Genomic DNA, 72,089 nt, shown 5'->3' on the forward strand with positions numbered 1-72,089 from the left:
AGAACATGCCAAGACCACAGAGTAAAAAGGATGTTCAAAAATTCATGGGAATGGTCAGCTACACGGGAAAATTCATACCCAATCATTCGGAACAGCTTGCTCCATTCAGGCAACTAACAGAAAAGAAAAACAAATGGAGCTGGAATCATGAACAGGAGAAGGCATGGCAAAATCTCAAGAAAGTGCTCACAAAAGAACCTGTGTTGAGATTCTATGATGCTGACAGATCCATCAAAATCTCATGTGATGCATCTCAAGCAGGCTTAGGGGCAGTATTACTCCAAAAACATGATCAGGAATGGCTACCAGTGGCATATGCATCTCATGCATTATCCGAACCAGAAACAAGGTATGCCCAAATTGAAAAAGAATTGCTCAGTATTCTGTTTGCTTGTGAGAATTTTCATCAGTTTGTGTCAGGGCAATCTATTGATGTTGAAACCGATCATAAGCCTCTGACTGTATTGTTTAACAAAACTTTAAGCGGCTGTCCTTTGTGAGTTCAGCAAATGATGATCAAATTACAAAGAATTGTGTTGAATGTGTCATACACACCTAGAAAATTCATGTACATGGCTGACACACTTTCCAGAGCTGTGGATCCAACAATAAAAGACAGTCACAAGAATGTTATTGATGTTCAGGTATTTATTCATATGGTCACAGAAACTGTACCTGTTGCTCCCAGAAAGTTGGAACTGCTGAATTTTGAGACGGAGGACAAAGTTCTCACTCAGGTAATACAAGTGGTGATGGATGGATGGCCAGATAATAAGCATGACTGTACTTCAGAAGTACAAGAATATTGGAACCACAGATCAGAACTTCCTGTTGTGGATGAGATATTGTACAAAGGTAGCAGGATTGTAATTCCTAAAAGTCTCCGAAAAGAAATGCTTGGGAAAATACATGAACGCCACCTACGTATTGAAACGTGTAAGAGAAGGGTGCGGGAAGTGATGTTTTGGCCCAGGATGAATCAAGAAACTGTAGAATTGGTGTCTTCTTGTTGAATATGCTTTAGATACCAACCTAACAACCCTAAGGAGCCACTGCATCCACGTTCTAGGCCTCAGAGACCTTGTCAGAATGTAGGTGTTGATCTGTTTGTAACTGACAAAAAAGATAATCTATTAATAACAGATTACTACTTCTTGTATCCTGAAGTGTGTGGTTTGGGCAGAACAATAGCAGAGAATGTAATTACATGCATGAAATCAGTTTTTTCCAGACATGGTGTACCTGATGAAGTTTTCACAGACAGTGGTCCACAATTCAATGGTGAATGCATGAGACGTTTTGCTCAGGAATGGGGCTTTGTTCTTACAACATCCAGCCCATTTTTCCCTCAGTCCAATGGATTGGATGAGAAGTCAGTAGGAATTATCAAGAAACTGATGCACAAAGCAAAAGATAGTGGAGGTGATTTTTATAAAGCTTTGTTAGCCTATCACAGTACTCCACTTGAATGTGGATTTTCACCTGCTCAGCTCTTGATGGGATGATGCTTGAGAACAATCTGCCAATGGATGAGAGCCTTCTGAGAACAGAGGGAAGTGAACAAGTGAAAAGATAGAAAGATGAACACAAAGCAAAGCAGAAAACATACTCTGATAGATGTTCTCGTCCATTACCTGAACTGCACCAAGGAGATGAAGTGAGGATACAAGACAAAATGAATGCACGGACACAGAAAGCTACAGTACTTGAAGAAGTACAACCCAGATCATACATGGTCCAAACAGAAAAAGGAGCAGTGTTAAGAAGAAATTGCAAAGACCTCAAGAAAGAGCCAACTTCAGTGTTTCCATTAACTGATGCAGACCAGGAAATAACAACGAAACACAAGAACTGTGTGAACCACTTAGAAGGTCTACTTGTGTTCATAAACCCCCAAAGAGACTGATAGAGACATGTTAAATTATGTATTTGTTTTGATTAATGTTGCTAATTGTTTTCTTTTTAAAGGAAAGGAAGATGTGGTAATATCATGTGTCATGTGTCAGAACGTGACTGCATGCATAAAACTGACAGAATGATTGAGAAGCTTGTGTGTTAAACATGGTTGCTGTTTGCTGTTAAATCAAAGTTCTAGTTTTAATTCTTCCAGAATATGGTTTGTTCTTAGTAACCCACAGTACATACAAAGAACATGACATTGTAGAGAGCATTCTGATAGGCTACATCACCGTCTGGTATGGAGGGGCTACTGCAGAAGGTTGTAAATCTAGTCAGCTTCATCTTGGGCACTAGCCTACAAAGTACTCAGAACAGATTTAGGGAGTGGTGTCTCAGAAAGGTAGCGTCCATTATTAAGGACCTCTAGCACCCAGGGCATGACTTTTTCTCACTGTTCATCGTTGTCGTGGCTATTCCTCGAGGTTGAGGATGATGGTCTTCATTCCGTTGATCTATTTCGGCCCACGGAGCGAAGACGCCTGTGCGTGTATTTGTTTAACGTGTACTTGATGTTGCACTCCAAGAAGCATACGATACTTCACAAATCAACCAACTGATTCCAATGGCATGGAAACCATGATGATTGGAGCTGATGGATTTGTTGCAGCCTTCATCTGCCTTCACAGCCATTGAGTTCGAAGTAACGTCATCCGTCTGTTCCACTGTTGAGGTCTTGGTTGGATTGTTCTTTGTCAGGGGCCTCACCGTTGACCTTACCACCATGGGTGACCCTACCAGGAGCATAGCTCCAGACTGCATCACTCTCGGGATCTCAGGACCACACAAGCTTCTCCACCACGACAAGGCGACAATCCATGGAGAAGTCTCACTGTTACCATCAGATAGGAGACACAGAAGCCTGAAGGCATACACTCAGCGATTCAAGAACAGCTTCTTCCCCTCTGCCATCTGATTCCTAAATGGACATTGAACACTACCTCACTTTTTTTTAATATACAGTATTTCTGTATTTGCACATTTTAAAAAATCTATTCAATATACGTAATTGATTTACTTGTTTATTTATTATTAATTTTATCTTACTACTAGATTATGTACTGCATTGAACTGCTGCTGCTAAGTTAACAAATTACATGCCAGTGATAATAAACCTTATTCTGATTCTGGCTTCTTCCCTTTCCTTTCCAGTCCTGACGAAGGACCTCTGTCCAAAATGTCAGCTCCTTACTGCTGTCCTCGTCTGTCCTGAAAGTACGAGAATGGCACAGCTCAGTGTAGTCCAGTTTCTTGTTGAAGATCTCAGAAAGTCATTAGTCATAATTGACATAATTAAGGTATCTGATTACTGTTTTAATTTATGATCTGGAGCATAATAATAGCCTAATTTAATTCTGGCAATGTATTTTTCAGGAATACCTTTGTGCTCAAATTTATAGAACATAAGAAAAAGGAGCAGGAGTAGTCCATCTGGCTCATTGAGCCTGATCATGGCAGATCTGGCCATGGACTCATCTCCACCTACTTGCCTTTTCCCCTTAACCCTTAATGCACGTACTATGTAAAAATCTATCCAACCTTGTCCTAAATATATTTACTGAGGTAACCTCCATAGCTTAATTGGGCAGAGAATTCCACAGATTCACCACTTTCTGGGAAAAACAGTTCCCCTCACCTCCATCCTATATCTACTCTCCCAAATCTTGAGGCAATGTCCCCGAGTTCTAGTCTCACTTACCAGTGAAAACAACTTCCCTGCCTCTATCTTATCTGTCTCTTCCATAATTTTATATGTTTCTATAAGACCTTCTCTCATTCTTCTGAATTCCAGAGAATGCAGTCCCAGGCGACTCAATCTCTCCTCATAGTCTCATCCCTTCATCTCTGGCATCAACCTGGTGAACCTCCTCTGCACTGCCTCCTAAGCTAGTACATCCTTCTTCAAGTAACAAGACCAGAACCACACGCAGTATTCCAGGTGCGGCCTCACCAGTATCCTGTACGGTTGCAGCATAACCTCCCTGCTCTTATATTCAATGCCTCTAGCCATGAAGGCCAAAATTCCATTTGCCTTCTTGATAGCCTGCTGCACCTGCAAACCAATCTTTTGTGATTCATGCAGAGGCACTCCCAAGTCCCTCTGCACAGCAGCATGCTGCAATTTTTTTTACCATTTAAATAATAATCTGCTTCTTCATTTTTCCTTCCAAAGTAGATGACCTCGCATTTACCAACATTGTACTCCATCTGCCAGACCCTTGCCCACTCACTTAATGTTTCTATATCTCTCTACAGACTCTCTGTGTCTTCTTCACAATTTGCTTTACCACTCAATTTAAAGTCGTAGAACAGCCATACCAATGATCAATTTCTACTCTGGTTTTCCAATATTAAATTTCTTTCATCTTTTCTTGCTTCTTAAACATTAAAATTCGGTTGTTAACGAGAAAATGGTGTATTTAATTCAAATAGCACTTAAGTTTTTGGTTTTGTAAAGCTCTTGTTTTTCTTTTTTGTCATTCCAGACAATATACCAGAGACCTTTAATTTAGTTGTAACTACAACAAATCTCCACAAGATGGCTACAATTCTTTTCCTATTTAATGCAATCTAAAAATCAGAATCTGATTTCATATCACTGACTTATAGGACATGACATTTTTTTGTTTTGCAGCAGCAAAACAGTGCAAAGACATAACGTTATTATAAATTACAAAATTAGTGCGAAGAAAAGAATAATGAGGTAGTGTTCATGTGTTCATGGACCATTCAGAAATCTGACAGCTAGTGGAGGGGACGAAGCTGTTCCTGAATTATTGAGTGAGGGTCATCATGCTTATATTAAAGCAAATTAAAAAGACGTTTTTAAATAGTCAAAGATGTGACACAGTACAGTTGAAATTCTGAACTGTAGGACTAGCTCTGGGCTTTCAGAACTGAAGCCTGTGTAGTTTTGCTATTAAGTTATTTATCATCATAGATTACATAGCTGGAAAAAAGCAGATTTGTTGCTATTGGCGTTAATTTGATTTTAAGAGAGCATCCAATGTATGTGCATATTTATGGTCATGATGGTTGTTATATTGTGAAGGACATTAGAGTGTGCAACTCCAAAGCTTTCTTTGAACATGGAGAGTGGGCAGATTCTGGCATCAGTCAGATTGAAACACTGACTTAATAGCATTTCTGCCAAATTAGAATTCAGCAATGCTGCAAACAGACCTGGAAGATTTGTCAGCAAGTAGCAACTCACATTAGTACCAAAAAATAAGATAATTTATTATACTTAAGTTACATGAATGAGTTTACAGGGTATTGCTTAGATTTGGTGGCTTGGTGAATGGTGGTTCGAGATCTTGTTGAAAATGGTAAGATATGTATATTACCTCATGGTAGGAACTGAAGGAGATTGTGTTAATTATCAGCTGGATGTTGATAAAGGACCCTCCTTAGTGGGGAGTAATTGGCAGAATGAGTGAAGGCAAGTAGGCAGATGAGGAACAACAAGGAGGGGAAAGCCTTGAACACAAGCCCACAACCACCCAGTACTTTCAGGGAACAACTCTCCTCTTGAAATCTCCGTGAAGGTTAGTGAGTGAGGCGTCTGTAGTTCAGTTAAAAACTCTTCACTGACCCATCTGACATATTGCAGCAAAAGCTCCCACAGCAGAGCTGTAAACGTTGCCAATAGTAAACATCAGGATTGACGTAGGCTGCGGTATATCCCAGTTTATCATCTAATATTGCATTGGGGAGGTCACAGACAGTCCATTTCAGAAGAACTGGATGCTTGTCACTTACTATGTCAGAGGGCCATGGCTGTATTGAGTATAAAGAATTGACTTTATTGCAGCAGCCCTATAGCACAGAGTGTCTTTGACGGCATTCCAAACATCATATATGCACTGCAATCGGAAGGAACTTCAGTTATTGCATTGACTTAGATGTTGAATGAGAATAATCCAGTGATTATCCACGGCACAACATTCAGTATAGGTCACATTGTGATATTATGATATTATTGCTGAATTCTCCATTGCAAAATCACAGTGGCTTCTGGGCTACAAGAATTCAAGTCAAGTTTATTGTCTTCTAACTATATACGGTGTATGTACACTGTCAAACGAGACAATGTTTCTCCAAACGAGGGTCTAAGGCACAGTAATGCACATAACACAGATATAACATACAATAACATAGTAAAGTAAGAATTAAATCTTCAAATGAATTATGCATTGGTAAAAAATGTACAGATTAAATATTGTAGGGTGCAGTACAAATTATCCAGTGACACTTCAAAAGCGATGTGGTTGGAAGTTCCGAAACCTAAAGGCCTGAGGGAAGAAGCTGTTTCCCATCCTGACCATTCTTCTCTTTGTTCATCAGAATCTCCTGCTGGATGGACGGGTGTCTGAGCATGCTGGATGGATGGGTGGGATCCTTGTTAATACTAAGGGCCTTGAGTGTTCAGTGCTCTTGATAAATGTCCTTGATTCTCTCAGTCCTTTGTAGGAAATTCCAGTCCGATGTTCTCTCCCAAACCAGATGGAGATGCAGTTTGTCAGGATACTCTCAATGGTGCTCTTGTAAAATTCAGTTAAGATGCAGGGGGTGGGGGAGTGGAAATGGGGCACCCTCACTTGCCTCAATCTCCTCAGAAAGTGGAGGTGCTGTTGTGCCTTCTTATTCAGGGAAGTGATATTGAGGGACCAGGTGTGGTTCACTAGATGTAGGTTATGGTCACAGAGAACGGAGACAGGCTCCGCAAGTGCACCAAATATCACACGGATCCAACAATGATCCCATTTTACTCGTCCCACGTTTCCCTCAGCTCCTCCGGATTCTACAGCTCACCTACACACTTGGGGAAAAATAAAGTGGCCAATCAATCTGCCAATTCACATATCTTTGGATGTGGGAGGAAACTCTGGTACCCGAGGGAAACCCATGTGGTTACAGGCGAAGCCCAAATTCCACGTAGTCAGCACCAAGGTGAGGAGCAAACCTGGGTCAATAGAGCTGAGAAGGAACTGTTCTTCTAGCTATGCCACTGTGCTACCCTTAAGCAATATCTTGGTACTTGGCATGATAGGCACACAGATGGAAGAAAAATGAAGGGCTATGAGGGAGAAAAAAGTTAGATTGTTCTTAGAGTAGGTTAAAAGATTGGCTGAGAGCCTATACTGTGCTATGTTCTATGTTGAGGTAGATAGGGTAGTTAAGAAAGCTTATGGGGTGTTAGCTTTCATAAATCGAGGGATAGAGTTTAAGAGACGTGATGTAATGACGCAGCTCTATAAAACTCTAGTTAGGCCACACTTGGAATACTGTGTCCAGTTCTGGTCGCCTCACTATAGGAAGAATGTGGAAGCATTGGAAAGGGTACAGAGGAGATTTACCAGGATGCTGCCTGGTTTAGAGAGTATGGATTATGATCAGAGATTAAGGGAGCTAGGGCTTTACTCTTTGGAGAGAAGGAGGATGAGAGGAGACATGATAGAGGTGTACAAGATATAAAGAGGAATAGACAGAGTGGATAGCCAGCGCCTCTTCCCCAGGGCACCACTGCTCAGTACTAGAGGACATGGCTTTAAGTTAAGGGGAGGGAAGTTCAAGGGGGATATTAGAGGAAGGTTTTTCACTCAGAGAGTGGTTGGTGCGTGGAATGCACTGCCTGAGTCAGTGGTGGAGGCAGATACACTAGTGAAATTTAAGAGACTACTAGACAAGTATATGGAGGAATTTAAGGTGAGGGTGTTAGATATGAGGCAGGGTTTGAGGGTCAGCACAACATTGTGGGACAAAGGGCCTGTAATATGCTGTACTATTCTATGTTCTATGTTCCAGACTAGATTTAGGATTTGTGGTATGCTTCACATCCTCATAGTAATAAACGTTCAAACTTTACTGCCAGCTATACAGTAAAGCAGCTGCATAGTAGAAGCAAGAAGTGGAGGAAGTGGAAGAGGAAAAGAAGGCAGAAAGGCAATGTTGGAGGAGATGTTAGAGATGCTCTGCTAGAGATGATCACCCAGACTACTCTGACCGTGCTTCACAAACCCTCATGGACAAAGGAACCTGTGGAGATTGCCCTCTAAGTCACTTATCATCCTGACTCGAAGAAAAACCCACTGTAGGGGTACTTTTACCAGGAGGATTGCAGAAATTCAAGAGACAGCTCACCACCGATTTCTCAAGGGCAATTAGGGATTAAGAGTAATCGCTGGTCTCACCATTGTAGTCATGACCGTGAAAATGAATGAAAAAACTGAGACAGCTCCTTTCCTGTCCTGCTGTCTGTTGCCTGTTGATTCGGCTGTGTTGCCAAAGAATACAATTCTGATTCCGCATTCCACATCTCGCTTTCCCTCTGACGCAGACCAGCACAATGTCCAATTGACCAGATTACCAAAATAAGTGCCGGCAAAATCAATATTCCAGACAAATATTAAAGATTAAGCCATATCCAAAACCATACAGACAACTCTCACATCAGGGCTGTTCGGGTTATGGAAATTCCCCATTACAGAATCCACAAATTGCTACCCAAAAAAAATTGCAATGTGGAATAAAATTTATATGAAAAAGTAGTTGGTAAATAAACACAAAATTGTCTTGATCTGAAAAGTCAGATGTTCATTTCCCCACATAGACTATGTCTGATCTGTTGGGTTCTTCCTCCAGCTCATTTGTACTTTGCTGCAGATTTCCAGAATCTGCTGTTCCTTGTGCCCTTTTATTCACCTTGTTTCCTGATGCATGCACAGATGCTGCGGCTTTGTGTTACAGAAAACTGCCATTCAGCTTGTTTTCCTTGGACACAATCCACCCACAACCCCTTGAAAAAATGGTACAAATACCAACATATCACCCTAGTGTTCCCCCATACAGCCTGCCTTCTGTGTGCCTTTATCCTTCTTAAAGCTTCTATAGAGAACTAGCCTTTTGCTGCAGCAACATTGGTAGAAGGCTGTTGAGTTTTAATGAAGGAGACTTCACTTGACTCTACAGGACAACTTCAAGAAACTCTGGGGACTGAAAGATCCGGCTTCAGGCTGCGTCTTCTTAGAAGCAGGAGCAACAGTCTAGTTGGCAGAATAGAGATAGGCACTGATAGAAGGGTTACAGTAGAATCAGCAAAGACCCCTAGGCTTGATGCCATGAAATTACCACAAAAAACAGGTTGCTGGAGGAACTTAGGAGATCAAGCAGAGTGCAAAGAAATTGTTGACTTTTCAGGTTTGAATCCTGAATCAGGGCTGAGGGTGAAGTAGGATGATCTCTCATTCATTTGGTTGTGCTACCAGTGAAGACAAGCACGATTCCCTATTCAGTAATGGTAGCAATCTATCTTCCCTCTACGCCCTCAGTCCAGATGCACTCTTGACTCAAGGTGTTGACCACTTCTTTGTCTCTACAGGTGCTGCCAAAACATCTTCAGTGGTTTGTTTTTTTTACACTAGATTCCAGCATCTGTAGTCTCTTGTGTCCCGTGAAACTCCTGTCACTTATACATTTCTCTCTTTCACCAGTTCTCTCACAGCTTCTTCATCACCCCATCCCCTAGCCACCAGCCTTCCCCTCACCTAGTTTCACCCATTACCTGCCAGTTTGTACTCCTCCTCCTCCACCAATCTTCTTATTCTGGCTTCATTGCCTCTTCTTTTCCAGTCCTGATGAAGGGTCTCAGCCCAAAATGTCAACTGTTTACTTCTCTTCATAGATGCTGCCTGACCTGCTAAGTTCCTCCAGCATTTTGTGTGTGTTGACTCTTAACAGTCAGGAGCATCTACGGGAGGACAAGGGTTGTCAAAGACTGCTTGCAGTCCATTGTTTCCAACGCTGGTCTTTCACCCAGTTCCAAGTATTGACCATTAAACTATGGATAGTGGGCAAATAATATAAATTCTTTCATATCTATAATTAAATAAATTAATTCAACAATATTGATTTTACCGGATAGGAAAACAGGTAAAATGAGATACAATTTTATATATTTGCAGTGGTCTAGGTGTTACCCTAACAATGCTGTGACTTGAAGACAAAGACGCTGCGGATGTTGGAATCAGGAACACAAACAGAATCCCAGAAGAACTCAACAGTCAAGCAGCATCTGTGAATACAACGGGTGCTTGTTAACATTTCAGTCTGAGACCCTGCAACGGGATTGCTGTGACTTCCTCAGCAGTTTCCTTCAACCCTATGTTTATAACACATTATCTTTTGTTTCTGGCCACCCCACTTTCTGCTCCACCTCTGGAGACAAATTTCTGCCACATTAACCTCTCATTCACAAACTCTTAATTTTCCACCATTGATCCATTCACTAGAAGTCATCATCTTGACCCAAAAAAATTAAAATCAAATGAAAAACAGCAAATGTTGAAAATCATGAAGCACCTTGATGGAAGATAAGCAGAACCTGATTGTCCATCTGGACATCCTTTCAACATCAAAATTAACAATTTCAGGTATCTCATAAATTCTACTTGTATCATAGTGGGCACTTTTTAATAAGATTATCCATCTATAATATTAATTCAGGTTTTCTCTTTGCACAAACACTGCCTGTCTTGCTGGTCTTTTCAACATTCTGTTTTTGCCTTCTGGTCTCAGTAACAGTTTTGACCTGCATTTCACAGTCTTAATGTGTCCCTTTGTTTTCACTCCATCTTGTCTTATTAATCTATAAACCTGTGATTCCATTGCGATTGAAATCACTTGGACAACCCTGGTGTCACTCAAGAAATTCCCCTGTCCTATCCATTTCTACCCATTCGCTCTGCAAGATTAATATATAATAGCAAACAAGAGAAAATCTGCTGGAAATCCAAGCAACACACAGAAAATGCTGGAGGAACTCAGCAGGCCAGGCAGCATCTATGGAAAAAAAAGAACAGTCAATGTTTCGGGCTTCATCGGGACTGGAGGGAAAAAAGATGAGGAGTCAGATTAAGAAAGTTGGGGGAGGGAAGGAAGAAATAAAAGCTGATATGTGAAATCTGGAGGGGGAGAGTGAAGTAAAGAGCTGGAGAAGGGGGTATTGGTGAAAGAGACACAGGGCTGGGGAAGGGGGTATCTGGTAGGAGAGGACAGAAGGCTATGGAAGGAAGAAAAGGGGGGAGGAGCACCAGAGCGAGGCAATGAGCAGGTAAGAGAATAAGATGAGTGAGGGAAATGGGAATGGGGAATTTTGGAGGGGGGGCTGGAGATGAGGGGCATTACCAGAAGTTCGAGAAATCAATGTTCATGCCACGAGGTTGGAGCTACCCAGATGGAATATAAGGTGTTGCTCTTGCAACCTGAGTGAGGCCTTATCGTGACAGTGGAGGATTCCATGGACTGACATGGTGGAATGGGAATGGGAAATAGAATTAAAATGATTAGCCACTGAGAGATCCCACTTTTTCTGGTGGACTGAGCATAGTGCTCAGTGAAGTGGTCTCCTAATCTCCCTAATAATTGCCTCATTTTACCAATGTTTAAGTGTAAAAAGCACGCAAAATCATTTTGTGTATGATTTAGCACAGTTGCAGCATTTCCACTTGAAGACCCAATACTGTATTGGCTTATTGGTGTTGGTTTATTACTGTCACAAGTACCAACATATTGTAAAGTTTGCCTTGCATACTGTTTATACGGGTCAAATCATTACAGGGTATTGAGCTAGGTAAAAGAATAACAATGCAGAATAGAGTGTTAAGGCTACTGAAAGAATGCATTGCAGGTAAATGATGTACAAGATACAAGGCCAAGAATCCATCTTATCATACAAGAGGTCTGTTCAAGGATCTGATAACAGTGGGATAGAAGCTGGACTCAGGCTGGTTTCGTGTTTTGTGTTTTCAGATTGTTGTATTTTCTGTCATTTGGGAAAGGGGAGAAGAGAGAGTGTCTAAGGTGGGTGGGGTCTGTGATCATGCCGAATTCTTTACTGAGGCAATGAAAAGTATGGGCAGAGACCATCAAGAGGTGGTTGGTTCCCGTGATTTGCTTTCAGATAATTAGGAAACAGTGAATTGTCATTAAAAAAAACTATCTAGTTTACTAATATTATTCAATGGAGTAATTTTTCCATCATTATCTGGTCTAGCATATCCATAACTCTAGAACCAGCAAGATGGTTGACTTTTAAGTACTCTCTGAAATGACCAGCAAACCTGTCAATTCAAATGCAATTAGGAATAGGTAAAATGTGTTGGCTTTTCCGTTGATGACTCAATCCTGAAAAATAAATAAATAAAAATAACAGTACTATTTGACCCTAGGTGGTTCTGAAAATGTGAATGAGGTATTAGACAGGTAACCTGGTCGTAATGGAAATGTGATCTTGCGCTGGGAGAAATTAGCAATCTGCTTCTGAAGTAAATCCATCAAAATCTGAATCCCACCCACTCCACCTTTTCTGCATTGTCTCTCTGCTGCAAACTTCTCCGGATTATTCCATTTTACAAACTGTTCTCTTCCGTATCTCTCTGCTGACTCCATTCTCTGGATAGCTGTCATCTGCTCCCCGCTTTGCATTACTCCATCTTTGGTCTCCACACTGTTTGCTCTTCCGAACAATTGCCTTTATTCAGCGAACCCTCGGTTGAGATTGCTTCCCTACAGTTTTCTTCGAACAGTTCCTCTTTTCTGATTTGAACACTGAGCATTTAAATTACCATTGGTTTGCCATTTTATCGATTTTCCCCTATCTTTTTGAATAAGACTAGTCAGCTACCCATGCAATAATTCACTACATTGTGTCCTGCCGGCCAAATTGTTTCTTTTAAACGCTCCCCCCGCCCCCAACACTTTCGAGAGTACTGTACCAGATCTTGCTCTTTTTCCATCGTTAGTTCTGGCCTGTTCTTCTTGCCAGTCGTGCGCCTTTGTGCGACCTAATCCTGAAATATCCAAATTCCTGTATTTTATTTTCTCTCTTATTTTTTTTATTAGTTCGCTCTTTGTTCTGTTTTCCTTGAGCCTCATTTACATCCCCTCTCTGAATGCACCCCCTCCCCAGATTAATGTTGATCAACGTCTATTCTGGGGAAATTGTCCACAGTCTACCCTTATTTAGAAGTACTGTCTTCTGAGTTTGCCCGCTTGCCCTCTCTTCAGGCGGGGCAGCAATTTCTTGTCCTGGATGATCCTTTTCGGGAGTTTACAACTTCTTTGAGGAGTTCCCCTTTCCTTGAATTTTTCCTCTCCCCTAAATGGGTCTTTTCATACCGTGAATTGCAGCGGCTACTCTCGCCTTGCTGAGACTGGATTGTCCCTTTTTCAATTGGATTGCCCCTCCACTCTGCCCCCGCTGGCCCACCCCACGTCTGGACCGCCGCCCTGTGCGCTGCCCGAGGACGGCGCGGTGCCGGCCCGGGTCGACACGTCACTCGGCTCCGGATAAAGGCGCCGCCGCCAGACCGCTCCCGCAGCGCCGGCAGAGTAGCCGCGGTGGCAGCAGCAGCAGCACCGGCACCCCGGGTTTTACCAGTAACACCACCACCACATCATCCCGAGTTGTGAGGACAGTGAAGGTAAGTGTCCGGACACACTCGCCCCTTCGCCAGCTCTCCGCGGGCATCGGGCGCTGCTCTCCTCTCCCTCTCCGCCAGAAAGTTCACCGGTCCTCGGGGATGCGGCTGGTCGCGGACCTGCTGCTCCTGGCCGGTCAGTGGATCGGCCACCCAGGACCTAGCTCAAGGTGTACGTGAACTTGATTTTCCCGCTTTTGTGCTTTTAGTTAAAAAAAAATAACGGCATTCAATGTCCGTAGAGGCTGCATTTACTGGCGTCCTAGAACGTATCCATGACAACGCGAGCGGCACACTTTCCTCCCTGCATTGGCCCGCGGACTTGCTTTTATTCGGTTAACGCTGATGCACGGAGCTCTCTAACCTGCAGACAGCGCGCTCTTCTCATTGCAGCCTCACAATTGGACAGGTCCCGACTTCCTTGGAGATAATCCCAGTGCGTTCCATCATGAAGGGTGCAGAATGGGAATGGGTGAGGCTGACTGCCCTACTGTTTATTGCACAAGTCGCCGCGGCGATGATGCTCCCCAATGTTACTTCAGAACTGGATGCAATGCTGGCAAGGTTTTTACAAGATCGCGAGGAACGCTTGGCCGCGGAAACAGACCATAAGGCGGCTGGTATTTTAGATCTACTCAAGTCAAATTATACGCATTCACATGAACCCCCGAGGAATTCCAGAAGAGCAAAGAGATCTATCACAGATAATGATAGACAAATAATCTTGGATCTGCATAATAAACTGAGAAGTCAAGTGTCACCAAGTGCGTCTAATATGGAATATATGGTAGGTGCACACAGTCTGTTTTAGAATTGTTTAACTCCTACAAAATCAAATTCACCGTTAGGAATGTTGTATGTTATGGCCAGAAATATGGTCAACGGCCATTATGAGATAGATTCTTGATTGGTCAGGGCTTGAAGGGATATGGGAGATGATAGGAGATTGGGGCTGAGAGGAACATTGGATCAGCCGTGGTGAAACTGTGGAGAAGACTCAATGGGCCAAATATCTGGATGCTCCTATATCTTATGGACTCAAGGTCTTGTATTAGTTCAATGATGTGATAAGACTGGCAACACCAATATTCAAATGAACATTTAGAATATTTTGTCATTATACTACAAAGTCATGAAATAAGTTGTTAACGGCAACTTTATAAGGACTTCATGATTTTTTTGACTTCCAACTCCTCACGTGGTAAAATAATATTTCCTTTGTGGAAGAGACCAGTAATACCTCCTGCTCTACCAATGGTTAGACCTGTGCTAGATTTCTGGGAGAAATATAAGCTTCCTGTTATTGAGTTATATAAATTTAGAGTTTTCTAATGGTTAATATATAATGAGCCACATGAAATTTTGTATGTTCTTTCAGAACATGAACTTTTTCAGAAGAAAATCATACTCACAGGATGTTGCTATTTCTATTGGGGAAAAATAAGAACTACATTAATTTCAGAAATACTTACATTCTCAGCATTTGCATTTCTCCTACTATTGCTGCTATGCTAAATACACTTTGTTCCTTAGAATAATTTATGACCTCCTTAATATAACCTTTAGCCTACTTCATCAATGGTCTTCTTACAAAATTCGTTGTGTAATTGGTGAATACAGGGTAATAATTATTTTTACTATACATTTTATTTTCATTTGTTAATTGGAACATAGTTGTTTAGCAGTGAGTTACATTGCCAGTGCAATAAGGATGCAAAAGACTCATCTCTCTACTGTTTTAGTGAAGGGATTAATCAGTTTAAAAATAAATGAGTTACCAGTTTAATTTAGAGTTGTAGAGTCATAGAACACTACAACACAGAAACAGGCCTTTCAGCCCATTGAGTCCATGCTGAACTGTTAATCTGCCTAGTCCCATCAACCTGCATCCTGACACTAGCCCTCATACCTTTCCCATCCATGTACCTATCCAAGCTTCTCTTAAATGTTGCAATCAAATCCGCATGCACCACTTCTGCTGGCAGCTCATTCCACACCCACCACCCTCTGAATGAAGGAATTCCCTGTCCTGATCTCCTTAAAGAGTTCACCTGATTTGAATATCAGGAGGTGAAATCTTATGACACATTATTGCAAATATTTGTGGCACTATTTCACCAATAAAGCTTCTTCCAGAATGTGAAATCATTTTAGGATTTCATTGATCTTTAGTTTTTTGAAAAAGTTTTCATTTACCATTATTGTCAAATTCCAGTTGAAGTCCCAAGACACCCTTTTTGGTTATGTAGTAAAAACACTGTTTTGAGTTTCATAAGCATGAAGGAAGTCAGAAATTATGAACTGGATCTTTGTATTTCCTCATGAGCAGCAAACTAGCAGAATATTATCCTGCAGAAGAATGCAGGGGTAAGTGACCAGTATGATCTTAATTTACACCAAGGTTCATCTATGCTCTCATGTTAACTTTCTTTTGTCTGCATAGGTGAAGAGAAGAATTTAAATTGACACAGCCATATATTTTGTTAACTGTCTTGTTTGTAATACCATGTGCACTATGAAATAGAACATTTTCTTCAGTTTATAGAGGAAATGTAGAACTCAATAAGATAATAAACACTTTGGTTGTACTTGCACGTAGATTTATAAATTGATGTTGAGCTAGTTTCTGGTGTTTTTATCTTGTTCAACTGCTTTTTTTTCAAGTGGATATTTTGTTTATATTAAGGCAGTTTCTGGTGACATATTGAGCAGTATGAGTATAGTACTTACTGAATTGACTATTGCTTGCATCCTTCACATACATGAGGAGGATGTGTCTCCACATTATGTCTCTGTCTAAACGTGCAATTTATAGTAATTTGTAATAAATAGTATGTACAACAGGACAATCAGTATAACATAGAAATCCAATTGTATCAGTGTGAATTAATCAGTCTGGTGGTCCGGTGGAAGAAGCTGTCCCAGAGCCTGTTGGTCCTGGCTTTGTGCTGCGGTACTGCTTCCCAGATGGCAGCAGCTGGAACAGTTTGTGGCTGAGGTGGTACTGCTCCATTTTCAATATGTGCAGGATTTGTTTTTGGGTAATTACCTGATGTTTTTTTTGCTTGCGGGGAGGCAACCAGCTTGTGTAAAGAGAGCATATATCCTGATAAGTATTCAGTAGAGCATTTTATGTGGAATTCCTCTTTACCCCCAGAATCACTGAACATATACAGGTGTATTTCTGCTCCTTTTAAGTAATGAACTAAAAGACTAATTTAATTCATTAGGTGAGGATATCTTCAGGAAGATAACACTTTTTTAGCTGACATATACTTTTGTCAAAGTATCATCCTCTCATTGTGTTAGGTAGAATTCAAGTTGTTTGTAGAAAGTTATATCCTGATTAGATTTACAATGTGTGAACTGAAAATACACCAGGAGAAGTTGCACTGAAATTGGTAAGAGTGGAACATCTTGGAAAAAACAATCTAGTCCTTAATTTGCTGGACCTTCTTTTCTGGTATTTTCTCCACTGCCAATTGTGTTCAGTGATGAAGCACTTAAAGGAATTATGTAGATATTTATGCTGAGGAATCTGCCTATTGTACTGTGCCAGATTAGTCTTGTCGCTGGATCAGTGAGCTTTTCAGTTCTATGAAGAAGAATGGCTGTGATTGTTTGAGGTAAATGCTTTATGGTATACAGGCAACCACTGTGTTGTGGCGCTTGAGGTTACGGAAATTTGCCATTGTAGAATGAACAAATCACTCCCTCCGATGCTAGGCACAGTGATGTAGCTGTTAGTGCAACTTTATTACAGCTCAGGGTGTTAGAGTTCAATACCAGCGGCGTCTGTAAGAAATCTCTTCACATCTTCCCTGTGGAATGCATGGGTTTTCATTGGATGCTCCGGTTTCCTGCCACAGTCCGAAGACTTACTGGATATGTTAATTGGATATTGTAAATTATCCTGTGATTAGGTTAAGTTCAATCAGGGTTATTGGGGGGGGGTGCAGGGGTGGTGCATCTTGAAGGTTTGGAAGAGCCCATTCTGCACTGTATTATTTAAATATAAACAAATATTTGAGATGTAGCATAAAGTTTGCTGCGACAGAATTTACGTGTGAGTGTTGGAGCGCAAGGGGGAAGTAAACTAAGCTTTAATTTTTTTCCCCACCTGTATTTCTTGACACTTGCGATCCTGATGCAGCTTTGACTTAGTGAAAATCACAATATGGCATGTTTTCTACCCTTATGCCCCTGTAATGGGTGAAGGATAGTCCATTGTACCTTACTCCAATGAAGTGAACTTATTTGTACATTTTTAATTAGTTTTAAGAATTCTAACCTGTTTATAGCCTGAGACATATTATTTTCAATTCTTTTAGTCTGTTTGATTTTTATTTTAAACCTTGTCTAGTTTTTGTTGCTTCTAAATAACAGGGACATTCAGAAAGATTGCCAGTATTGAACAACAGATTTCATGTCATAATAAATCTGATTCTAAATCTAATTCTCATAGTCTTTTGCACATTTGATAGGTGGTTAAACCAGAAAGTGTGTTTTATGTCTGCACATTTTTTTCCAGCCCTTTCTTTGGAAGGGCTCATTATTCTACCTCACCCCTTTAAAACCATGTCAAAAGATGACATTACATTGTTCAAACCCCTCTGCCAAGCAGGACGATGCCATATATAATCAATTGTGATTCTAAATGTTCAAAATGACAGGTTTTCAAAAAATATCATGCCGATTATCAAAGAGTAAAAATATGTGCATGATCTACTGTATGGAGTCGTGGTGAAACATCAATAAGAGGCAAGCTTTTTGTGTTCATCAGTGCAAGAAAAATGTTTTATGAGAACCCCACCCAAAAAAAAGTGTTTGTATTATTTTGGACTTCATTACTTCAAAAGTGTTGTGGTTACCCTTTGATTTGCTGTTTTAGTGGTCAGAAATCAATTTGGAAAAGTTAATATTGGAAATTCAGTTGCAGGTAATGCATAATTTTCCAGTCAATTAAACTTAGTGGGCAGTCAAATGCTATTTCCATTCTGCTTCTAAGCTTTTGATGCAAGGAATACAAAGCTTTTCTACTTTTGAACTTACTGTTGAGACAACTTAATGAGCAGTAGTTTCTTGGAGATGTGCCATTTGAATCACACACTTGCGGCCTTGGGTTTGTGATACACTGCATAGGTCTTGTGATTTGATTTATTAACCCCTTAATATAATTCAGAGATTATAACATTGTGCCTCATAAATATTCCCAACAAAGCTGTGCAAAACACTACTCAATTCTTTATCAACGGAAAGCATCCTTATCACTAAGCCTGTATTTAAAATGAAGCATTATTATACGGGTCAGAAACAAAGGAAGTAAGGAGCCCCATGGAGACTCTTAAGTGATGGTCTCCCAATCACCGAAACAGAGTTGATCATGATCATTCTTTTTCTCTGCTTGGAGCCAGTTTTTGACATAATTTGCTCTTCTCCCTTTGATCCCATCTGCTGTTACCTTTTCAAAAAGACTGTTATGTGGAACCTTTTCACAAACTTTGCTTAAATCCATGTAAAGTAGATCAAATACACTGCCTTAATCAAACTTTCCTTTTGCCTTCTTACGCTAAATTCAACTAAATAAGTCAGACCTTCCCTTAACAAATCTGTATATGATTAGTCTGTACCATTCTAAATGAAGCATTTTACTATCCCTTATTGGAATCCAATAATGTGCCCATTTTTTTGAAGTTAGATTTACAGGCTAGTACAAATCAATTGATCCCTTTCTCCTCTTTTAATCAACGGTTCAACATTAGCACTCCATTGATTTTGGCATTATCTCATTTGGTTCTGGTAGCCATCTGCAGCACTCTGGATAACATGGAAGGGCAAGCAAACAATGGTTGGAAGGATAATACGTTACTGTGGTAGATGAGAAGAAGTAGTTCCATTATGAAAAGAATGTCCTTGGTGGTCTCAGAAGAAAATCCTTGAGCAGCTTTGGGCTCAGAAGCTGAAAGAGGCCAAAAAACGTGCATTAAATGAGGCAGTGTGAACAATTGTCTTGGTTGTTGAACTACCATTGCAATTGTAGAGAATGGGATGAAGGGTCTGAGATCTCTGGAATAGTGTTATGTGGAGAAAGGCCTGTCCTTCATTCACCTTTATGAATAAGTTAAGGAGGTCCTGTAAATGCAGGGACCAGGCTATCATGTCAAAGGGAGGGCTGGGGAGCTGGTTGGTTTTGTGAGATTGGAAATTGGAGGGGTGTGTATGATCATCCAAGGGGCGAGCATAGCAATGTCATGATCTGTGCTTGATTGATATAGGGCTTGTGGTAAGATTTGTGCTGGGCTGTTGGTGAGAGGGATTGAGGTTGATTTGGCAAATTGCAGGTGGGGGGGGGGGGAGTCATGAAATTTGAGGTGGGGGAAATAAAAGGTGGCTGATGGTGCTGGTGGAGAACTATCGGAGAGGCTGTATTTAAATGGGTTCCTCTTGGGTCCAGTTCACACTGGTGTACTCCACTGGGTGTGTCCAGCTCTGGGATTAGTCTCCTTTTAAGTAATGCTAAAATAGGCCTCTGTGCTGCGGCAGCTGGGTTCAGCATAGTTTACCTAATACTGGTGGACACAAACCTTGTAAGTGGAATCTAATTGGAATCTAATTATAACACAGAAAGAAAATACCACAAAATGCATGTTTTCATTAAAATTTTGAAATGCGTCATGCTCAAAACAAAAGGCTTTACCTGAGCATCATTAGCTGTTCATCACATTCATAAATGATCAATTTCATCCCTGGGTAACAGTGGTTTACTGCAAGTATTGGTTAAGAAACCTGTACTATGTGTAAATGTGGATTGAGCTTTAAAAATTGACTTCTCTTTAACTTTTAAATTCTTTCTGTTTATGAAAGGAACTATTTTGTTATTTAGAAGACTGTTAGCACACCATTGCCAGGGGATGTAAAGAACAAAGATGTCTGTTATATCGAACTTCTAAGGAGACCATTATGATTGTTCCAAATCTCAGTTTTTATTGAAGACTTTCTTCCACCATTTAGGCAACTCACTGTTTTGGTTTTAAAATTTAATTTGCCTGGAGATCCAAAATTACTCACTAAGCTTTTACTATTTCTAGGAATAAAGTATTGGTATTTTACTTTATTATTCAATAGTTTTGCATCAGGCATTTTTCAACTAAAAAACTATTTTAATCTTATCTGCAGAATTGTCTGTTCTATGCATTATAATATTGATTATCTAAGAATACATAGTTTTTAAGAAATGCAGTGCTTGGAAATATGAACAGTTCAGTAATGTGAATTTTATTTTGTGCTCTTTAATTGCCAAATTTGATCACATTAACTTGCGTTAAGTTGCTTTCTCCATTGGAGGTTCATGTCATCTTTAACACAGCAAGTGAGTATTCCTAAGGCTAAAAATGCAAGATATTGTAACATTTGCTCTAAGCAGGTGAAACAGTGAACCATTTACACCTTGTTGGCTTGCCTTCTTGGAGTTGAAAGCCAATTTACACAGTAAAAGCAAAATTAATTTGAATCAAGTTGATTTGACGTGAATGCAGTCTCTTGTTGTTGTTTACATTACTACTGCCTAATCCAAGTTTTCAGAACTTCTCATATCAAGCTACACGTTTTGATTCTTGGGACAGAAAGTTACCGGTAACTTAATGAATAAAGTTCTACTGGTATGATTTGAATAAAGTTTATTTGTAGACTTCTCTGTCATGAAAATGATAAAACTTATTGAAAGAGGGATTCAGATAAATAATTGTGCCCAGGACTAGATTGAAAAACGCGCTGAAACAAAGTGAGAAATTTGTCCTGGGTTTAAGATGCACACAAATTTTATGCTCCTATCTCATTATTGTGAATTTAGCAGTGCTAACTCTGCTGTGTATTGTGAATATTTGCAAGGTCTAATTTTGTGGTTGACTTGCACCAATTGAAATTGACTGAAGCCATTTCTCGAGGTGCTTATTACCTGTTGCTAGTAATGGAAGTCATTCTACAGCACTGTGCAATAGTCTTTGAGATATATATATATATATAGGACTTCTGCACAGTACTGTAGTAAATTTTTGAATTGCACTGTACTGCTGCCACATATAACAAATTTCATAACATAAGTGAGTGATGATAAACCTGATTCTGATATGAGTCTCTATTGTGGACTGAGAGTGGGAAGGGGGCAGGGAGAGAGGAATCATGTTTGGGGAGAAGGGTGGGAGTGAGAAGCACCAGAGAGACATTCTGTAATGATCAATAAGCAAATTGTTGAATGTTGAATGCCTCTGACTGCCTTTGTGGATGAAGAGAAAGAACTCTTCCTGCAGGTCTCAGTGTTCCTTGCAGATCAATGGTCAGGTGTCAGTGGAAGCAGGTTGCATTTGAAATCAGTTCCAAGAATGAAGTCCCAGCGAAATGGATGTAGTGCACAAGAAGCGTAATGAATTTGTGTGCATGTTCAGAGTTCATTTAAAAGTATAACAAATCCTTCCTTCAAAAACAGTGCCATTTACCTCACCCAGTGCTTCATACTTAATACTAGTCCCCATCATTCAGGGCTCCTATGTAACATTGCTTTATGCACTTTATCCTTCCATTTCAAATTACCAAATCCTTCAGCCTTGCCACTTATTGCAGAATGCTTATTGAAACCTTTTATTAACACTTGATGGAGAAGGTGGTAAGTAAATTATGTCAGGGACCATAGACAGCTTTGTCATGCCCTCATCCATCAGTACAGTGGCCTGGAAGAGAGGTGAATAATCATCATGATGGTCTCTAGTCAAGGCCGAGAAATTTAGCATGTTAGTATGTTCTAGCCTAATACCTTCCTAATTCTACATCCCTTGCTCAAGCTAAACTGACTCCTGTAGATTACAGATGTGTATCTTATTAAGTTGGACCTTTTACTTCACCCTTCTGCTTACTGTCACTCTGCACCTCTGCCATTCTTTCAGAAAGCTTCTTAGTCTTTGTATCTTATTGCATATAGTAATGCATGTCAATTAAACCATTTGGAGGATGGGGAAATTATATGTTCTTTTTTATAAAATATACTTTGTAAATCCATAAATAGAAAACGTACTTCCTGACTGACATTAGAACATGGGACTGAATGCAATGCTGAAGTATTCCTTTTGGTCAAGGCTGGCAACTGAAATAATTTGTTCTTTAACTACCAAAGATAAACCATGGGCCTGACTATGCTTGCCTTTGGCTGGGATCCAACTGGACTTCCCGCTAAGTCCAAAGAGTTTCTGGATCGTCGAGCAAAGTGTATGGATATGCTTCATATCTGTTGCTTCTGCCATGGCTGGTGTATCTAACATGGCCCCACTCATTTGACTGTGATTGCTGACCTTCATCATTAAAAGGTAGATGAGATATTTTTGTTCCTTTTGATTTCACAGTAATTTATGTAATGCTAGTTAATGTAGTTATTATACTTCCTAAATACAGTGGATTCTGGGTATTTAGGACACGCTTGGACCAGTACACTTTGGTTTAATTAAATAGCTGCCCCAATTAACTGAAGTTTCATGGAAATAGTTAAAGTGTGTGTGTGTGTGTGTATTTATACAACCTTGAGCTTTGTCTCCTAACAGGCAGCCACAAAACAAAGAAACCCAATAGAACCCATTTTTTAAAAAAAGAAGTCCGTCGAACTCCCAATGTGCAGAGAGGTTAAAAAGAACAAATTGCGCAAACAATTTGCGCCAAGTAAGCAAGTCTCATTCAGAAATGAAGTTCATGAAAGTGAGTCCACAGACTTGAAGCCAGGCATCACTGCAGCCAATTCAAGAGTAGGCCACAGCCTCAGTTTAGTACAGAGGTGAGTAAACCTCATGGAGTAATGAGGTGAATCAGCCCATCCCTGGCCTCCAGCCCTGACACGCTGACCGTTTCAATCTGACCTGGCACTTAAATTGTTCAAACCTCAGTTCATTCCTTGCTCTCAGACTGGGTCCTGACACTTTGATATGCTCTCGGGCTCAGGCCCCAGATTCTCAATTAGGCCTGTACCCAACCGTTTCAATTCGACCTGATGCTTAAATTGATCAAACCTTGGGTCATACTTGAAGTGTAGTATTGGTTCACTGAATACTGAAAAAAACAAATTGATAAATTCATTATCAATTCTATGTAAAAACAATTACTGAAATGAATTTGAAATAAAGTGGTATTAATGCAAAATTCCACTAATATCTGCACTGGCCACAATCATTAATAACTGTGTGAAACATCTATTTCAGGAAGTGTTTGCTCATGTGTGCACATACTAGTCTAAGTCTATGAAAGCCTCCTTGCCTTAAGAACATACAGATAATGTTTCCAGAGCTGAAAGTGTGGTACAAACAGTAGATTGACCGCACTGGTGGCTTGGTCTGGGAAAAGTGAGTAGAGCCGAGTGCCTCCATGGATTGAAAATAAACAGCTAAATCCCTTGTGGCAGAAGACTGGTGAATGATTGAAATGCAAATGATGTGTGATCATGAATGAACAGACTTGGTAGAGAACAGGATAACAAAAGGTGGTTTCTTCATTCTGTCATTTGGACTATAGCAGTTATCACAATACTATTTTTTTTATCTTTAAGCACAGTTTGTAGAAGTTGTGCATATTAACAAAATTCTTCTAATAATTGTCTCCCCAAAATCAATCATATAGAAAGGGAAGTAATGTAGTTGGGACTTCATTGTTGTCAGAGCTGTGAAAATAGCAGAACTGCCCAGCATTAGATGCTGGGATAAAAAAGCATTGTAATATGTAGTATACAGATTTTTTTAAAAAGGCATTTTCATTTTTATCTAATTCCTCATGAGTGCATTAGAGTTTTCAGAAGCTGAAAGCAGCCATTAAAGAAATCTATTTATATTAGGTAAACTTATTTATAAGTAAGAAGTCTGTTAACTTTGTTCAGAAGTGCTCACTACAAATGGACAGCTGGAACGAAGGGAAGTTTAGGATTTTATAGTGTGGGACTAAAAATCTGAGATTATAAGACTAGATCTGGAAAAAAAACATATACATTTCAACTCCAAAATTCCTACTTTTAGAAGAAATGCTGAATTAATTCAAATAAGGTGATTGGTGGACACTGTGTACCTTTTGTGGCCTACATAATGCTTAATGGTCTTTGATAAAGTTGTTGTTACATGCTACACCAGAATTTGCTGGGAATATGCAAGCTAGGTTGATGATGCCAAACGTTTTTCATCTAGACATACAAACAAGTTGGATGAACTCAGCAGGTCAGGCAGCATTTGTTGAAACCAGCAGTCAACATTTCGGGCCAAGACCCTTCGTCAGGACTGAAGAAGGAGGGGGCAGGGGCCCCGTAAAGAAGGTGGGGGGAGGGTGGAAAACCAATCACAGGAAAGATCAAGGGGTGGGGGAGGGGAAGCAGGGAGGGGATAGACAGGAGAGGTGAAGAAGGAATCTAAGGGGAAAGCACTATGGGTAGTAGATGAAGGCAGAGTTATGAGAGGTGATAGGCAGCTAGAAGAGGAGACAGAGTGAAGGTGGGATGGGGGAAGGGAGAGGGAGGGAATTACTGGCAGTTGGAGAATTCGATGTTCATACCAAGGGACTGGAGACTACCCAGACGGTATATGAGGTGTTGTTCCTCCAACCTGAGTTTCGCCTCATCATGGCAGTAGAGGAGGCCATGTATGGACATATCTGAATGGGAATGACTCTGCTTTACATAAACACCTTCCTCACTTCTCACATAAACTCCAGCCACTGCTGCTCTGCCGTCCTTCCCGCTAGTGTCCTTTTCCAGTCAACCTTGGCCAGTTCCTCTCTCATGCTACTGTAATTTCCTTTACTCCACTGAAATACCAACACATCGGATTTCGGCTTCTCTTTCTCAAATTTCACAGTGAAGTCAGGCATGTTGTTATCACTGCCTCCTAAGGGTTCTTTCACTTCCATCTCTCTAATCACCTCTGGTTCATTACACAATACCAAATCCAATACAGCCGATCCCCTAGTGGGCTCAACAACAAGCTGTTCTAAAAAGCCATCTCGTAGACATTCTACAAATTCTCTCCCTTGAGATCCAGTGCCGACCTGATTTTCCCAATCCACTCGCATGTTAAAATCTCCTACAATTATCATAACACTGCCCTTCTGGCAATCCTTTTCTATTTCCTGTTGTAATTTGTAGTCCACATCACTGCAGCTGTTTGGAGGCCTGTAGATAACTGCCATCAGGGTCCATTTACCCCTGTGATTTCTTAGCTCAACCCATAAAGATTCTGTACCTTCCGATCCTATATCAACTCTTTCTAATGATTTAATGTCATTTCCCATTTCCCATTAATGCCACCCCCTCTACCTTCCTGCTTATCCTTCCGATACACCATGTATCCTTGGAAGTTCAGCTCCCAGAGACATGCATCCTTTAGCCACGTCTCACTGATGGCCATAATATCATATCTGCCAGTCTGTAACTGTATAACAAGATCATCCATCTTATTCCTTATGCTGCTTGTATTTAAGTAGAACACATTAAGTCCAGTATTTGGTACTTTTTGCATTGATTTCACTGCAACTTTATTGCACTGCAACTCATCCCAATGGCTGCAAATTTGCTCCATCACCTGCCTGTCCTTCCTGACATCCTTACTGCTCACTACCTTAGATCTATTTCTGTTTTCCCTCTCCTCTGCTCCATCATTCTGGTTCCCATCCCCCTGCCAAATTAGTTTAAACCCTCCCTAACAGCTCTATTAAACCTACCCACCAGGATATTGGTCCCCCTAGGATTCAAGTGTAACCCATCCTTTGTGTACAGGTCACACCTGCCCCAAAAGAGGTTCCAGTGATCCAGAAACTTGAATCCCTACCTCCGCTCCAATCCCTCAGCCACGCATTTATCCTCCACCTCATTCCGTTACTACTCTCACTGTCGCGTGGCACAGGCAGTAATCCCGAGATTACTACCTTTGCAGTCCTTCTTCTCAACTGCCTTCCTAACTCCCTATATTCTCCTTTCAGGACCTCTTCCCTTTTCCTACCTATGTCATTGGTACCTAAATGTACCATGACCTCTGGCTCATCACCCTCCCACTTCAGGATATCTTGGACACGATCAGAAACATCCGGAACTCTGGCACCAGGGAGGCAAACTACCATCCGGGTCTCCTGATTGCGTCCACAGAATCGCCTATCTGACCCCCTGACTATAGAGTCCCCTATTACTACTGCCTTCCTTTCCCTACCCTTCTGAGCTACAGGGCCAGACTCTGTGCTATTCGACTATTAGGACCCTAACTACAGGTTAAATCACACTTTCTGGTCAGAGACCCCATGATGGTCCCTCCCAAGGTTGGAACAACAGCTAGTCAGTTCAGAATACTGCGGCCCTGTCAAGGTCAAGTACAAAGCCTGATCCTCAAGATCCAGCTCTGAGTAAGATAGTGCAGCAGCACTCTTATCCTCCTCCTTCCATCAGCTGATCTGCATGCTATCTTGCTTGCAAATGAGTAAAAAGTATATCACTAAACATTGTGTTGTCTGATTGGGTATTGTGACTGAATAACTGTGCAGGTTGTGAGGGATGTTTGTGAGGATTTCAGCAATGTTCTGTGAGTGAGGACTGGGAGCATTGACAGTAAGGTAAAAGTCCTGATAGGATATTTTATATGTAGATTATGAGGGTATGATGCATGCATTAGTGTTTGAGTCAAGATGATGGATTAGCGATCCTTTTTTAAAAAAGTAACACAATGCACAACATACTGGAGGAACCCAGCAGGGTGGACAGAATCAAAGGAGGGAAATGGACAGCCAACACTTCAGTTTGAGACCTTCCATCTAGGCTGAGGTCTAGCGAGGAGGTGACTGGCATTGGAAGGTGGAAGGAAAGGGTGGAGCAAGAGCTGGTGGGCAGTAGGTGGATCCTGGTGGGGAGGATGACAGTCAGACGGGGAAGGGAGAGAGGGAATAGAATGAGAAGCTGGGAGTGACAAAGGGCTGATGATGATGGTATCTAAGGGAAGAGGAAGGTGGAGCAAGGTATGAAGGTGGGGAGGAGGCCAAGTGTGAATCCCAGACTGTCATGTCTTTTGCTTGAGTCCTTGCTTGTTTGCCATTGCTGTGTCCATTGTCCTCTGACAGAGCGGGGAGGAGAAAATGCTGCCTTTCAACTACAATGCCCATCATATTCCTTTCAGAAATCTGCAGACACTTACAGTTACTGAGGTGCTTTCACAGTTCCAAAGTCGGGAATAAGAGAGCACAGAAATGTCTAACAAACAGCAAGGAATGCAGACGAGTAAAGAGAAGCAGCACTGGGGTGCCGTAACAAAGGTCTGGTCAAAAGGATGTCCTTTTAAACAATGAATATCAAAAGAAAAGGAAGCAAGCAGTTTTGGGAGGAAGTTCCAGAGAGTAGGACTAGATTGGCAGACTGTACACACCCATGGTGGAATGAAGGAGAATGGCTGCAAAGAAAGGTGAATCTGGATGACCATTACATCACAGGGTGTGAAGGTAGGGAAAATCAGTCTGGAGTGTACTGGATAGCGATAAAGGTTTGAGGTTGGGGTTTATATTTAACATGTTCACTGAAGGGTTCCAACACTATGCGGATGATGGCAGAAGTGATTCTGTATGGGATATTACATTTTGGACAAACTTTAATATGACTGGACACGAGAAAGGATGGAATTGGAATGGTAAGGTGGTGAAAGTGGAAGGAGGTGAAAAGTTTAAATTACGTGTGTTTGTAGAGATTAGTGGGATTCGTGTGAAGCAGTATTGCACAGGAGCAAAATACTTATAGGTCCTCAGAAGTACTTGTGCCTCGAAATTGAAGTGCACTGATGCTTTTTTATTCCCCACTAAAACATTGCTCAGTGATTTTTGTTTTGCCCAAAAATTCAGAATCAGGGTAATATCACTGGCATATGTCATGAAATTCATTGTCTTTTTGGCAGCAGTACAATGGAATACATAATTAATTCTCGGGATGGCGGGACTGTCATATGTTGAAAGATTGGAGTGACTGGGCTTGTATACACTGGAATTTAGAAGGATGAGAGGGGATCTGATTGAAACATATAAGATTATTAAAGGGTTGGACACGTTAGAGGCAGGAAACATGTTCCCGATGTTGGGGGAGTGCAGAACCAAAGGCCACAGTTTAAGAATAAGGGCTAGGTCATTTAGAACGGAGTTGAGGAAAAACTTTTTCACCCAGAGAGTTGTGGATCTATGGAATGCTCTGCCTCAGAAGGCAGTGGAGGCTAATTCTCTGGATGCTTTCAAGAAAGAGTTAGATAGAGCTTTTAAAGATAGCGGAGTGAAGGGATATGGAGAGAAGGCAAGAAGTGGGTACTGATTGTGGATGATCAGCCATGATTAGATTGAATGGTGGTGCAGGCTCGAAGGGCCGAATGGCCTACTCCTGCATCTATTGTCTATAATAACAGAAAAATATAGAAATTGTAAATTTGTACCAAGTACACCCACTTTTTCTAAAAAAAACAAAAGCAAGATTTGAGTGATTCCTAAAGGAGCTCACCCCTTTTCTCAACACATTGCTGCATTGCAATTGGATAAGCATATCAGTGCTTAAAAATATTTCTCCCCCTTTCTGCACCCCCCCCCACCACTACCCACCATAATAGCCATGCAGGAGGAATGCTTCAGCTGCCATGGAGCTAAAGTATTCCTTGTATAAGATGGAGGTGGCAGTGAGATTGCTCCCAAATAAACTCAAAAGGACATGCAAGTTTGGTGGTCCTATGTACCAGGAGGCTAAAGACTTTTGAAGTTTATCCCATTTGAGATTCCCTGTAAAGTGGAGTAATGCAGGAAGAAATTCCGTGATCTTGCCAGATATGTTCACAGGATGGAGAGTCACAAAGTCTGAACACCTTGTGTGGAGGCTTAGTTTCTTTAAGTGATGTTAGGAAATTTGAAAATGATGTTATATTATGTCAGTTAAATAATTAGAACAAATATTAATGCATTATATTCAGTATAGGCATACATGAAGATTACATTGTGTGAATGTGTCATCTGTGCTTCAATGCCCGGTCATTAAGATATTCCGGTGATAATGACTGGAGTACGGAGAGGGTCAGTTTGCTTGTACTTGGAACAATAGTTTTGTAGATCCTTAGGGAAAAGTCTCTCTCTTCTGCCCTCACTATCTAACAGCATATCCCTGACAGCTCATGCTGACACCATTCACCCCCTCTGGTGAACTGGGTCTTCAGGCTGTAGATACTAATTAAGGACATCTTCTTGTTAGCCACCGGGTGCTTTTCAGACCATGTCTGATGATGCTGGGACTCTGCATTTGCTCATTGTTCTTCCTCTAATGCCAGTTTCAAGACTTTGCAGTTTTATTTACCTAAAGCTAAGTAAAGGAAATTCCAAAGAAAAATAATGTATCCAGCAGCTGACCCAAAAACAATGGGATTAATTTGGAACACATTCCCATTTTAACATTGAAGTTTGAAATATGAAACCCTTGCTTATCCCCTAGACATTCTTTACAAAATCGTACAGAGTATTTTGATTATGGTCCTGGATTACTAATGTGCATTTCAGGTCTTAATGATGTGGACTGCCTCTTTTGGCTGTCAGCAATTTTCTTGGACTCAGCCAAGTGTATAAGATTTTCAGTCTGATTATCAAAGTTTTGTTGTGGCTGATAATTTCTTTGCTTCTTTCTTTGAATAACTCTCTTATTTCCAACCTGCAACAGGCTCTTTAGCCTTTTACCGTTTCCTTTTAATCTGGGATGTTTGGACCAGTGCATCTTTATTTGTATCCAGTTTTGGATTAGCTGGATCAGGAACTGGGAATGGAGGCCTCTACCATAATCAGGTCTTCACCTTCACTTGTTCTCTTCAATTGCTTTAGAGTTGAGATTTGAATTTTAATGTGTTACAAGCTGCTTAGTTGTTCTTTTCCATTTATTTCACAGTGAAGAATGTTAGGCAGAGTAAGAATTTAGAATTTATTTAAAACTTACATACATCCCACGTGAGCAAGTAAAAATCTTTGCGTTATGACTCTGACGCAATGTACGCTTGTGAATTTATAATCCTAATGGCTTATTGGGGGCTTTGATGTGTTAATTGCTGTTTGAAATTATACCTCAGTGTTTTTTCCCCTCTATCTCGTGCCCTCATCCAATTCAACCTCTCAATAGTAAATGAAAATTGAAAAAAGAGTTAGATGCTACAAATCTAGAATATAAATAGAGTATAAATATTCAGGTGAGGTCTGTTGATAGCTCTCAGACTGACTATGTTAACTCCATTTCATTTTCTAAAGATGCTGTCTTGTCTTGAAAATTGTTTCCAACATTTTCTTTGTATAATTTCAATTTCCAAACCTCTCTCTATATGAGAACCTTCAGTGTTCTCATCCTCTCTCTATTATATCTATCCGCTACTTTCAAGCTATAAGCAAGATGAACCAGTAGGAAGGCCTTGTCTCAATTCTTATGACTTCTCATTAGTTTCTCTTGCTCCTTGAATGCGCCCATGATAGGTTTCCTCTCAGTTCGTTAGAACTGACTAGTTCTTTATGAATGTAACTAGTTCATAATCATCTGGTGTCATATTCTAAGCTCCAAATAATGTTTTCCCTGAAACTCTCATTTTCCTTATTATTTCTCCCAAATAATTCTATTACCTCTTTTAGCCTGTGTGTTCTTATTTGTTATGTTAATTTTTCTGCAATGGTGTTCCAATTCTCAATAACCTACCTTGTGTTACTTTTTATGCAACCTTTCCTTCTGCACCCCCCCCCCCCGAGCAACCTGTCTATGCCATCACCTCAACAGTTGCTTATAGAATCAGTTTATTATAATGCTAGTCATCCAAGCTATTATTTTTTGTTTTTTTTTCAGTGGTCTATGTATTTACTGAAATATGGAAGTAAATGAAATGTGGCCATAAGACTTTCAAAGATATCTAGTCAAAATTTGATGTCTGTAGTGAAGTTAAGCTGCTGGTTTTCCAAACTTGGAAGCAACTTCAAACTGTAAAGTAAAAGTATCTCTACTGCTGGATTCTGGTCCTATTGTAACTCTTTCTGTGCTATTAAAACATTGAAAATTTATTATATCAAAGCTAATTTCTAACTTCTTCAGGGAGCTTTATACAAAGTTCTTTTACGCTCTACTGGTCTGAAGAGAAAACAGCTGATTATTTTGTGTCATCATAGGTTACAAATTTTACACTTTAAGAAATCCTTCTTGGAAAGTGAACCTTCCAAGTTTCTGAACTAACTTTTTAAACCATTTGTTATGCAGACGTGGGATGTTGAACTGGAAAGGTCTGCAGAATCCTGGGCTTCACAGTGTCTCTGGGAGCATGGACCTGGTTATCTCCTACCTTCTATAGGGCAGAATCTGGGTGTGCACTGGGGCAGGTATTGTATGCGATAAAAGGCTAAAATAAACTTGTATTGTTTCTGCTATTTTTTGTCTTCAGAAATTGTAAACTTGTTTTTCCATTTTAAATCCTCAGATACCGGCCTCCTACATTTCATGTTCAAGCTTGGTATGATGAAGTCAGAGATTTTGTATATCCTTATCCACAAGAATGTAACCCTTGGTGTCCCTTTAGATGTGATGGTCCAGTGTGCACCCATTATACCCAGGTATAGTTAACTTGAGTAAGATCTTTATGTGTCTGCTGTTTTAAGTTAAACCTATATGAAATTAGTTTGAAAATACCTGATTCCAAAGTAAAACTAACACTTTATTGGGATTTTTATTGTGAAATTGTAATACCAGATGATCTAAAGAGGCTGGGAATACGTACATGACCATTCAAAATAGGGAAAGAGTATTTGGGATGGTATTAAGAGCCCTGCAGCCATGTGCCACTCTGCATAAATAGCAGGAATGCGGGCCCTTGCAATTTGTACATACGGTGTTTCTTGCACTACTTAATGGGCAACAGTTCCCATATTGGCCTTAGCAGTCACCACAAAATCTGTTTGGGTAGAGAAACGGGGGTAACTAATTACCATGAATCTAGGGACATTCTAGGAAGAAAAAAGATTGCCATTATAGATTGGAGGGTATGATTCTAGTTGCTTCCTATTATGCCTTGTAGTACCATGAGCATGCTGTCAGATGCAATACAAGTTACTTTTCTATTTTCTTTCTTTTAGGTAGTATGGGCAACAAGTAACAAAGTTGGCTGTGCCATGAACTTATGTATAAACATGAATGTCTGGGGCCAGGTGTGGCAACAAGCTGTCTACCTAGTTTGCAATTACTCTCCTAAGTGAGTAAAACTATATATATAAGGGAAAAAAGTGAAATTTCATTGATATATATTATATTCTGTAACTTCAAAACATTAACCATTAATTCTAAGAAAGACGGGAGTCCAAAATACGGGTCTAACTTCGAGTTTACTTTAAGCGAGGTGCGTGCATGTAGATGACGTTGTTTAAATGATTCATTACAGGATATATGTATACATACATGAAATGCATACATCATCATGCTGCCTTATATATAAAACTCAAATATTTCTGAAATATTAAATACACAACAGTATATTACTGAGAAAATTACACACCATTTTCCAGAAAATGTAACATGCCTATAATCTGCCAAGTATTAATGGTGTTTTCATATTCTGGTTAACCTGAGAACTTCATGTAATTTTTTTTTCAAGGTTTTGTATAAATGATGTTGTAGTTAACGTTTCTGAAGTATCAACGTAATTGCACATCCAACATGAGGGATTGATTCCAGTATTAGAATTAATCTGTGGGCTATAACAAGTTAGAATAGCAGCTGTGCATGAGGTCATTGCCATCTATGTGAGTGGCCTAAAATGCGATGCACCAAAAGGGTACTCCCAGCAGTTTGATTGTCCACAAAGGGTTTTCATCTGCAACATTTCACTGTCGACTGTGAGTGTGTATTTTTCCGTCCACTCACAGAGCAAAACAGTTAGGTAGTAGAATGGGACTGGGTATTCTTAAAAATGAATAGTGCTGTAGGTGGTGTGGGATATAATTGTTGAGGAAGGAAGGTGGATTGACTCAGAGGGAGTGCTGATTGTTTGGGTTGAGATTGGGATTATTGAAGAGAAAAGGGAGAAAGGGGCATTGGCAGCAAGATTGGATACTGTGGACTCTCTGGTTGTAATTCACCAGGTAGGGATTCCTACAACTCATGCCAAAGTAAACTTCTAATTATGGCCTGTAACCTTGTTTGGTCACTTTGAGAAATAATGATAGTATCTCCAATTTATTTTCAAATCTCCAGTCAAAGATAAAGATGATTTAAAAAAAATTCTGCGAAAAATGTAATGTATGAGGGGATAAATGACTGTATAGTTATGCTGGAAACATTGTGTAGTATAATAAACATCCCTCCATGAAATATTATTTTAATATACCTATGCTTATTTTCAGGGGAAATTGGTGGGGCCATGCTCCTTATAAACATGGGTCTCCTTGTTCTGCCTGTCCTCCAAGCTATGGAGGAGGCTGCAGAGATAATCAATGTTACAAAGGTATGTGCTATTGGCTTACTCTACTCTATATGGAAAACCTTTGAAAATTGTTTATAAGCCATGATATTAAAGACCCTATACACATATCACATCTATGTTTGAATATTCCAAATATTGATCTTGCTGTAAATTCAGTTGAAATTCCCTATAACTTAAGTTCTTGTATTAGCATTTGTGACTTGTATTGTTTGCCATGTGAGTGGAATGCAGATAAAAATATCTCAGATGTTTGAGAAGTTTTTTTTAGTCTTCAGTGTTTACACTAATGTGGCAGGAGCAATATATTAATAAATATGGAATACTTTCTCAAGATGAATTGGAGGGTCAGATTTTATACAGTTTTGAAAGAGAATTTAAGTGGAGCTTGAAACTGATCTAGAGCTTTACTGAGGACACTGGGCAGAAGAAGTTTTAGTAAAGGGCAGGTAGAAATATAATTGTCAAAATGATTCCTCTGCATCTGCGCATTCTTTTTAGTCTGGCTTTTCATGTGGTATCTACACAGAATGCAGTTGGCGCGTGGCCAAGTGGTTAAGGCGTTTGCCTAGTGATCTGAAGGTCGCTAGTTCGAGCCTTGGCTGAGGCTGTGTGTGTATCCTTGACACTTAACCACACATTGCTTTGCAACAAGCTGTATGGGTCCTAATGCCCTTCCCTTGGACAACATCAGTGGCATGTGACTTGCAGCTTGGGCAACTTCCATTTTTAAAAAAAACCCTGCCCAGGCTTACAGCCTGGAAACTTTCCAAGGCGCAAATTGATGGTCTATCAAGATTAACGGAGGCCTACACACACACACACACACAGAATGCAACAATATCTAAAAATAATGCTGTCAGGCAGAGCATGTGGAGAATCAAACTGAGTTAAATTTATATGATCAAAAGGATTTAATAGGGTAGATGTAGAGAGAATATTTCCTCTTTATGAGAGAATCTAGATCTCAGAATCCCATTAAAAATAAGAGATTGCCTATTTAAAACAGTCATAGAACACTATAAACAGGCCCTTTGGCCCATCTAGTCCATGCTGAACTATTATCCCGCCTCGTCCTGTTGACCCGCACCAGGACCATAGTCCTCAATACCTCTGTCATTTAAGTAGTTATCTAAATTTCCCTTAGATGATGAATTAGAGCCCTCATCCACCACTTCCTCTGGCAGCTCTTTCCACACTCTCACTCACACTCTTACTTCTGTAGCTTTGAATGGCAATTTTTAATTTCCTTTAGAAAAATCTTGCTTGTCATTTATCCCTTTTCATTTTTTCTTTCATCTGGAAGCTGATGGACCAGATCTATATTATTCTCCTTCGGAACCAGAGGAGGAAACTAATGAGGTGGAAAGGCAAGGAACTAAACCTCAGGAAACACCATTGAATCCATGGACACAAACCGAATCCACAAGAACAGAGCACCTTGATGCAAATGAGATTATAAACACCCAGCAAATGTGTAAGAATGGCCTGCTTTATATTCTAAAACAAATTCAGTCATTCATTATGTGCTGTGTCATATGACGTGGGTGATCATGGTCTTGACAGAAGTGGTTTGCCATTGCTGCCTTCTGGGCAGTATCTTTACAAAGCTGGTGACCTCAACCATTATGAATACTCTTCAGAGATTGTCTGCTTTGTGACAGTGGTCGCATAACCAGGGCTTGTGATATGTGCCAGCTGCTCATACGACCATCCACCACATGTTCCCATGGCTTTATGTGACCTGATCGGGGGTGCTGGAGGTGCTACACCTTGCCCAAGGGTGACCAACAGGCTAGCAGAGGGAAGGAGCGCTTTACACTTCCTTTGATAGAGATGTCTCTCCACACTGCCATCCTTCTAAAACAAGGGCAGGATATTGTAGATGCTGAAGATCTAAAGACGAAATGCTGCAGGCCAGGCAGCATTTGTGTGTGAGAGAGTGAGAGTTATTGCTTCAGGTCACTGATCTTTCTTTAGAAATGAAATCGTTTGGGAAGTTATAGGATAAAATGGGACAGGATCTTGGAAAGGAGGAATGAACAGTAAATCATGTCTCTGGAAAGACAGAAGTCAGGGGGTAAATTAATGGCAAGAAGTGAGTGTGCAAAATAAAAAGAAATAGTAATGACACAAATAAAGGTGCAAAAATCTATCAGGAGAGGTAAAAATTACAACAGAATAACAATTGTCAATGCTTGTTGATCCAGAAGTGTTTCACGAGTATCATATGAGAAGCAAGGGTCAGGAAGATTTGAACTGAACATAGATAAATAATTGAAATGGGCAAGTAACTGACAGCCCTTGTTTGTTGAAAAGGGCTGTTCAGTAGGGCAATCAGCCAAGTTGTTTTGGGCACATCAGAGTAGAGGGGTGTTGTGATTTAGCATGCCTTGGGCCCAAAATCTAAGAAGAAGCATGCTGGCATTGGAGAAGCTCCAGAGGAGGTTAACAAGAATGATCCCAGCATTGAAGGGGTTAATGTATGAGGAATGTTGATGATCCTGAGTCTGTGCTTGCTGGAGTTTAGAAGAACGGGGGTGATCTCATTAAATGATGATGCTCCCAAGAGTGGCTCAGCTTCAGAAGAGGACATCCCCTTAGAACAGTGAAGAGAAAGAACTTCTTTAGCTAGAGTGTAGTAAATCTGTTGAATTCATTGCCTCAGATGGCTGTGGAGGCCAAGTCATTTGGGTATATTTAAGGAAGAGGTCAATAAGGTTTATGATTAGTATAAGGGTATGAAAGGTTACAGGCACAAGGCAGGAGAAAGTGTTGAGAGGGAAAATAAATCATCCATGATTGAATTGTGGAGCAGACTCAATGGGCCAAATGGCCTCATTCTGCTCCTATATCTTATAGTTTTATAACAGATTGGAAGCAGCAGAATAAGTATTACTGGAAGGGGTTTTTGGTACTGCAAATATTAGGGGAAGAGTTTGAAAGGATGGTTATTGCTTTCTTATTGATTGGAGAGGAAGGTGCCATGAACTTGAGGAAGGGGACTTCAAATGAAGCAACTATTGATGTGGAAGGATAGGTACTTTGGAATGCTGTGAGAAGTAGGAATGAAATGAATTGCAGTGCCATGTAGTTGTTGTTGTTATACCTTGCCATATGATTATGAGAACAAATTAGCCCAATGATAAGTCTGAATGTCATTTATTCTAAAATTGCTGTTAATATCATGGATTTGTAATATCCTGCTAAAGGATTGAGTGGTGGAACTAATACATGATGTAGTTTCACAATTCCTTGATTGTAAAATAGCATTTTCTACAAACAATAAAATCCCAGAATAGTGATATCTTAAGAACACAAGACCGCATTAACGGCATAATTGCATTCATATAACATCAACCCAATGTCAGCAAGACCACGGAGATGAGTAATGACTTCAGGAGGAGAAACCAGGGGTCTATGAGCCAGTCCTCATCAGGGTGAACAGAGAAGTGTTCCTTTGTTATCATTTCAGAGGATCTCATTTGGGTCTGGCACATAAGTGCCATCACGAACAAAATATGGTGGACCTTTTTTTTTGGCAAAGGTTTGGCATGTCATCTAAAACTTTGACAAATTTGAGTAGATGTGTGGTGGAAGTATGTTGACTGGTTGCATCACAGCATGGTATGGAATTATCAGAGCCCTTCTACAAAAAAGGCCACAAAAAGTAGCGGATGTTGCCCAATCCACCACTGGTAAAGACCATTTACATGGAGCTTTGTCACAGGAAAGCAGTATCCATCATCAAGGCCCCTCCCTACCATTCAGGTCAATTAACAGGCTCTTGAAGCTGAGGGGGTGATTTCACTCAACTTCACTTGCTCCAACACAGTTCCCACTGAATTGGATTCACTTTCAAGGATGCTTCATCCCATTTTCTTGATATTTATTGCTTATTTTTTTTGTTTGTTTGTATTTGCTCAGTTTGTTTCTTCTTTCACCATTGCTTATTGTCCTGGCTGTTGGGTGTGGTCTTTCACGGATCCCTTTGTGTTTACTGTAATTGACCGCAAGAACATGAATCTCAGGGTTGTATATGATGACACAGGAGTGCTTTGATAATACATTTACTTTGAGATGCATTGGGATACCACGTCTCTTCTGAAACTCATTCCAGAAAAATCTCATCATTTGTTTCTTCTACAGCTCAGCTGGTGTCCTGTGAAACCAAACTACGTGACAGATGCAAGGGAACTACTTGTAATAGGTGAGAAATGGAGACAAAACCCATTTCCTGTACTGTACCAGTTACTCAAGTAACAAAATCATTTTAAAAAATGCTTCTTTAATCTTCAGTTTAAATTGAAACCAATTGATAATGAAGCCCTTGTTTTCAGAACATTATTTTCATTGGAATTCTGATGTATTGAGTGAAATAGAAATAGAAAGTAATGAACTTGTAAAATTTAGACAAGCATCCATCTTTAATCTTATTTCACTTGTTATAGATATGAATGCCCAGCTGGTTGCTTGTATAGTGAAGGAAAAGTAATTGGGACTCTGCATTATGATATGGTGAGTTTAAACAAAGTAATGAAGAAATCGTTCCATACTGTGTCAGATGATAATCATTTTGGTTTTTCCCGTTTTGAAGGCATTAAGCTTGTTCACTTATTAGAATATAAAAGCTGTTTTTGAGTAGTTCTATTGATAATTTTTTATCAATCTGCAATAATTAAAAGACCTCATGGGAATGTTTCAAAAAATGGCCAAAGTACTTTAACGTTACTTTTCAGAAGAGGCCAAAGCTGGCTGTTGAATCCTAAGTAAATTAGGCTTATTGTTTCCATAATTAGACACATTTATTACCTAGCCCACTTTAAAGTTTATTTTCTGTCCATGTTGAGTTTCTGTTTCCTGTCATACTTCTGAACTTTACTTACTTGTACATCTATACAATCTTTGTTAGTACCCTACTAAAGTGCAATAGTGTCCTGCGCAACAAGCAGGATTTCCTGGTGGCCAACTATTTTGATTCCAGGTCCCATTCCCTCTCTAGTACGTCAGTCCCTGGCATCCTTGGGCCACTCTCAGATTGGGGGAGCAACACCTCATATTACATCTGCATAATCTCCGGTCTAATGGCATGAACATTGATTTCTCCAACTTCTGGTAATTTATTCCCCATTCTCTCTCCTCTCTTTTTCCAGTCCCATTCTGGCTCCCCACTTACCTCGTCTCTTCTCCTCACCTGCCTGTCACCTCCCTTTGGTCCTCCTCCTTCCCATTCTCCCATGGTTCACTCTCTTCCCCTATGGGATTCCTCCTTCTTCAGCTCTACACCTGTTCCATCTATTACCTCCTACCTAACTTCCACCTATCACCTTCTAGCTTGTATTCCTTTCCCTCCCCAACCTACTTATTCTGGTTTCTATTCGCCCCACCAACCCCATCCTTTCCAGGTTCTTTATTCCTCTATATAGATGCTCCCTGACCATCTGAGTTCCTCCATTTTGTATGTGTTACTCTGGATTTCCAGCATCTGTAGAATCTCTTGTGTTTTTAGTGTTCTGTTTCAGATAGATCTCACATATGTAAGATGATAATATTCATTAATATCATGTGTACTTTTCAGCAATCAAGCATTTGTAGAGCTGCAATGCATTATGGAGTACTGGACAACGATGGTGGTTGGGTAGATATTACAAGACAGGGAAAGAAGCCATTCTTTATAAAATCTAACCGCAACGGGGTCCAATCACTCGGGTAAGCATTTTTGATTTCATTTACAGCCTCTGTCCACCCATACAAAGAGTCGGCAATTAGTTCTCTACTGTGAAACTACGATATGTGCAGCACCACGCCGAAAGATCAGAAGTGTTGAATCTTCCTGGAGCACTTTGTGATGTCCTTCTGAATATTTGTTCTCCATAGTGCATTAGTTTAAAGGACTTGAGGTAGTCCTTGTGAAGAAATAAGAACAGTCTTTCATTAATGAAGTTGATTGACAGTTTGTCACCGAGTCATGGACGAGATGAGCAGTTTGGAGTGTAGCAGTGTGCCAGTGCTACAAGATGGTAGAACATTTAATTGAAACTGGAAGATGCACACATCCCTGCAAACATAGTGTGAACCTTACTGATCAATACTGCCAGAAACTCTAGAGCCTTGTTCTAGGGGCAATTGACCAAGCACTCAATCTCACCACGTCTAATACAGCTAGATTCCAGACCCGGTCCCTATGCAATCCCATTACCCACTTACAGAAGCATTGTGATCCAAAATTCAAGAGGTTGAAGGTCTATGATAATATCCAAATCACAATCAAATCAGATCAAGTTTAATTATCATTCAAACCATACATAGATGGAGCTGAAAGGGACAGCGTTGCTCTGGGGCCAAGGTGCAAAGCATTCAAAAATAGTGAGTAACATAATTCAAAATAGCGAGCAAAGAAGCATATTCACTCAAAAGAAAACCTACATATTGTCCAAGTTCCTGAGTGTCAATGTCTAGCAATTGATGGTACAGTCTCCTGGCAGTGTACAGACACATGTAGATCAGCCTGTCTTTCTACCGCTCAGACACAGGAGGGCAATACCAACGGATGAGGCCAGTCCCCAGCTGAGCACAGACACCATGCTGTAAATGCTTCCATGTCAGTCACCTAGTCTGCAGCAGCAGGCAAGCCCGAGGCTTGAGGCCTAGTTTTTGCTACAACTGAGGCTACACAGCTCCCAATTTGACTGTCCCACTACCAGGCAAGGGCAACAGGCCTGCAGCATCTTTCATTGACTCTGTTCAACAGAGTCTTGCGATCACAAGTGAAATGTCCAAGACAATCTCCCACGGTTATACAGCACCAACTAAGATGCTTCTGAGTAGCAGGCAGCAACGTGGTCTGCACCCCGGTGGGCTCCTCCAACATCTCGACTGGCTCTGCCGCCAACACCAGTCCAGCTACTCCAATAAACAAGCAGCTCCATTGATGGAGTAGGCCTGCATGACTAAATTTTCTTGGAGTAGATTTGTCTTTAGACAATAAAAAAACAAATCTTACAAAGAAAAATGTTCCTTTTGTTAGCCCCCAAGAAACAACTGCATTCACACAAGCCGCCATATTACCAGAACGATCCTAATGAAGGGTCCCGACCTGAAACATAGAAACCCTACAGCACAATACAGGCCCTTTGGCCCGCAAAGTAGTGCCGAACATGTCCCTACCTTAGAAAGTACTAGGCTTACCTATAGCCTTCTATTTTACTAAGCTCCATGTACCTATCTAAAAGCCTCTTAAAAGACCCTATTGTATCTGCCTCCACCACCATTGCCGGCAACCCATTCCACGCACTTACCACTCTCAGAGTAAAAAAACTTACCCCTGAGGTTTCCTCTGTACCTACTCCCCAGCACCTTAAATCTGTGTCCTCTTGTGGCAACCATTTCAGCCCTGGGAAAAAGAAACATTTACTGTTTACTCTGACCCATAGATGCTGCCTGGCTCCACATTTTGTGTGTATTGCTTTGATTTCCAGCATCTGCAGATTTTCTCTTATTTGTGAAGGTCCAGGATGTTGCACAAAGAGACTACAATTTATCCAAAGGACTTATTAATACCTTTTTTACCCAGTGCATGTCATACCCAGTCTGGAGTCTTACTCTGGGACTGGTTAAAGTGCCCCATTGTTCATTAAGCTGAACATGAAGACAACTAGAGGGAAAGGAAAAGTTGTGGGTTTGAGTTCTGAAGGAAAGGCTGTGAGATTAAATGGAGGAAGTGACAAGGAAGAGAGAGTTAGAAGAAAGTGTTTTAAGAAAAGTGTTCATGATGATATTTGCAACAATTATAAAGGAAGTTTATTGTTCTATATTTGATTATATTTTATTGATTGACCTTCTCTGTGGTCTTCAGCTAACATATTTTTTCCTTTGATTCAGTAAATATAGACCTGCCAATTCATTTACTATCTCCGAAGTACCAGGTTAGTTCCTTAAATGTAAATTCTAAATATTTTATTCCAATTATGTTTTATTATTATTCACTGTAACTTTTATTTTCTCTGTAGTCCGATCTGCTACCTGCCAGACTAAAGCGTATCAAATGTGCACATTCAAAAAGCCATTTTCACATTGTCCAAGGTAAGTGAGTCACTTGACTAACTTGTTTGGTACATGGTCCCTCTCCATTGTTAATGTGGGCTTGTGGAGCCTGAATGCAGTCTAGAGAACAGAGGACTGGGTTGGAATGAGTGCAGAATGACTTTTACAGGAGTAGAGCATCTCGATAGACTCGGGTAATTAGTAACTTTGAGTTACCGATAGCTGCTCCTTGCTCAGTGTCATTGCTGTTTTTATTAAATTTTGGAAAATCTGGCCATCAGCAGTTAACCTTAAATTGGCCCTTTTAGAATATCTTCTTAATGTGTTATATCTTTTCAAAGCTGGACACCTGTATATTTAACTGCTCCTTCTGGATGTAGAGATGGAATGTGTTTACATTTGTATTTTTTATTAAATTTTGCCATCAAATAAACCTGATTCTGATACAAATGAAGGATGTATAAAGCTGACTGACTTTAAAAGCTAAATTGCTTTGTGTATCACTTGTATAGTAGTGCACTCATAGGACAGGAACTTTCTTTTATCAAAGTACTTTTTTAACAATGAACATCACATTACATGGCCCATATGTTATTGTTACCTGTGTCTGTTTTACTTGACTAAAGTTCTGAATGTATGTGTTTCCCTCCCAATTTTCAGGATGTATTGTCCACGAAACTGTATGGAAGAAAATCCACATCTAGCGCGGGTAATTGGTACCCGATTCTACTCTGATGTAAGTAGCTAGAATGACTCTTGCTGAATAATTTCTTTTAGTTAGTGCATAAGGTTCTTAATATTACCAGCGTCAGTGGTGGCTCAGCTGGTGGTGCTCTGACTTCTGACTCAGGAGTTTCCTGGATCATGGCCTATCCAGAGAGTTGAGTACAAAAAAATGGACCAATACACCAGTGTAGTACTGAATGCAAAGCAGAGAAGCATTTTTACAGAGACCCTATCAGCTTTCTCATGTGGGCATAGAGTCACGGAGAAGGACAGCACTGGACCAGGCCCTTCAGCCCGTCTAGTCCACCCCTAAACAATTTAATAGACTCTGTGGCACTATTCTAAGGAAGAATGGGAACGCTGTTTCATGCTTATCCGTCAATCAGCAATTCTAAAATTGTTCCCCTGGTCACTATGCATTGCTATTTGTTGCAATTTGATGTCTGCAAATTGATTATTTTATGATGGCGACTACAGTTCAAAAGTATTTTATTAACTCTAAAGCTCTCTAAGATGTTTCAAAAGGGATGTGAAAGAAAGAACATAAGTGCAATAATTTTTCTCACATTATAATGATCAAGTTGACCATTTCCAAGTAAAAGGTTTGACATCATCTCAATTTCTTTCATTGAATATTATGTCGAACTTGTTTTCAAAGTATCATAATAATATACTAACATAAAAAAATGAGCCACTCAACTGCTCAAGTTTCCTCAAACATTTAATTAGATCAGCCAAGATGCAAATTCATTTATCACACATACATCGAAACATACAGTGAAATGTGTCATTTGCGTTAACAACCAATGCACCCGAGGCTATGCTGGGGGAAAGCCATGTCACCCCAGATTTTAATCTCAGCTCTCCCACAGTACCTCACACTTCAGTAACTTCTAACAAGATGAAATATTCTTTCTGCTGTTACAAACCCCGTAACTGGGTCACTTACCAGCAAAGATAGAGAGGTCCGTTGAAATCTGATGGTACTATTTTAACAGTATTTATTGATAAAAATACACAAAATAATATCAATGCAAACATACAGATAATATACGTTGTCAATACTACATCTAAAAGCATGGGTATAATAATAATCAATAAGAAATAGCTCTATCGGTGTCTAGGAGATAATGTATTGTCCGATGGAAATATAAAAGTCACTGTTAGTTCGTTCAAGCTGCAGCGTTTTGATTTGAGAGAAAGTCGGGTTAAAACTTGCCCAGTCCTTTTATGATGTCAACCCTTCGAGACTCGTTGGGAGTTGGTTTCCCCGTTGTTAGCTAAAAACCATTCGCCCATGGTAAAAGCCACCGGTTCCGGGGCAAATGGAACCGAACACACGTGGCCTCCTCCCACCGGCTTCCGCTATTATGGGATCGCTAGCGTTTCTTCTGGTGCGTCTGAGGGGCTGTTCCCACAGACCCTCTTTTATCCTGACTCACAGGGTCGCAGATGTCAATCAGGTAGAGATGATGCAATCCCTCCACCAACCATCCCACTTTGCCTGAGGGCTTCCACGGAGCACAGTCTTGTAATACACAATTCTGTCTCCAAGAGACAATGGCCGTTTCCCGTAGCTTTATATCACCGGGGGGGGTCAAGGCATTCCGAACGTGTCTCTCTCATTTCCTGGGTCTCCTGACCCAAGTCAATAGCGATCCTGCGATTCTCGAAAAGGAGGGGGCTGCAGGCGTAACACTGCCTCTACTCTGGGAAGATCCCTCGGGATCTTCCTGCCAAGTTCATTCTACATCTTTTAATCTCCAACAGATCTTATATTGAAAACAGGTTTTTCTTGAATCTTATTGTGATTCATTCTATTTACCGTGAATGTCCATAAGGAAATGTCTCTCAGGGTAGTATATGGTAACATAAGTGTACTTCCATAATAATTATCTTTGAAATTTGAATTGCCAATCCCTTCCTCATAAAACTGTCTTGCCAATCCCAGTTATTAGTCTAGGATCTTTGTTTGAAGTGCTGCCAACATACTAATATCTTCCTTCAGTAAGGTGATTAGTATTGTGGATGTGGTCTCATCACTGCCCTTCATAACTGAAGCATAACTCCCCCAGAAATAAGGATCTCATTCTATTATTTTTATTATCTGGCTTGTACTAGCAGCATGTTACCATTTTTCAAATCATGTGCCAGGATTCTCAGATCCCTCTGCATCTTGGAGCTCTTCAAACTCTCACCTTTGATATGCTGTGCATTTTTATTACCAAATACATTGACTTTTTAAAAAAAAATCATGAACAGTGTAACCATAGAAAATTAAGGCTTTTAAGATTTTGAGATTTTTTTTCCACTAAACTAAACAAAAAGTAGAACTCACAGAAAAGACAACCTAGTTAGAAATTTTTCATTTTGGCTCCCTAATAACAAAAGGTGATTGATGAGTTTGGTCTCCATTTTCTATGAAACATACTGACAAAACCATAAAGCGATTTGCTTTAAAAAAAAACTGAACTGATAAACTGTGAGCAAGAAAGCCCAGATAATTAATAACTGTTAGTCGTCTACCATACCCATGTTTTTGTAACATTAAAATACCAAAGAGGTAAATAGAAAATAACCCAAAAGGGTTAATGAGCTAAGAGGATAAAAAGGACTATAAGTTGCTAGGTATACACATGCTCTTGTTAAATCACACCCAGAGTACAATGAACCGTTTTGGCAGCATAATTGAAAAAATATATCGATCTTGAAAAGAGTGTATGAAGACTTACCTGAATGACACCTGAATTTAAAGACTTGGGCTGTAAGACTAATTTGCACACACCAAGGGAGTATCTCCTCAAATTTGGAGGATTTATGTACATTTTCCTTGAAGTTTTGTAATCATTAAGATGAACTGGTGAAGTAGATAGATAGAGAAATTGTATCTTGGTCTGGATGTCTCAAACATAACCCATTGTCTAAAAGCTTGAAGCAAGTCTTTCAGAAGCAGGATGAGGAAAGCTTCTCCTCACAAAGGGTGGTGGAGGTTATGAACTTATCCACAAGTCATTAAGTGTTGCATTTAAATCTGGAATTGATGGAATTTTATTAAACAAAAAATTGGTATATTTGCTGAGAAATTGGATTGCTTACTGCCAATCCAATTCGCACGTACTACAATGTAAAATGTGATTTCAGCTAGAGTAGATAGCGCTAGCAGTTGTATCTAGGTGAAATCATACTGATCATATGACTTGCTCTTGTTCCAGTGTAGCTGGTTTGATCTGACCAAGAATCACAACTTTCAAACTCTAAGTTACTGTGAGTTCCTAGGCAAAATATGACTGTGATTTTTGGAATGATCCTGCTTATAGTTTGGGGGAAAAATAACTTTGATTGTCAAAGTTATTTATACAATATATTCTAGGAAGGATGCTGCCACTTGGACCAGCTCAGGTTCTATGTTTGAGGTACATGTACTTCCAGAGAAATTAGAATCAAAAACCAAACTGATATTTATTATTACTTTTCCCTTGCCAAAATTTTGTGGAAATTTTTACAGTAGAGGTACAGAGAACAACAGTGCTACAGTAATGCCATCCTTTCCTGAATGAATTTAATGAAGGGAAGTAAGTCATATATCCATGGGTGGTAAAAGTATGAAATGTTACAAGTGGCAGCTCCACATTACATCAGCATGGGTTAACTAAGTTAAAATTGACTTCTGTAATAAATTTTTCATACCTTTTTGAATGTACTGCAAAATTTGTAGTGTTTTTATATTCATTAAAATTGATTCTCAATCTACTGTACATTTGAAACTATGTACCTGATACGCTATAGACCTCACTTGGTCCAAAGAGTTTATATGAACTCTGTAAAGTTTCCCTTCTAAATATCAGAGGGTATCCCTCATATGCCTACACACCAGTATGTATACACCAATTAAAATTAGACTTTTAAGGCTTCCAAACTCAATATTAAATTGATTTTATTGAAATATGTATCTTACAGTAATCATTCCAGTATTTTATTCAGGATGCAAATGAAGGTTCAACATTTTATCACCAGATTTACAGACATAAATCATCAAGTATCCACAGCTTGAAACACTGGCATTCATGAGGCAATATTCCTTTTCTAAGTTGCTGAAGTGCATGATTTTGACTTTATTTACTAATGGCGTGTAGGTTATGCATTCAAAATGGTGTTAGTGACTTTTATCTTGTGGTTTGCATTGTAGTGTAAATGGGATATGTGTGAGTTTGGATGGATACTGTGCCAAAACACACATACTTGTACACCTCCTGTAACTAATAAAGTGGCCACTGAGTGTATATGCATGCCAGAAGATTTTAGAAAAGGAAATTTGTGGCTATAATCCAGCCAATACAATATACAGAAAAAAAGATAATCAAAGAGCAACTTAATTCCCTTCATTGAATAAGAAATAATCTCAATATTTTCTGCACAGATAACCGAGCAGAAGCTGCAATGAAGATATCTTTTGTCACAAATAGGGACCCACTGTTAGGACTCTGTACAGTAGGGACAACTAGAAGGCCTAAATAGCTAAAGAGCAGGAGAAGTTCTGAGCAGTGCCAGCAAAAAGAAGGGCTATAGGGCTCTAGTCAGGAGGAGCCCTTCTACTAGACATTTTTAAGAAACACACATATTTGAAGAAGCTGTGACATCTGAGACTGTGATTCTCCACGGAAGTGGGGACATGTGTACAGTTGCAGCCATAGAGCCTTACCTAGACTGGTCTGCCTGTGGCTGGAAAGGTCCATGGCTCTAATCTTTTCCTGTTTATGTTTTCATCTTTTCTGTATATAAAGAACAGCAGGCAAAGTAATCAGGATCCTCACAGACAAGGTGATTGATTACAAGCATATCATAAGGCAAACAGCAATTACAGAAATACCCTTCATTTCTGTCACACAAATATAGAAGGATTCTTCATTGCGGTTTCTGTAACAATTTTTAACAACCAGTCAAGGTTGTTAGCCCTGAGCTGAACCATCAATACTAGAAGACAACTCTTAGTCTGGCCTCTACCCTTTGACCTGTTTACCATGGGTGACCTTATCAAGATTCAAAGCACAAGGCCCTGACTCCAGCCAACATAGCTCTTCAGGTCATTGAGGTATGCAAGCCTCCAAGTCCTATGGCAATGTTGTGGTCCTCTTGGAGGACAACCATGGGATCTCTGCTGAAATTCTATCATTTTTCACTATGAAGTGTAGTTTCTGCTTGTGATTGTAACCAGCTCACCTGGCCTCTGGACAGCAGTCACCCTGATATTGTTTTTCATGATATTTCCATGTTAAGCCAATTCACTGTGCCACTGTATCCCTGTTGGTATGCCAAGCCAATGAGTAGCTGGTGGGTGATGAGGTTTAACCACTCTGCACTTGGCTGTTGACTCCAGTCAGGATACATAAAGAAGAGCAGAGTATTCTTATAATGCAGGTATGCAACCACCCACAAATTCCTACTGCTTTCAGACCTGAATCTGCTCTGTGGGCATGTTCTTCTACCTCGGAGAGGGAGGTACACTATAGTAGCTTGCTGCTCTAACTACAATATTGTCCTACCATTCTGGAGAAGGTGAGGGAGGCCAATGCTAGCTGTTTGTGAGGGACAGGCTGTTATGAGAACATAAGGCACAGGAGCAGAATTAGGCCTTTAGCCTTTTGAGATGCTATGTTATTTGATCATGGCTGGTCTGTTATCCCTCTTAACTCCATTGTCCTGTCTTCTCTCTGTAAACTTTAACACCCTTATTAAGTACCTATCAACTTCTGCTTCAAATATACCCATTGTCTTGACCTCCACAACCATCTTTGGCAATGAATTCCACAGATTCACCACCTTCCAGCTAAAGATATTCCTCCTCATCTCTGTTCTAAAGGGATCCCCTTGTGCATTCTGAGGATCTGCCCTCTGGTCTTAAACTGTCTCACTATTGGAAACATCCCCTGCATGTCCCTCCATCTAGGCCTTTGAATTTCAGTATACTTCAAAAAGATCTCCCCTCATTCTTCTAAACTCTAGTGAGTTCAAGCCCAGAGCCATCAAATGCTCCTCATATGTTAATGTTTTCCTGGGATCATTCTCATAAATCTCCTCTGGACCATCTCTAATGCCAGCACATGCTTTCTTTTGGTTCCAGTGAGGAGCAAGAACCTCTTATTACCCAAGTCCTAGACACTATAATTGACTAGAAGTTTACCTGGACCAGATACATATGTGAATATATAATAGGACATCAGAGACTAGTTATTTTCAGCAGAACCCATTGCACCCCAGAGCCTTTCTACCAGCTCCAAGGAAGGTTAGTAGTATGGTTAGTAGTAGTATACTCTTCACTTGCCTGGATGAATACCTCTTCAACAAAATTCAAAGCTCAATCTCATCCAGGACAAAACAACTCTATGTAATTGATACCTAATCTATTCATCATCATCATCATTATGTGCCATGTCATATGATGTGAGGAACCATGGTCTTCAATCTGTCTTTAATCTGAGATGTTCTAATAAGCTCTCCATTCCTTGATCTAACTCGACAGTGATAGGTACATGGAGCTTAGAAAAATAGAGGGCTATAGGAAAGTCTTCTAATTTCTAAGGTAAGGATATGTTCAGCACAACTTTGTGGGCTGAAGGGCCTGTATTGTGCTGTAGGTTTTCTATGTTTCTAAGTAACATACAAAATACAGCAGGAACTCAGCAGGTCAGGTGGCATCTATGGTCTGAAACATCAACTGTTTATTCTCCTCAGTAGATGCTGCCTGACCTGCTGGGTTCCTCAGCATCTTGTATGTGTTGCTCTGTGATCTATTTAAAATGCATCGAAATTCACAGAAATTTCTCAGGAGCAACACTGCACCATAAAAATAATGACACTTGTAAAGCTTACCTGGAATACAAAATAATACTATCTATTTAAAAGTACTGTTAACTTTGAGTGCAAGAAACACACTAAAAGTACACGTCATCATATACTATCCTGCGATTCATTTTCTTGCAGGCATTCACAATAAATATTAAGAAGTACAATAAGGTCAATGAGAAGCCACACACAAGACGTAAAAACAACAAACTGTACAAATACAAAAAGAAAAATGAAACAAAATAGTAACTATCTCTGCAATAAATATCGAGACCTAAAGATGAAGAATCCTTCAAAGTGAGTCCATAGTTTATGGAGACAGTTCAGTTTTGGGTTGAGTGGAATTATCCCCTCTGGTTCAATAGATGATGCAATTATTGTGTCATGCTGCAAGAAGGTGATGGAAATTTAAGGAAACGTTTTTAGTTATGCATTGCAGAAGGACGCCAAGCAATTAATGGAAACCCTGGAGCTGAAATTGAGTGATTTAATTAGAAATGGCATAGTGTGGACTTGTTTGAAACCAGTCAAATACTGATGCACATTTTGTTAGTATTAATGTTATTATCAAATCCACAACCAACAACCAGTAAAAGAAGTGATTATTAGCATTTGCTTTTCACCATTCTTTACAATTGCCACATCTCGAGGTGCTTTTCAGCCAAGGAAGTAATGCTGAAGTGAAGTCATTTTTGTAGGAAGCTGTATGTAGCAAGCTCCTACAAGTAGGAATAATGATATCAACCCGATAATTTGCATTTACTAATGTTGAGTGTGGGATAAGTATTGGTTGGGACTCTTGGATCAAATTTTCTGTCCATCTCATAGTAGTGTCATCTTTTAAGTCCAAATGACAAATTAAGTGGGACTCAACCAAATGCTATAGTCAAAACACAGCACCTTCAACCAAGCTACAAACCAATCTGTCTGTGGTGTGTGAACTCAGACGTTTATGTGTGGTTCTGGTAAATAGTGCTGATCTAATCTGGTTTTTATGTAATGCTCATGTATTGATCGAGTGTCTGAAGCTGCTAAGGAGAGACTTAAAATGACGGCTCAATGAAAGGGAAATTAACAAAAATTATTACTGGGTCTTTATGTTTTCTTTAAGACTAACCAGAATTTCATTATGAAAGAATGGTTCCATTTAACTTTAGCGGAGTACAAGAAGCTGTGTAATTTGTACCAGAATGAAATTTCTTGATTAGGATTCATAAGCTCTTAATTGTCAACATGGTTGAAACCCTTGCTTAAAATGTTGTGTAATAACCTTTCAGATTACATGCATATAGGAAGCCATTAAATCACATTTTATTTTCAAGAAATGGCCATCAAACATTTATAAGCATGTTTGTCCCAAAATTTTGTTCAGTTAGATCTGTTGTACATTGTATAAAATTTGCTCTGATTGGGCATTCTGTTCTCTCTACTCACTGTAGGGGTCCTTTTATGAAATGAATTCAACCAGTTCGTAATTTTGTTGATCCTAGACACAATGCCGCCCCTAATTTAACAAGTTGGAAATCTCAGTGATCACAGCATGACTGGTGTAAGGATTGAAAACATGCCACATTGTTGCAGGAGGCTGAAAATGGTTAACCCAGTAAAACAGAAGAAGGAAGGGATGTCAAGACTTCTCAGCTGTAGAGATGCAAGGCTGGTTCAGCTTTTGGGTATGCATAATAAAGTGCTGATGCAGTTGAATTGTCCTTAACTACAAAGGTGTATTGCCCCACAAGCAATGATCCTGCCTGGAAGTGGTTGTACACGATCAAAAGGAAAGTCCTTCCTGTGGAGGAAACAAAGTCAGGAGGGCTCACTTTTAATGACGTAATTGTCCTGCAAGTGATAGTGGCAGCATGGCTGATTTGCACAGTGGCAAAACCATTAACCAGGATGACACACAGAGTGTCATTTCACACAGACTTCACAAAGAGAGTGGTGAGTGCATGGAATGTACTGTCAGTGACGGTGGTCAAGGCAGATACAATAGGGTTTTTTAGGAGACTCTTAGATAGGTACATGGAGCTTAGAAAAGAAGAGGGCTATGTGGTAGGGAAATTCTTGGCAGTTTCTACAGTAGGTTACGTAGTTAGCACAACTATGTGGGCCAAGGGTCTTGTAATGTGCTGTAAATTTCTGTGTTTCTGTGATGACAATCAAACTTGAAATGATTGGCCTTTTCTCCTGTTTTCTGTGATGTTTACCATCAAGCAGGTGGCCCTGGGATTGGTACCACTCACATCTCCAAATTCTTCCTTCCTGAGGTAGAGCTTATCATGGAAGTGTACTGTACACAAAGTCCTTTCCAGTAAAAATTTCTGTTTGACTACATTTCACAGAGGCCCTGACTGTGAGCAGAGATGAGAGAGTGTCCAATATGAGCTTCTGCAAGTCTGAGACTGAGGTGCACTATTACATCAGAGTAGAAACAGCCTTGCTCTTTGTAAGGCTGCACTATAGCTCAAGTGAGTGTCCAACATGAGAGGGTTTATAAAATATTCAATACCTTGATCTGCACGTCAATAAAATGGGCTTGAAGAGTCAAAGCTGTATTATTCATTGGATTCTGTGATGAGCTTCAGACAGTGTTTTATTGACAGATTTTGGGTATCACAGTTCATGTAGAACAACTATTTGTATTTGAACAATGTAATTAATTATATGTTAATCGTTAAAGTTGCTTATTTAATTGTCTTCTAATAAGTCAGAGTCTTTGTTTACCTTGTGTCTTCAGCCTGGGTCCTCTGCTGTCTCTGGAATCTTTTTCCACAGCTCTCTTTCCTGTGTAGAACACACAGTGAGCTCATCTTCATCACCACACTCATTCCTATTCCTCATTATAATTACGATTGAGTCTTTATTTCCTGGGGAAATTTCGCTCAATAGATTAACCTGCAGGAAATCCGTTAAAGAAGGAGTTGCACTGCATGAGAGCGATCTCTGCTGTACCACAGGGAACAAGCGGCAGTTGTGAAAGGAGAGTCTGAACAACCAAATGACCCAACCACTAACCACAGCCACCGCTTACTCATGTCCATACTGCACCAGAATGTGTGGATCTTGGATCTGCCTCAGCAGCAACTGAGGACCAACCAGTCGACAATCCCTCTGGAGAACATCATACTCGAGCGATTACAATGCTACTTATTTTGGTCTGGTTGCTGACCTCTTTACTTACCCCAGAGCTGAAAAGTTTCCTTCAAAGTTGAAAGTACATCACCTTAAATGCTTTATTCACCTGATATCTTTACTGTTTTTAGGATGAAGATTTCATGCACAAACTATTAACTCTATTGTGGAAGTCAAACATTTTAAATATCAAATGCAAGCAAATTTTCACTTTCAGATCTGTTTTATTTGTCTAACAGGATTTCAAATCCAAAGTAATTAAGTCATCTGGATAATTCTGATTTGAGGGTAGAAGTTGCACAGAGATGTATTTATTTCTGATATTAATAATTAATAATTTATTTATCCCCTTTAGAGGTCCAGTATTTGCAGAGCAGCGGTCCATGCTGGGGTCATTCGTAATTATGAAGGAGGTTACATTGATATGATGCCAGTTGAGAAAAAGCAACGCTATTTTGGCTCGTACCAGAATGGAATATTCTCGGAAAGGTTAGAACTGTAATCTAAAGCAGCAGACTTATTCGGATGCCAGAGTTAAATTTTGAACAGCAGAGCTTATTGAACCATTATTTGGTATGTGAAACACAAACTGGCTGAAACAGTCTGTCCCATCCCAATGTTTAGCAAAGCAATTAGTTAATTCAGTAGAGGGTACAGTATGCAGAACCGCCTGGTTCCTATAAGCTGATAAAACCTATCCCCTTAAAAGCTGCTTACTATTACATCATAACAAATACTGTTTTTATAACTGTTGTTTACAAAATGTCTGGATCTCGTAGACAAACAGCAAATATTTCTGATGAATTTTAGAATTTATTAATAAAGTTCCTTAGCATTGATGTCAGATTGGGGGGAAAATATTCTGGACCAATCTGTAGAAATTATATTCTGATAAAGATTCCAAAGCCTGTGCATAAACCTATATTGTTCAAGAATCTTAATTGTCTTATGAACATTCTAAGTGTTTGTTACAATCAATTCATCATGAGCATGGGGGAAATAATGCAGTTTTTACTATAAACAAAGAGAATTCTATTAAGGATTTAGTAGTTAATAGTATTAAATATGCCCCAGTAATAAAGTCTTTTATTACAGTGACTCCTGTTGATTATTATCCAGGCAGTTTCAGATACTGTTTGAAAAGTTCTACCCAGAAGTCAGTTGTAGAAGCAGTTTGGTGGGGAAGGGGAGGGAGAAAGCACCCTAATTCTCATCTTTTAGTTATGTTTTGTTTCAGCATGGCTTGGCTGAGGTAGTTCATTTTGAAGTAACTCCCTTCGACATAAATGTCTGCTTTGGGTGTAAACAACAGTGGACAGAATTTATTTTCAAGCTTTGCCCAAAACTTCACAGCCCAGAGCATGAGTTTTATTGTTTATCAGATTCTATTCTGAATTATTCTTAATTGTTTTTTGCCACATTCAGGGTTTATGAAATAACAAGACATGTGGATAGCCCCTCTGTAACACGCCATGTGTAGAATATATTAGATATACGTTAAAAATATTTTATTTTAGTCCTTTGTGGGCAAAAAAAGAAGTGCTACAAACAGCTAAAACTAATTACAGCAAGTAATGAGATTTGGGATTGATCATTGAAAGAGAGCATGTCCTTACATTTACTTATTCTTTTTTTCTCCTTTTTTAGCCTGAAAAATCCACCTGGAGCCAAAGCATTCAGAATATTTGCAATCATTTGACTCTGGTCAAATGTAACCACATTTAATACAGGACTTGGAAGAAGCAAAGGAAAGTGTTTCAACTATTTCCTGTGTTTTTTTTGCTGTGTTAGGATATTGGCAGAAACAGTTTTATCTATTGCAAACCAGAACTTTCTGCACCATTTATTAAGGAAGGGCAATGCAGAAGGTTAAGACCATATAAGCAGTAATTATATCAATAATGGAACTGCCCCATAAACAAAATTAATTAAAAATTTTAAATTGCTGTTGTCTAACAGCATGCTGCTAACTCAATGACACAACCAATTGTTGAACACCAAGGTTCAGACTGAAACCCATGATTAGGTTGAACTAATCTAGTGCTTTAAGAACCTGGCAGTTATTCCTGCAGGCCAGGAAATAAATTGATGATAATATTGTATTTTTGGTAGAGTAATCAGCTTGTACAATCATGGGAGGGGAGAGGAGTGAAAGACATACTTTCAGGGCGATGTTTTGCATCTATAAGTAGAAGCCAGTAGCTTCTAAGTATCAGAATGTCCAACTGAAACAAGCCTTGAACTGATATCCTAATATTTGTATTGGGCCCTTTATAACTTCATCAACTGAACAGAGCTTGTCCCTTTTATGCTATCCAGTTGATTTTGGGTCTCCAGCTGGAGACCCCTTACTGCGTATATATCTGTTGAATCAAGTAGATTAGGAGTTTTCCTGTCGTGTTTTCTAAGGTATTGTGCATCATTGAAAGTCCCTTCATTTTCCCACCCCCCCCTTGAAATTTTACCCATGTCTCCTGACCTGCAGCCTGTCTTAGTGTCAGAATCAGCTCATCATTTGAGCTGCATTGAAACACTTGATTGACATCTGCAGCAGAGAAGCCTTGAGGCCCAGTTTTGAGCAGGCCTCAGGCAGTATCCTAGGGGTTGTGTTCAATTAGTGACATCATTTCACACCAGACTATATCACAAATTCCAGTCACTTGCCCAAAATGCCAAATTGGAATATATAAATTAGAAATTTAGAAAGTAATTGAATAAATGTCTGAACAAAATTAGCATTCTCTGTACATAGATGGGACAACATAGATTATGAAGTACGCCTTTTGAAAGTAAGCCTGCTAATATACATTCTGCTATTTAGTATGTGAAACGTAGTATAATGTTGATATTTGTTTTTAAGAAAACTATATTGCTCACAAACAGCAAGCTGTTGGAAGTTATTTAAGTTATTTTGTTACATGTTAAAATTGCCTTTTGTACTTGTAACTTTTGAGTGTTTATAAAATCTACCTTTCAAAATTCAAAGTAAATCATAAATCTTCTGAACTTTGTACTTTAAATGTTTATGAAGTCTGCCTTTCAAACAAAACTGTCTGCCATTATGTATCTTTACTACCTCAGATACTAAACCTTTTTGTAGTTTTTGTGCTTACACACATTTTTGTAGTGAAATCTGCAAGTTTGTTTTCTCAATTTGAATTAAAGACCCTGTAAACAATAAATATTGCACTGCTCTTGTTCATCTAGTTTCCATAATTTGTACATGGAAGAGGTTTCTTTTTATATTCCAGACAGTTCTCTTTTACCATATCCATTTTGTTTTTGAAGGAGGAAATGAATTAACATTTTTAAAAATTATTGTAAACCAAGTTATTTTAGTAAATCTATGAAAAATGCAGTTTAAAAAAAATCTGATATTATGTGGTGCGATCAGAGCTGAAAGGATTTTGTATCACTTTGCCATTCTGTAACTGTTGGCATCTTTTCCACACCGATACAATGTGTGAAAGGTTATATTAAATTTAAGAATTTCTGTGTTGATATATTTGATGTAGGAACCCTTAAAATTATATGTTAATCTGCATTTTTGTGCTTTTCTATGGCTTTCAGTAGCTGGTTTGAAAACTGACAACCAGTTGTATCTGACTCTTGTACCCGATTTATTAACACTTTATTAAAATCACAAATTTTACAGCAGTTCCAGATTATTAGAAATATTTATTGAACTATTTGTACTGCTCTAATAATAAACATCAATGCTATACTTGGTTTAATATAATGCTGTTTAAAAAAAATTGAGTAGATTTTTACTTGGCCCTGTACTGCAGGAATAAATGGGAGAAACTGTAAAAAATCTGATGAATTTATTTATCTTGCCCTTACACGTTTTACCACAGATTCAGTTAAAGGGCTGGCACATCATAGCAGACCGGTAGCTCAGAAAGATATTAAGAACCAGTGTAGAGATTGGGGCATCAATAGAAGTATAATGGGAGGATCTGAAGGACTTCCCAAGAGCCCACTCCTACATGATTGATTAAATGACTGACTGACTGACTTGATGTACAATGTGACACAGCCCTTAATTATAGGGCTCTGACTGCTTAAGTAAAAGCAGAATGTGGCAAATACTCAGCAGGTAAAATATCAGTGAGGCATGAACTGACATTAATGCTGCAGTCAATATTCTTGCATCAGAATTAGTTTTTCCAGCCACAGATTGAACTCAGAATGGTACAAACACAGGAACAGACCTTTTGGCCCACAATAATGTGTCAAACCAGTTAAATTAGTAAATGGCAAATTGAACTGCCTACATATTGTCCATATCCTTACATTTTTCTCACATTTATCTGCCTATCTAAATGTCTCTTAAAAGTCCCTAATGTATTTCCCCCCACCACCACCCTAGGCAGTGCATTCTATACACCTACCACTATCTGTTTTAAAAAAAAATTAATAAAATACTTGCCCCTCACACCTACTTTGAAATCTCCTCCCCTCCCCTTAAATACATGCCCTCTGGTATTAGACATTTCAACCCTTGGGGAGAAAAAGAAACTGTCTGCCTACCCTATCTATGCCTTTCACAATATTTTCAACCTTTATCAGTGTGGTGAACTACGTATACCTGTCTGGACACGCCCCCCCCCCCCCCCCCCCCCGCTGACTGCTCCTGTATAAAGGCGATTGGGGACACCGCCCCGGCCTCAGTCTGTAGTATGTAGTGTGGTGGTCAATTGCTGCTAGTTCTTTCTTCCAGCCAATAAAAACCTATATCTCGCCTCACGTCTCCAAGAGTTATTGATGGTGCATCAATCAGATCTCACCTGAGCCTCCGCTGCTCCACAGAAAATAACCCAAGTTTGTCTAACCTCTCATTATAGCACAAGCCCTCTAATCCTGGTAAACCTCCTCTGCACTCTCTCCAAAGCCTCAACATCCTTCCCACAATGGGGTGACGGGAAATGTATAATACTCCAGATGCAACCAAACTAGAGATTAATAAAGCTGCAACATAACATCCTGACTATTGAACTCAATGTCTGGACTAATAAAGGCAAGCATGCCATATTTCCTTTTAACTTCTTGATCTGATGGTTCCTAACCTGTTAAGGAGTTTCACCTCTGTTGTTATTTTAGATTTCCAGCATTGGCAGTATTTTGCTTTTGAGGTCAAAGTGACATTTTGCTTGGTGGTATTTCAAAGAGGTGTTTCAATCATTGGATACAGACCCTTCAGCCCATTGAATCCATGCTGACCTTGCCCACACAGCTGGTCCCAGTTTCTTGCATTCAGCCCATATCCCTCCATGCCCTGCCCTTCTACTTACCTATCCAAGTGCCTCCTGATTGATACTGCTGTGTCTTTCTCAACCACTCTGGCAGTTCATTCTATATACTCACCACCTGAGAAGCATGAAAAGATTGCCCCTCGGGTCCCTTTTCAAGCTTTCCCCTCTCACCCTAAAGCTATGCCTCCTTGTTTTGTACTTCCCTATCGGGGCAAAAGCCTAAACATGAGGAAATCTACAATTTCCAGCATCTACAGATGGCCTGCTGTGTTCCACCAGCATTTTGTATGTGGGGGCAAAAGACTGTTACCTTATCTATGCCTCTATAATTATAAACATTTCTATCAGGTTGCCCCTATTTCCAAGGAATAAAGACCTAATCTGGCCAACCTCTCCCAATAACTCAGGCTCTCTTGTCCTGACAGCATCCTCATAAATCTTCTCCACACTTTTTCCAGTTTAATCACGTTTCCATTAATGAGCTGACCAAAACTGTTCACAGCATTCAAGTATGGTGTCACCAGCAACTAGTGCAACTGCGACATAATGTCCCAACCCCAATACTCAATGCTTTGATTGACGGCTAGTGTGATAATACCCTTAGTATCACCCCGTCTACCCATGACACCATTTTCAGTGAGCAACGCACTTGTGTCTCCTAAGTTCCTCTATTCCGTTACAATTTGCAGTCCCCTACCATTTGTAGTATAGTTCCTATAATGGTTTGACTTTTAAAGTTGCACTACTTCATACTTATCTGCATTGAAGTCCTTTTGGACTTGTTGGCCCACTCCCTAACTGATCAAGATCCTGCGTAATCTACAATAATTTTCACTGCTTTTGTCTAACCCCAGTCTCCTGCTTTTTCCGTGTAACCCATAACTCCCTTACCATTCACGAATATATCAATGTTAGCCTTAAAAACGGCAAAGGACATGGCCTCATTGGCCCCTGGTGGCAACAAATTGCATAGATTCAGCACCCTCTGGCTGAAGAAATCCCTTTCATTCAGTTTTTAAAGGGTGTTCCTTTTATTCTGAGGTTCTGCCCTTGGATTCTTGACCCTCTCACTAATGGAAACATCCCTTCCAAGTGCACTCCATCTATCCCTTTGGTAGGCATGTTTCTGTATTCTTGATATTTTTTATTTTGGTACTGAACTCCCTAAAATCGTTTAATGTCGACTACTCTTTTCCACAGATGCTGCCAAGCCTGCTGAGTTCCTCCAGCATTTTGTGTGCGTTGTTCCCCAAAATCTCATTCACTTTACTTCTTTCTCATTCATCCATTCCATCTCATTCACGGTGCTGTGAATACCCACACAAAAAATAATCTCAGGATAATATTTGGTGACATATACATATGGTACTTTGATAATAAGTTTTTTTTAAGATTGAACTCTTTTGAGATTGTTTCAAAAACAATTATAACTATTGTAATAAATTTAACTATTAATTGTGAAACTTTTTGAGAAGGAATTGTCTGACATAAAGCTCATATGATCGTCTCTTCCATTGGTTTCAAATCTGAGTTGAGCAAACTGATCTCAGTTAACAGTTGATTTGAAAAGATGATGCACAAGTTAATAGCGTTAGATTCAGTTGTAGACATAAAAGTCGGTGTGTGGTCATGAATGAAATCAATAGCTATGATGCCATCTAGTTGAATAGCATTTCCATATAGTACCAGCAGTGAATAGAGAAGCAGCAATGGAAGCATGAGAAATTCTCTTCATAATGAGTCATAGCATTTGGCAGGGAGGTGTAGGAAAATGGTGATATAACAATATTAAATCTTCATTTAGAAACACTATGGCCAAACTGTCTCTCTACAATTCTGGTTACCTCCTATTAAGTATAATGGCTGAATTATTTGTGGTGCAGAGCTAAGTTCTGCATTTTCTGACTCATATTGAATTAAGATAATAAACGCAAATGATTCTGCAGATGCTGGAAATCCAGAGTAACTCATGCAAAATGCCAGGGTACTCAACAGGTCAGGCAGCATTTATCGAACGAAATAGAGAGTCGACATTTCAGGACGAGACCCTTCTTCAGGATTAAAAAGGAAGGGAAAAGAAGTCAGAATAAGAAGGCAGGGGAGGGGAAGGATTGCAAGATAAGGGAAATAGGTAAAGCCAGGCGAGTGGAGAAGTGAGGTGATTGGGTCCTCTTATCAGATTAATTCCTCTTCAGTCCTTTTCCACCAGGGAGAAAGGGAAGGAGGAGTGGCACCAAAGGGAGATGATAGGCAGGTGAGAAGAAGAGAAGGGGTAAGAGGAGAGCTACAATGGGGAAGTGGAAAAAGATAGCAGGGAGCATGGGGAAAAATGATAAAAAGTTAGAGAAATTGATGGTCATGCCGTCAGGTTGAAGGTTGCTTGGACCGAATATGAAGTGTTGCTCCTCCAGCCTAACAGGGGCCCCATCATGGCAGTAGAGGAGGCCATGGACCAACATGTCAGGATGGGAATGGGGATTGGAATTAAAATGGTTGGCCAGCAGGAAACTCTGCTTGTTGTGGATGGAGTAAAGGTGCTCATCAAAGCAACGTATATCTGGTCTCGCTGATGTAGAGGAGGCTGCACTGGAAGCACCTGATACAGTGTTGCCTCATCTGGACAGGCTGTTTGGAGACCCGGCTGGAGGTGAGGGAGGAGGTGTAGGGGCAGGTTTTGCACTTCTTCCGCTTGCAGGGATAAGTGCCAGGAGGGAGATCAGTAGGGAGGGATGAATGGACAAGGGAATCATGGAGAGAGTGGTACCTCTGGAGAGCGGAGAGTGGTGGGTGTTGAAGGTAAAGACTTGTTTGTTGATTGCATCCTTTTGAAGACAGCGGAAGTTGCGGAGAAATTATGGTTCAGTTAAGATATAATTTAAGATGGTAAGAACGAGCTGGTGGCCTTTCACCTCTACGTACTGAGATCAGGTCCCGGCTGGAAGGGTGAAAGGAAGACTTTGATTCTGTTTGGTTAGATTACATGCGGAGGCAGACTGGCAAATGATTTCACAAGCTTCCCCTTTTAATCCTCGCATTGACTTTAATGTGCAAGGACGTGGTAACAACACCAACATAACTTTGGCCAGAGAAAAACAACACAGGTTTCAGCAAAGGTTTAGAGCTATAACCATTTGAGGAGAGGCTGTGTTTAGAATACCGACTCCTCATTTCCCAAGGAGAGTAGCCTGCTGAATCCAGCTCAGCTTTGGTGTCCTGGTATGACTTCCAAAACCAGAAGAATTAGAGTCAGGTTTAACATCAGTGGCATATACGCATCATGAAATTCGTTAACTTTGCAGCAGCAGTACATTGACATACATGATAAATAAATACAGAATGAATAAATCTGAATTTACAGTAAGTATATACTGTAAGTTGTATGTCTATTAAATAATTAAGTTAAAATAAATAGTACAAAAAACAGAAATAAAAAGTAGTGAGGTAGTGTTCATGGGTTCAATGTCCATTTAGAAATCGGAAGGCAGAGGGAAAGAAGCTGTTCCAGAATCACTGAGTGTGTGCCTTCAGGCATTTGTACTTCCTTCCCGACGACGACAGTGAGAGGAGGGCATGCCCTGGGTGGTGGAGGTCCTTAATGATGGACGCTGCCTTCCTAAGACACCACTCCTTGAAGATTACTTGGATGCTACAGAGGCCGGTACTCATGATGAAGCTGACTAATTTTACAAGTTTCTGCGACTTACTTGGATCTTGTGCAATAGCGTCCCCTATACCAGAAGGTAATGCAGCCAGTCAGAATGCTCTCCAAGGTACATTTGCAGAAGTTTTTGAGTGTTTTAGTTGACAAACCAAATGTCCTCAAACTCCTAAAACGGGACAGTTGATGAATGACCCATTCCTAGATTCTTTTGAGCCTTTCATTTATATACAGTTGCAAAGCTGCCTTCTCAGTATGTTATCCATAGCTGTAATCTGTCGCCCTGGCAATTATGTTTAATGTTCATGGCAGACACTTGTACCGAAGATGGGACACACAAACAAGGAGTCATTGGAAATCAGAATCAGAATCCAATTTATTGTCAGTGACATTAATTGCAAAATTTCTTGTTTTGTGGCAGCAGTACAGCACCGGCTTAAGAAATTACTATAAGTGAAAATAAATAGTGTAGAAGAGGAATAGTGAGGTGGTGTTCATGGGGATTGAAGAGTAAAAGAGAAGTATTACAGTGAATGAGAGAAGAAAAGCTATTACATGAATGAACAATATTTACTTCATTGTCTGATTCACATTTGTGAATTATCATTTACTAAACCTCAACTAAAATAACATTTTCTGTAACATGCATTATCTTATGGAGCATGATATGTATAATTGTTTTTTTTTGGTGAAGGTTGATTGCTGGATTTCCACACATTTAACTTGACTGAGGTTTATTAGCCCGGAATCTGCAGCAATAACGATGACAAAATTACCAGTGCTCACCATCGTTATTCAGTGTGACTGACAGCAAATCTGGGATTTTTGTCTGTACAGAGACTAACATGCAAATCCTGAAGTTTCTGTCAGTGATATACACAAATTCAAAGCTTTCACTTCTTGCTGCCCTCATTAGTACAATCCAACTGAAATACATGAAATTAAGCATCTTGAACCCAGCCCTCAAAATCCTGGTTATGGATTGCTTAAATCCCATCTTCCTTCTATATTGGACCCTTTCCAGTTTGTTTATCATTCAAATTGGTCCACTGATGATGCCATAGCCTCTGCACTCTACTCAGTGGTGTGTCTCAGGGATCTGTTCTGGGACCCTTACTCTTTGTGAATTTTATAAATGACCTGGATGAGGAAGTGGAGGGATGGTTTAGTAAATTTGCTGATGACACAAAGGTTGGAGGTGTTGTGGATAGTATGGAGTCTGTCAGAGGTTACAGTAGGACATCGATAAGTTGCAAAACTGGGCTGAGAAGCGGCAGATGGAGTTCAATCCAGTTAGGTTTGAGGTGGTTCATTCTGGTAGATCAAATATGATGGCAGAATATAGAATTAATGTTAAGACTCTTGGCAGTGTGAAGGATCAGAGGGATCTTGGGGTCTGAGTCCATAGGACACTCAAAGCTGCTGCGCAGGTTGACTATGTGGTTAAGAAGGTATACAGTGTATTGGCCTTCATCAACCATGGAATTGAGTTCAGGAGCTGAGAGGTAATGTTGCAGCTGGTCAGACCTCACTTGCAGTACTGTGCTCAGTTCTGGTTGCCTCACTACAGGAAGGATGTGAAAACTATAGAAAGGGTGCAGGGGATATTTACAAGGATGTTACCTGGATTGGGGAGCATGCCTTATGAGAATAGGTTAAGTGAAGTTGGCCTTTTCTCTTTGGAGTGACAGAGGATGAGAGGAGACCTGATAGAGGTGTATATGATGATAAGAGGCATTGATCATGTGGATAGTCAGAGGCTTTTCCCAGGGCTGAAATGGTTAACACGAGAGGGCATAATTTTAAGGTGCTTGGAAGTAGGTACAGAGGAAATGTCAGGGGTGAGTTTTTTATGCAGAGAGTGGTGAGTGCGTGAAATGGGCTGCTGGTGACAGTGGTGGAGGCAGATATGATACGGTCTTTTAAGAGACTCCTGGGAAGGCACATGGAGCTTAGAAAAATAGAGGGCTATGGGTAAGCCTAGGTAGTTCTAAGGTAAGGACATGTTTGGCACAGCATTGTGGACCGAAGGACCTGTACTGTGCTGTAGGTTTTCTATGTTCTATGTTCTATTAAGCATTAAAGGATCTCTATACATGGATGAAAATGCTCCCTTTATGCTGGCTGTGGCAGATTCCAATCACCTTCTCTTAAAAACACATTTTTTATTTTACATCATAAAACACAACGTCTTCCACCATGAGTCGTATTTTCCTACAGCACTTATTCTCCTCAGTGTAAGTTGTTCAATATCATGATGTTACTATGAATCACAGCCAGTTATACTATACAAATAAATGCTTACCAAGTCCATGGAAATGATTACTGTTCTCTTGATTCAGTCACTTGTGGATTTATTTGCCTCGAAATGCTGTTATGTGCCAATTATTTTAAATGCTCTTGTAATGCAAGTCTCACCGTATGACAAGGCATTGTGCAAAACAGACAAAATAGCTCTCTCCTTCGTCCATTACGAACGGATATCTGCATTTCCATGAATGTGATGTGATAACTTGGGGTGGCATGGCAGTGTAGCAGTTAGTACGATCGCTTCACGATGGCAGTTATTAGGTTTCTATTCCTATCACCGTTCGGAAGGAGTTTGGACCATGAGTGTTTCCTCCCACCATCCAAAGGTTACAGTTTGGGTTAGTAAATTGTGGGCACGCCATGCTAGCACCAGAAGCACAGTGCTACTTCCGGTCTGCCGCCAACACAATCCTCGTTGATTTGATTTGGTGCAAACACTCCACTTCACTGTTCATCTCAATGTACAGGTCAGCAATGAAGCTAATCTTCTAAATCTTATTAACTTTTAAGTATTGTTGGAAATGCATAGTAACAAGAAATGGCTAACAGCACTCACAGCTTGTCCAAGATCCATGGAAGGTTCAATCAAATTTTCTATTTGTCATCCTTTCTCTAAGTTTGCTCAATTTTGACTGTGTCACATTCACCAAACAGTGTACCTTCCTACCTGAAATATGCTTCTCCTGTGATGATAGGTTAAAACTGGTGCCATACTTTTTCCTGGTTCATGTTTTGGAATGAACCCAGAACTCTGAAGCTTCAAAGGCCTACATCTATATTTCTTGAATATTTCAGTGCTCAATCCCACTACAACTTTCCAGTCATACAGGCAGGAATCACAGAACCATAGAACATTACAGCACAGAAACAGGCCTTTTGGCCCTTCTTGGCTGTGCCGAACCGTTTTTCTGCCTAGTCCCATTGACCTGCACCTGGGCCATATCCCTCCATACATCTCTCATCCATGTACCTGTCCAAGTTTTTCTTAAATGTTAAAAGTGAGGCTGCATTCACCACTTCAACTGGCAGCTCATTCCACACTTCCACTACTCTCTCTGTGAAGAAGCCCCCCCCCCCAATGTTCCCTTTAAACTTTTCCCCCTTCACTCTTAGCCCATGTCCTCTGTTTTTTCTCTCCCCTAGCCTCAGTGGAAAAAGCCTGCTTGCATACATTCTGTCTATACCCATCATTATTTTATACACCTCTATCAAATCTCCTCTCATTCTTCATCATTCCAGGGAATAAAGTCCTAACCTATTCAACCTTTCTCTGTAACTCAGTTTCTCAAGTCCTGGCAACATCTTTGTAAACCTTCTCTGCACTCTTTCAAACTTATTAATGTCCTTCCTGTAATTAGGTGACCAAAACTGCACACAATACTCCAAATTCAGTCTCACCAATGTCTTATACAGCCTCACCATAACATTCAAACTCTTACACTCAATACTTTGATTTATAAAGGCCAATGAGCCAAAAGCTCTCTTTATGTACCCGTGACGCCACTTTTAGGGAATTCTGTATCTGTATTCCCAGATCCCTTTGTTTTACTGCACTCCTCAGTGTCCTGCCATTTACCTTGTATGTTCTACCTTGGTTTGTCCTTCCAAAGTGCAATACCTCACACTTGTCTTCATTAAACTCCATCTGCCATTTGTCAGCCCATTTTCCCAGCTGGTCCAAATCCCTCTGCAAGGTTTGAAAACCTTCCTCACTGTCCACTCTACCTCCAATCTTTGTATCATCAGCAAATTTGCTGATCCAATTTACCACATTATCATCCAGATCATTGATATAGATGACAAGTAACAATGGACCCAGCACTGATCCCTGTGGCACACCACTAGTCACAGGCCTTCACTCAGAGAAGCAATCCTCCACTACCACTCTCTGGTTTCTCCCACTGAGCCAATGTCTATTCCAATTTACCATCTCACCATGTATACCTAGTGACTGATCCTTCCTAACTAATATCCCATGTGGGGCCTTGTCAAAGGCCTTTCTGAAGTCCATGTGGACAACATCCACTGCCTTCCTTTCATGCACTTTCCTGGTAACCTCCACAAAAAACTCTAATAGATTTGTTAAACATGACCTACTACGCACAAAACCATGTTGACTCTCCCTAATAAGTCCCTGTCTATCCAAATACATGTAGATCCTATCTCTTAGTACTCCTTCCAATAATTTACCTACTACTGGCATCAAATTTACCAGCCTATAATTTCCCAGATTACTTTTAGGGCCTTTTTTAAACAACGGAACAACATGAGCTACCCTCCAATCCTCTGGTACCTCACCTGTGGGGCCCCTGCAATTTCAACACTAGGTCCAAGGGAATGCTCTATCAGGTCCTGGGGATTTATCTATTCTGATTTGCCTCAAGACAGCAAGCATCTCCTCCTCTTTAATCTGTATAGGTTCCATGACCTCACTACTTGTTTGCCTTATTTCTGGAGACTCCTTGCCAGTTTCCTTAGTAAATACAGATGCAGAACCCATTTAAGATATCACCCATTTCTTTTGGTTCCATACATAGCCAACCCCTCTGATCTTCAAGAGGACCAATTTTATCTCTTACCATCTTTTTGCTCTTAATATATCTGTAGAAGCTCTTAGGATTATCCTTCACCATGACTGCCAAAGCAACCTCATGTCTTCTTTTAGCCCTCCTGATTTCTTTCTTCAGTATTTTCTTGCGCCTTTTATACTTCTCAAGCACCATATTTGCTCCTTGTTGCCTATACCTGTCATACATCTCTCTCTTCTTCTTTATCAAATTTCCAATATCCCTTGAAAACCAGGGTTCCTTATTCTTATTCACTTTGTCTTTAATCCTGACAGGAACATACAAATTCTGCACTCTGAAAATTTCTCCTTCGAAGGCCTCCCACTTACCAATCACATCCTTGCCTGAGTACAACCTGTCCCAATCCACGCTTTTTAGATCCTTTCTCACTTCTTCAAATTTGGCCTTTTTCCAGTTTAGTATCTCAACCCGAGGACCAGATCTGTCTTTATCCATGATCAAGTTGAAACTAATGGCATTATGATCACTAGATCCAAAGAGTTCCCCTACACATACTTCTGTCACCTGCCCTAACTCATTTCCTAATGGGAGATCTAATATTGCATCCTCACTAGTTGGTACATCTACATATTGATTTAGAAAACTTTTCTGAATACATTTTACAAACTCTAACCTGTCTAGACCTTTAACAGTATGGGAGTCCCAATCAATATGTGGAAAATTAAAATCCCCTACTTTGTTTCCTGCAGTTGTCTGGTATCTCTCTGCAGATTTGCTCCTCCAATTCTCGCTGACTATTGGGTGGTCTATAATATAACCCCATTAATGTGGTCATACATTCCCTGTTTCTCAGCTCCACCCATATGGCCTCAGTAGACAAGCCCTCTAATCTGTCCTGCCTGAGCACTGCTGTAACATTTTCCCTGACTAGCAATGCCATCCCCCCACCCTTCAACCCTCTGCCTCTATCACATCTGAAACATTGGAACTCTGGAACATTAAGCTGCCAGTCCTGCCCCTCCTGTAGCCAAGTTTCACTAATGGCTATAATGTCATCATTCCATGTGTCAATCCATACTCTCAGCTTGTCTGACTTCCCCACAGTACTCCTCGCATTGAAATAGAAGATTATTACCACCGCACATAACCCCTCTATTTCTGACTTTGCGTGAACTTGTAACATCATTTTTTTCACCCCCGCTCCACTATCTGCTCTGGCACCCTGGTTCCCAACCCTTGCAAATCTAAGAGTGCAACTTGTCACATCCACATGCTGCTGCTCAAAACTGACTTTCCATGTTGGTGTTCCCTCTTTCTGTTTATTGTACTTCAGATACAAATGCTAGCAATGTGCCAGATTGTTCCTCACAACTTCTCTAGTTCAGTGTGGTGGGTTTTCCCTAAAACATGTAATTAATTTTATTCTTTGTTTTCTTTTTCTCCTCCTATGATTAGGTTTTCCAAGTCATGCAATTTTACCTCCTTCATTTGCTGTCAGCTTGTCATTGCTTTGTTTCTTTAAATATCAGCCCCTTTGTGGTTTTTAGGGTGTAGCCTGAATGGTATTTTGTTACATTGTGCTCCCATATCCAATCTGAGCTTGAGGTTGATGGATATGGGTTTATTTCTCAGCTTTTCTTCTGATCTGGAGCACGTACGCATTGTTCCCTCTAACTTGTAATGACTGGTGTATGCAAAAATCTTGTGTTGTGCCCAGTGATAACAACATGTGCGCACTGAATAACTTCTTCAATATAAACAGTGTAATTAAGCCCATTCTAAGATCTGCAGACAAATTGCAGGAAACTGCACGTTGTCAACACCGTCCGCATCAGAAACCAGTAAAGGAAATGTGCCTGTGTATGATCCTGAAATATACTTAACATGTCAACGGGGTAGAGGGTGTTTCTGTGCAGTTTAAATTGCTTTGTGTGCTAATAGCAAAAGATATGAGTGTGTGAACATATTAGAGGGACATTGATTGCATGGATTAGATAGTTTTGGAAACTGCTGCGTTTCGTCACTCCAAGCGGGTACGTGACTTCTCTACCCTATCCTGTATTTTGTGCTTTGGGCATTGTTAATAGGGCCAGCACTTAAACATAAAATATTGGCTTTACTTGTCAGAGGTACATTGAAGCACACAGTTAAGTTGGTTATTTAGTATCAAGAGCATCACTTAGTGCTGGGTGGTGGGGTGGAGATACGCCTCAACCAAATGAGGTGTAAGGTGCTCCTTCTCTCCACTAGCCTGTAGATCACCCTTGGGCAAGGCTTAGAATCTGCTTAACCCTCCCTGATCAGGGTCACGTGAAGCCATGGAATCGGGGGGTGCATGGTCATATGAGCAGTTGATGCATATCACAAGTTCCGGTTATGTGACCACTGACGCCAGGCTGACAATCTTTGAAGAGCATTGATAATGACTGGGGTTACATTGTTGTAAAGACACTGCCCACTAGAAGGCAACAGCAAACCAGTTCAGCTGAAAAATTTACCAAGAACAGTCATGGTCAAGGAAAGACAATGATTGCTTATGTCTTACAACACAGCACACAATGAAGGAACAAACATAATGAATGAATGAATGAATGAATGAATGAATCAATTCAAATCAGCATGGATTGTGCTGAGCAACTTCAAGTGTCTCCACGCTTCCAGCCTAAATCATACATCTTTGGAATGTGGGAGGAAACCAGAGCATTCAGAGGAAACCCACATGCTCACAGGGATTATGTACAAACACCTTACAGGCAACGGCGCAAATTGAACCTGGGCATTAGCGCTCTAAAAGCGCTATGTTCTGAAAGAGCAACATAGTACTAACAACATGCCATATTAACAGATTTGCTAAAAGAACAGCCTGTTTCTGAATTACAGGGTATTATTAAGATTGAAAATTATGAGATAGACGTAGGAATGGTGATACTAATCTTCATGTCTTTGTGCTTCTCTTCTGCAACAATACCAGTTAATATGGTGAGCAATGTGAGAGATGTGAACTTAGGAAAAATTGACTATTCACCTTCTGAAGCAAGTTCTGCTATTTAAGAAGGCCACATCCAAAGCTCAAGGGTCAAAGTTCAAAGTAATTTTTTAATCGAAGAATTTATACATCACCATATACAATCCTGAAGATCATTTTCTTGTGGGCATACTCATTAAATCTGTAGAATATGTATAGAATATAATGGAACTATGATGTTGTGGCCATTACAGAGACTTGGATGTCTCAGGAGCAGGAATGGCTGGTGAGTGTGCGGGCTTTAGATGTATCAAGAAGGACAGGGAGGAAGGCAACTGAGGTAGGAGAGTGGCACTGCTAATCAGGGCTATTGTGGCAGCAGAAAAGGAGCAAGTCATGGAGGGATTGTCTACTGAGTCATTATGTGTGGAAGTCAGAAACAGGAAGGGGGCAATAACTCTACTGGGTGTTTTTTATTGACCCCCCCCCCCAATAGTAACAGAGACATCGAGGAGCAGATAGGGAGTCAGATTCTGGGACAGTGCAATAATAATAGGGTTGTTTTGATGGGTGGTTTTAATTTCCCTAATATTGACTGGCTGGAGCTTTTGAAAGATACTGTTAGATAAGTTGATGGGACCAGACGAGATGTACCTCAGGCTACAATGGGAAGCGAAGGAGGTGATAGCTGAGCCTCTGGCAATGATCTTTGCATCATCGATGGGAACGTGAAAAGTACCAGAGGATTAGAAGGGTTCAAACATTGTTTGCTTGTTCAAGAAGGGAAGTAGAGATAACCCAGGAAATTATAGACCAGTTACTTTAGCGGTGGGCAAGTTTTTGGAGAAGATCCTGAGAGGCAGGATTTATGAACATTTGGAGAGACATAATCTGATTAAGGATAGTCAGCATGGCTTTGTCAAGGGCAGATCATACCTTATGAACCTGATTGAGTTATTTAAGGATGTAAGAAAACACGTTGATGAAGGTAGAGGAGTGGGGATGTAATAGACATGGATATCAGTAATTCATTTGCTAAGGTTCCCCATGCGAGGTTCATTCAGAAAGTAAGGAGGCATGGGATCCAAGGAGACCTTGCTTTGTGGATCCAGAATTGGCTTGCCCACAGAAGGCAAAGGGTGGTTGTGGATGGTTTGTAATCTGCACGGAAGACGATGACGAGTGGTGTGCTGCAGGGATCTGTTCTGGGACTCCTCCCCTTTGTGATTTTTATAAATGACCTGGATGAAGAAGTAGAAGGATGGATTAGTAAGTTGTCTGATGACACAAAAGTTGGGGGTGTTCTGGATATTCTGGAGGGTTGTCAGAGGTTACAGCAGGACATCGATAGGATGCAGAACTGGGCTGAGAAGTATCAAATGGAGTTCAACCCAGATAAATGTGAAGTGATTCATTTTGATAGGTCAAATTTGAAGATAGAATATAATATTAATCGCAAGACACTTGGCAGTGTGGAGGATTAGCGAGATCTTGGGGCCCATGTCCATAGGACACTCAAAGCTGCTGTGCAGGTTGACAGTGTCGTTAAGAAGGCGTACAGTGTGTTGGCCTTCATCAACCATGGGAATGAGTTCAAGAGCCGTGAGGTAATGTTACAGCTATATAAGACCTTAGTTAGACCCCACTTAGAGTATCATGTTCATTTCTGGTCACCTCATTACAGGAAAGATGTGGTTACTATAGAAATAATGCAGAGGAGATTTATAAGGATGTTGCCTGGATTGGAGCACATTCCTAATGAGAATAGGTTGAGTGAACTTGGCCTTTTCTCCTTGGAGTGACAGAGGATGAGTGGTGACCTGATAGAGGGGTATAAGATGATGGGAGGCATTGATCGTGTGGATAGCCAGAGGCTTTTTCCTAGGGTTGAAATGGCTAACATGAGGGGGCATAGTTTTAAGGTGCTTGGAAGTAGGTACATGTTGGAGCATGTCAGAGGTAAGTTTTTCACACAGAGAGCAGTGGGTGCGTGGAATGCACTGCCAGCAACAGTGGTAGAGGCGGATACAATAGGGTCTTTTAACAGACTCTTAAATAGATAGCTGGAGCTAAGAAAAATAGAGGGCTATGCTGTAAGGAAATTCTCGGCAGCTTCTAGGGTAGGTTACATGGTTGGTACAACATTGTGGATCTGTAACGTGCTGTAGATTTTCTATGTTCTAATAACCATAACAGAATCAATGAAGGAGCACACCAACTTGGGCTTACAACCAGTGTGCAAAAGACAACAAACTGTGCAAGTGCAAAAAGGAAGAAATTATATTAATAATAAATAAATAAACAATAAGCATTGAGAGCATGAGATGAAGAGTGCTTGAAAGTAAGTGCGTTGGTTATGGGAGCATTTCAATGATGCAGTAAGTGAAATTATTCCCTTTTGTTCAAGATCCTAATGGTTGTAAAACACTTCATCACTGTGGATAGACAATGTCACCAGACAATAGTCATTGAGGCAGTTCACCACACTTCTCTTGGCACCAGTATAATTGAAGCCTGCTTGTCACAGGTGGGTACCTCAGACTAACAAGAGGTTAAAGATCTTAGTGAATATACCAGCCATTTGATCAGCACAGGTCTTTAATATTTGGCCAAATACACCATCTGTGCTGGATGGTTTTCGAGGGTTCACCCTCCTGAAGGCTGCTCGCACATTGGCCTCAGAGACTGAAATCACAGAGTCATCAATAGCTATGGGAGT

General features: G+C 40.1%; 1 protein-coding gene across 2 annotated transcripts; it reads left to right on the forward strand.

Moving 5' to 3' along the window:
- The first annotated feature begins 13,884 nt into the window (after positions 1-13,884).
- LOC132383436 (cysteine-rich secretory protein LCCL domain-containing 1-like) lies at positions 13,885-54,353 on the forward strand. 2 transcript variants are annotated; one of them, XM_059954513.1, is made up of 15 exons: positions 13,885-14,049; positions 14,128-14,223; positions 31,705-31,823; positions 31,922-32,054; positions 32,574-32,689; positions 33,837-33,937; positions 35,220-35,390; positions 38,063-38,123; positions 38,365-38,431; positions 39,492-39,622; positions 41,795-41,838; positions 41,923-41,995; positions 42,617-42,692; positions 53,010-53,143; positions 54,302-54,353. In XM_059954513.1, the coding sequence occupies exons 1-15, from the start codon at positions 13,885-13,887 to the stop codon at positions 54,351-54,353; spliced, it is 1,539 nt and encodes a 512-aa protein (XP_059810496.1). The 2 variants fall into 2 exon arrangements, with proteins under 2 accessions (XP_059810496.1, XP_059810412.1); XM_059954429.1 differs by having other exon boundaries at positions 13,885-14,223.
- Positions 54,354-72,089: the final 17,736 nt, after the last annotated feature.

This window comes from Hypanus sabinus, chromosome 1 (genome assembly GCF_030144855.1).
Source record: "Hypanus sabinus isolate sHypSab1 chromosome 1, sHypSab1.hap1, whole genome shotgun sequence".
Lineage (NCBI taxonomy): Eukaryota > Metazoa > Chordata > Chondrichthyes > Myliobatiformes > Dasyatidae > Hypanus > Hypanus sabinus.

What these genes read in the sequence shown, in the direction of transcription:
- LOC132383436 (XM_059954429.1), top strand. Translation starts at nt 13,885, where the DNA reads ATGAAGGGTGCAGAATGGGAATGGGTGAGGCTGACTGCCCTACTGTTT. An exon ending in CGTCTAATATGGAATATATG is followed by an intron (nt 14,224 to 31,704) that starts GTAGGTGCACAC and finishes TTTGTTATGCAG; the next exon opens with ACGTGGGATGTTGAACTGGA. An exon ending in TGTGCACCCATTATACCCAG is followed by an intron (nt 32,055 to 32,573) that starts GTATAGTTAACT and finishes TCTTTCTTTTAG; the next exon opens with GTAGTATGGGCAACAAGTAA.